Consider the following 72,089-nt stretch of genomic DNA (forward strand, 5'->3'; position numbering starts at 1 on the left):
CATGGACAGTGATATACCAGAGGAAGGGGGGGGGGGGGGGGGGTCATTGGCAAAAATTCCCACAAAAAAAATATGTATTTTAATCAGGGGCCATTTTTATGCGTCTTAAAGGGAAACTCTCAAAAATGTGCCCTGCTGGAGCCTAGAAAATTTGTATTTCCTATCGGTTTGATGTATACAAATGTGCAGCACTCCACGTTTTTGTATCCTGCAGAGTCCATTAAAAAAATGCATACGTTAACGTAATTTTTTTTTTCTACCATGGAGCTGTGAGGTGAACGGACGCCACTGTATGGCATCAGTCTGAGGAATCTGTTAACACATACATTTTTGGTATGCATTAAATGGATGGCAAAAATAGGATGTGAACCCAGCCCTAGTGTCAGAATAAGCACCAGTACACAGCGGAGCAGCGTGGTGGAGAGGGGAGGCCGCCATGTACTGACAGAGCGCTACCTGGTCCTGGTGGTCAGGGATGAGGACTGTTTCCCAAGGATCATTTTCTACTGGGAAATACAGGGCACAGTATAGTACGCTAGAATCTATATAATATAAAGATATTAGCCCTACCCCCGAATAATAATACAATTAGGTGGTCATTTATTATATAGAAATAAGTCTATGTTAGACGTATTTCTGAAACAGATTGTGGCGCAAAGGTCCTTAGCACTGCAATCTGCATATTTTTCCTGCTCATGCCAGGTCTAAAAAAGGATGGCATGGGCAGGGAAAGGGATACAGTTATGGCCATCCAGTTATTGGATACCACCACCGTACATTGACCGGATAATACCTCTGTACAGTGACCGGATAACACCGCTATACCGTGACCGGATAAAAGGGTATAAGAGGGCACAGTACAGGGAATGACAAGGGGCACTGTACTGGGTGTGGTAAGAGGGCACAATGCAGGGTATAAGGGGGAAAAGTACAGCTTGGGGGGTGCAGCGGAAGAGGTGGTAGCAGTGGAAAAGGAGGAGTCAGCCAAGGAGGAGACAGAGGATGGAGTAGGAGAAGAGGCCGGCCTGCATGCAATCCGTGGCGGTAACACCAAATCCACATGGGTGCTACGGATTACATGATTGATGGCCGTCAGAAGGTTCACCCAGTGGGCAGTAAAAGTTATGTACCTTCCCTGCCCGTGTTTGCTAGACCACGTGTCTGTAGTCAGATGTATCTTGGCACTGACACTGTGTGCCAGAGATATATTAGCTTGCTGCTGAACGTGGCCATATAGTTCAGGGATGCCCTTCTAGCAGAAATATTTCCTTCCGGAGACCTTCCATTGCGGTGTGCCAATGGCCACAAATTTTCTAAAGGGTTCTAAGTCCATCAATTTATATGGCGGTAGTTGGTGTGCTAGCAGTTCCGACAAGCCAGTGGTCAGCTGTTGGGCAAGAGGATTATCCGGCGTCATCATTTTTTTTATGCTCTAACATTTGGGCCACGGAAGCCTGCCTTGTGCCAGATGAACGCGACTACGGCACGGTGGAAGGTGGAGTGGAGGACAAATGGGAGGAGAGAGGAGAAGAGGCAGACGTGGAGCGCCGGGAGTGTGGCTTTGTGAGTTCTTTGGGGGTGCACACAGCAGAGAGTGAGGAGGGTGCAGATACAGAGGATGAGGAGGGTGCAGAAGCGGAAGGCTGGGTGAGCCACTCAACCAACTCTTGTGCATCCTTTGACATAATCACACGCACCTTCTCCAACTTCCCACTTAGGCTCCGGCCTGGTGAAGCTGCCCGACCCCTACCACTCCTGCGGAACGGCCTGCCGCCTCTTCCTCTGCCTGTCATTTAACAAAATGACCCTGTGCCAAAGTCCCTATAGAAGAGCAGTTTTGTGGAAGCTGATATATGGCAGGCCTTAATCAGTTGTTAGTTGAAGCTGGTATATCACCCTCAAGCAGTAATTTTGTGGACGCAGGTATATGGGAAAACCTCAATCACTATTTTGTGGGAGCTGATAGATCGCAGCCCCCAATCAGTATCTACTGGAAGCATACAAATGCACTATTATATACTATGTTAGAAAGTATATTATAAGCATATCACACCCCTCTGTGTATCACACCTATCGATAGCACAACGTTACCAGTCCTTAAAAGGACTTTTGTGGCCCTATTAGCTAGCGTTTGGTGTCCCTAAGTTCCTAACTCTTGCTCCAAAATGCAACCTCTCCCTATACTGGCAAAACACAATGTAAAATGGCTGCCAGATCGGGTTCTGTTATAGGGTTGGGGATGTGTCCATGTGCTGAAACGTCTTAATTGGCTGTCCTGTCCCACCTGATGGATGTCATGGGTCAAAGTTCGGCACAATGCAAAAGAATATTGTGCGCAGGACATCGCCATATATTCGCATGTTCGGCGAATCTTGAACACGGAAAGTTCGCCCCGAACCGACCGCCGGGCGAACCGCAAGGCCATCACTAATAAGGGGTTAGCATCTTTACGGAAGGACTTTCTGGCCTATAGGTAATATATAATAGCTCTTCAAACATCCAAGGAATGAAACTGTTCTTCTTTAGGATTTTTTGAATTGTTACAGAAGGTGGGTAAAATTTCCTGATTCCTGTGGAAAGTAGATACTACCTTTGGTAAAAACCCCTGCTCTAATCTGAGAGAAACCCTGTCATCAGATATAGATAAGTAAGGTTCGCTGGATGATAGAGCCGGAATCTCACTTATCCATCTTGCGGAGGTAATGGCTATGAGGAAGGCTGTTTTAAATGATAGATGTTTTAAAGAACTATCTGAGATGGGTTCAAAAGGAGGCTTTGATAGATTATTGTTAAGGTCCCACTGAGGAACACAAGGTCTTAACCTAGAGGCAGCTGTCATAAACCTTTTGATCCAGTGATGGTCGGCTAATTTAGTATCATAAAGAATACTTAACGCAGAGATCTGTACCCTTAAGGTGCTAGGTCTAAGACCTAGATCTAGACCCTGCTGAAGAAAATCTAGAATCTTCTATATGAATGGTTTCGATTTATTTGGAGCTGGATCCCCTAACCAGCTGCAGAACGTTTTCCATATTTTAAAATAAATAGCGAAGGTGACTTTTTTTTCTACTGGCTTTAAGGGTACTGATTACTCTGTCAGAGAGACCCTGTTGTCTGAGGATGTCGCCCTCAGAATTCAAGCTGCTAGCTTGAAAATCTTTGGGTTAGGCCAAATGCACACGGCCGTGAGCAGTCCGTGGTATCCCGGCCTGGCATCCTGCTGACAGCAGGAGCGCACAGTGTCATTGGTTGCTATGACGCCGTGCACTTCATGCCGCCTCTGCACTACAGTAATACACTCGTATGATCTATAATGCAGCGCATTGCTTATAGCACAGACCTTTTATTTACCAGTAGGTGGAGCGCCCGGCCGGTCACAGACATCGCAGGTAAGTATGATGCTTCTAAAATTGCTAAGTAACCATGGCAGCCAGGACTGCAATAGCGTCTTGGCTGCCATGGTAACCAATCGGAGCCCCAGCGATTAAACTGGGACTCCGAACGGAAGTCTCCGCTGCCACCAATGATGGGGGGGGGGGGATTTTAATTAGGGGGGGGAGGGGAGGCCACACTGGCCACCAATGAATTAAATACAGGGGAGGAAGGGAGGGGGGGCCGCACTGGCCACCAATGAGTTAAATACAGGGGAGGGAGGGGGGGCCGCACTGGCCACCAATGAGTTAAATACAGGGGATTGAGGGAGGGGGGGCCGCACTGGCCACCAATGAGTTAAATACAGGGGAGAGAGGAAGGGGGAGTCTGCCCCCTGCTGCCTGACAGCACCTGATCTCTTACAGGGGGCTATAATCAGCACAATTAACCCCTCAGGTGCGGCACCTGAGAGGTTAATTGTGCGGATCACAGCCCCCTGTAAGAGATCGGGTGCTGCCAGGCAGCAGGGGGCAGTCATGTACACAGTTCTTTTAGTATATTCTAACTTGAAGCGTCCCCATCACCATGGGAACGCCTCTGTGTTAGAATATACTGTCGGATCTGAGTTTTCACGAAGTGAAAAATCAGATCTGAAAAAAAACAGTTATGCAGACGGATCCGTTCTGAACGGATGCAAGCGTTTGCATTATAGGAGCGGATCAGTCTGTGCAGACACCAGACGGATCCGCTCCGAACGCAAGTGTGAAAGTAGCCTTGGAAGTAAATCTTGAAATTTCTCAGAAATTTTCAAAAACCAACTTTTTAAGGACCAATTCAGGTCTGAAGTCACTTTGTGAGGCTTACATAATAGAAACCACCCAAAAATGAACCCATTCTAGAAACTACACCCCTCAAGGTATTCAAAACTGATTTTTACAAACGTCGTTAACCCTTTAGGTGTTCCACAAGAAATAATGGAAAATAGAGATACAATTTCAAAATTTCACTTTTTTGGCAGATTTTCCATTTTAATTTTTTTTCCCAGTTACAAAGCAAGGGTTAACAGCCAAACAAAACTCTATATTTATGGCCCCGATTCTGTAGTTTACAGAAACACCCCATATGTGGTTGTAAACTGCTGTATGGGCACACGGCAGGGCGCAGAAGGAAAAGAATGCCATACGGTTTTTGGAAGGCAGATTTTGCTGGACTGTTTTTTTTTTGACACCATGTCCCATTTGAAGCCCCCCTAGAGTAGAAACTCCTTAAAAGTGACCGCATCTAAGAAACTATACCCCTCAAGGTATTCAAAACTGATTTTTACAAATGTTGTTAACCCTTTAGGTGTTCCACAAGAGTTATTGGGAAATAGAGATGAAATTTCAGAATTTAAATTTTTGGGCAAATTTTCCATTGTAATCCATTTTTTCCAGTTACAAAGCAAGGGTTAACAGCCAAACAAAACTCAATATTTATGGCCCTGATTCTGTAGTTTACAGAAACACCCCATATGTGGTCGCAAACTGCTGTATAGGCACACGGCAGGGCACAGAAAGAAAAGGAATGCCATACGGTTTTTGGAAGGCAGATTTTGCTGGACTGTTTTTTTTACACCATGTCCCATTTGAAGCCCCCCTATTGCACCCCTAGAGTAGAAACTGCAAAAAAGTGACCCCATTTTAGAAACTAAGGGATAGGGTGGAAGTTTTGTTGGTACTAGTTTAGGGTACATATGATTTTTGGTTGCTCTATATTACACTTTTTGTGAGGCAAGGTAACAAGAAATAGAAGGTTAAATCATGTGGTATTTTTATAGACCAGGTTGTCACGGACTCGGCGATACCTAATATGTATACTTTTTTTTTTAATTTATGTAAGTTTTACACAATGATTTCATTTTTGAAACCAAAAAAATCATGTTTTCCTATCGCCCATGACAGCACCACCAGAGAGAGGAGGATCCGCCCCACAGAGACAGGAAACCTGCAGAATAAAACGGGCGGGCATACTCCTCCTCGTCAGTGTGGTTTCCTGTCTCTGAAGGGAAGCCTGCAGAGCGACATGCTGGATCCTTCCCTCCGGTGGGTCCCCCACTTACCTGCGATCCTGGAAGTTGCAGAGCCAGCAGAGGCACATCTGAGCTCCGGAGGGGGCGGCAGTGTGCGGGGAGACGGCGGCATGTGTGGCGCCGGAGGAAGAACGCTGACCACCAGGGGGAGGAAGAGGAGCGGCTCCGGCTGTGAGTAGGCCATGGAGCGCTCCTAAAGTCACATGACGCCGGCTGTGACGTCATCTGCAGCCGCCTATGAGAGGTGCACGAGTTGTCGGCCCGGCGTCTATTCCGGCTAGAGCATGGAGGATGAGAGCCTTCAGAAGCGATCTGAGGATCCCACAGTTCCTGCCCCAGCTAAGCCCAAGAAAGTGGGGGCAAAGAAGAAAAATAAAGAGTGTGCGTTATGCAGCAAGGGCTTGCCATCTGAATGGTAAGATGGAAATGTCTAAACATAACTGTTGTTATAGCTTAGACGGAGTATCGCTGGGTAATTACATTTTGACCTGCAAACCTGTGTAATTCATTTCCCAGGGATAAGAAGATGTGCCAGCCCTGTATAGATAGGACAGTGGCTGAAGAGTCTCCCTCATTTTATAAATGTTTGCAGACGTTGGTGCGCTCTGAGATTAATGCATCCCAGGTAGCCCAGAAACGGCAGAAACCTAAAACCAGAGCACCTTCCAGAGAACCCCCATCGTCAGACGAGGGTGAGATCCCTTCTTCAGTATGTGGTCCTTCTGATATCTCGTCACAGGACTCGTCAGGGGAAGAAGAAATAGGGGGGAGACCCTGTTTTCCGGTTGAGGACACCGAGAAACTCCTTAAGGCTATTCGCTCGACTATGGGCATAGAAGAAATTCGGGAGCCCCGCTCAGTTCAGGATATTATGTTCGGGGGGTTGGAGTCCAGGCAGCATGGTACCTTTCCAGTGCATAGGAATGTATCAGCTTTGATTAAAGGAGAATGGAAAAAACCCAATAGGAGGGTATTTATTTCCAGGAGTCTCAAGCGTAAATATCCTTTTAAGGAAGAAGATTCTGCGTCTTGGGATAAGGCACCTAGGATAGATGTGGCTATATCCAAAGTTTCCAGGAAAACGGCCCTGCCATTTGATGACACGGGAATCTTGAAAGACCCGCTGGATAAAAAGGCGGATGCCTTTCTGAAAGGGGCCTGGGAGGCATCTACCTCTTCCTTTAGGCCTAGTATAGCCTCCACTTGCACGGCCCGGTCTCTTATTGTATGGTTGGAAGAGCTTGAATCCCAATTAAAAAATAGATGCCCCCGTGAAGAGATATTAGCCTCCCTCCCTACAATTAGGAAGGCAGCAGACTTTCTGGCAGATGCCTCAGCCGACTCAGTTAGATTGGCGGCCAGATCAGCGGCTTTGTCAAATTCTGCACGGAGATCTCTTTGGCTGAAGGGCTGGTCTGGAGACATGTCTTCTAAATCCAAGCTTTGTGGTGTTCCATGTGAAGGGGAATACCTTTTCGGTCCAAGTCTGGACGACCTGCTAGATAAAGCGGCAGACAGGAAGAAAAAGTTTCCGGGGTTTCAAGGATCCTTTTCTAGCAGAAATAGGTTTAGTCGGTCCTTTCGTCCCTTTAGGGGTAGCCAGGAACAGGATAGGAGAACTAGGGAGGACCGATTCAGAGGTCAGAGGAAAAATAGATATTTTTTCTTTAACCAGTCCTCCGCAGACAAGAGAAAGCCTGAACAACAATGACGCCAGGATTCCGGTTGGGGGCAGGCTGAAGGGCTTCTTAACGGAGTGGAAGAAAATTTCCCTAAGTCCGTGGGTTTTAGATACAGTCAGCCAAGGGTTAAAGTTGGAATTCCTTCAGTCCCCTCCGGCCCGATTCCTTCCAACCATAGTTCCCCCTTCAGTCCTAGGGAAATCAGTGATACAGGCAGAAGTGCTGAATTTAATAGAGAAATCGGTCTTGATCCCAGTATTAAAGGAAGAAGTAGGCAGAGGATTCTACTCTCCACTTTTTTTGGTAAAAAAACCAGACGGTTCTTTCAGGACCATTATAAATCTGAAAAGATTAAATCAGTTCATTCAGCCCAAAAGATTCAAAATGGAAACAATACGATCAACAATCAATCTTCTTTATCCCTTATGCTTCATGGCCGTTCTCGACTTAAAAGACGCATACTACCACGTCCCCATTGCAATAGAACACCAGAGGTTTTTAAGGGTGGCCATCCAGTTGAAAGGTCAACTGGAACATTTCCAATTCCAGGCTCTACCCTTTGGCCTTTCCATGGCCCCAAGGGTGTTTACAAAACTAGTGGCGGAAGTAGCAGCCCACATAAGGGAAAAGGACATTCTCTTCGTCCCTTACCTGGACGACTTCTTAATAGTAGGTCAGACGGAAGAAGCATGCATCTGGGCAGTATCAGAGATCCGGGTTATCCTGAACAGGTTAGGGTGGATAATAAACGAGAAGAAGTCAAGACCCCGTCCATCGAGGAGGCAGACCTTCTTAGGCCTAATACTGGACTCTTCTCTCCAGAAAACCTTTTTACCTACAAGCAAGGTAGTAGTTATCCAGAACAAGATCCAGGATCTAACCCGGAGACCGGTTACTTCAGTAAGAACAGCAATGTCGGTCCTCGGCTCCCTCACATCCTGTATTCCGGGAGTAAGGTGGTCTCAGCTGCACTCCAGAGCCTTACAGTGGGAAATCCTGTCTGCTTGGAAGGAAAGCCGGTCCTTGAATGCGAAAATGGAGATCTCAGTCCAAACCTTACAGAAACTATCATGGTGGCTGGATACGGAAAATCTCGTCCAGGGGATCCCGTGGAAAACAGGAAGATTGGTGTGCCTGACTACAGATGCAAGCCCGTGGGGGTGGGGTGCCCACATTCAAGGAACCTCCTTCCAGGGTCGTTGGGACCCCCTACAAAAAGTAGAGTCCTCCAACCTGAAAGAATTGATGGCAGTCAGCCTTGCGATGAGGGCCTCCCTTCCGAAGATAAAAGGGAAGGACCTAAGGATCCTTTCGGACAACAGGACTGTAGTCTCCTATTTGAACAGGCAGGGAGGGACAAGATGCAGGGCTCTTATGGAGGAAGCCTATGTCACTCTGAGTCTAGCAGAAAGAATATGCACCTCGATTTCAGCAGTCCACATCAGAGGGGTAGAGAACAGACAGGCAGATTTTCTGAGCCGCCATACCCTGTCCCAGGGGGAATGGTCCCTAGACCCCATTGTTTTCCAGAAGATAGTAGATCTCTGGGGAGTTCCCGAAATCGACTTGTTTGCCACGTATTCAAACAAGAAGGTGGCCAGGTTCTATTCCCTAAGCAGAGCGGGATCCCCCTGTGGGATAGACGCCCTGACACAGGAGTGGAATTTCCGCCTGGCTTATGCCTTTCCCCCTCTTCCCCTGATTCCCCGAGTTTTACGGAAAATCAGGGAAGAGCGGGCCACAGTAATCCTGATCGCGCCCTTCTGGCCCAGGAGGTCCTGGTTCACGGGACTCCGAACCATGTCGATCGCCGATCCCTGGGTGCTTCCGACGGTCCGGGGCCTTCTGAGCCAGGGACCAGTGAAACATCCAGCTGTAGACAGCCTACATTTAACGGCCTGGATTTTGAAAGGTGGTTATTAGAGAAGGAAGGGTTCTCTAATGCCTTGGTTTCTACCCTGCTAAAAAGTAAAAAGGAGGTTACTATAAAGATCTATAGCAGAGTTTGGCACAAATTCTTAAATTTTGCCCAGATCCAGTTAAAGAGCCTACCTAGGGTTGCTCCCTTGCTTTCTAGTCTTGAGTTTCTCCAGAAAGGTTTAGAGATGGGTCTATCAGTCAGTACCCTGAGAGTTCAGGTCTCTGCCCTGTCGATTCTGTTTAATCAGAACATAGCTAGTAGCCCTTGGGTTGCCAGGTTTTTTAGGGCTGTGGAGAGGTCTTCCCTGGTGGTAGTTCCAAAAGGCCCCCCCCCCCCCCCGGAGTCTAGAGGTGGTATTAAAAGCTTTGTCTGGGCCTCCCTTTGATTCTATTTCGATTAAGCACCTTACCCTAAAGCTATCCGTTCTGATAGCCTTGACTTCTGCTCGGAGGATTGGGGAGATCCAGGCCATCTCCATCAACCCTCCGTATACCTTGATTTTAGAGGACAAAGTTATCATCCGTCCTGACCCGGCTTTTCTTCCAAAAGTCGCCTCCAAATTCCACCCCTCTCAGGAGATTATTCTTCCCACTCTGTCAAAATCCTTCCTCTGAGGAAGAAGAATCTCTCCACTGTCTGGATGTCAAGAGAGCCCTTTTGGCCTATCTGTCCTCTACCTCTTCCTGGCGAAAATCTTCCTCACTCTTCTTACAGTTTCAAGGGAGAAACAAAGGTTCTGCTGCCTCAAAGAGTTCTATATCTCGGTGGGTCGTGTCAGCCATCTCCTTATCCTACCTTTCATCGGGGTTGTTTCCCCTGGGGGGCCTAAGGGCCCACTCAACCAGGGCGGTGGCTGCCTCCTGGGCTGAGAGGTCTTCTGTTCCAATGGAGAAAATTTGTGAGGCAGCGACCTGGTCTTCCCCTTTGACCTTTTTTAGGCACTATAGGTTGGACTTGAACTCTTCTGGTGATCCTTCCTTTGGTAAAGGGGTTCTTCTTTCTACTTCCCACCCTTATGGATTACTCTAGTAAATCTCCAGTGGTGCTGTCATGGGCGATAGGAAAAAATGGTATTACTTACCGGTAATTTGATTTTACAGAGCCCATGACAGCACCCTGGGTTTCCCTCCCTGGTGGTTCTTCTTATTACACGGTGTGCAAAGAAAAAAAAAATAAAAAAAAATTTATATATGGGAAAAAAAAATAAAAAAAATATATAATATATGTTCCCTGTATACAAATTGCATGTCTAATTCATGTGGCGACCTTACTCCGATACTTGGAAAACTCACTGACGAGGAGGAGTATGCCCGCCCGTTTTATTCTGCAGGTTTCCTGTCTCTGTGGGGCGGATCCTCCTCTCTCTGGTGGTGCTGTCATGGGCTCTGTAAAATCAAATTACCGGTAAGTAATACCATTTTTCCATAGTCTGAGAGCCATAGTTTTTTCAGTTTTTGGGCGATTATCTTGGGTAGGGTATGATTTTTGCAGGATGAGATGACGGTTTCATTGGCACTATTTTGGGGTGCGTGTGACTTTTTGATCGCTTGCTATTACACTTTTTATGATGTAAGGTGACAAAAAATGGCTTCTTTTTTTTTTACACCGTTTTTATTTTTTACGGTATTCACCTGAGGGGTTGGGTCATGTGATATTTTTATATAGCCGGTCGATACGGACACAGCGATACCTAATATGTATACTTTTTTTTATTTATGTAAGTTTTACACAAGAACAGCTTTTTTTAAAACAAAAAAAAAAAGATGTTTTAGTGTCTCCATATTCTGAGCCATATTTTTATTTTTATTTTTTGGGCGATTGTCACCTCATCCCACAAAAAATGAGCCCCTACCTGAGACAGTTAGATTAGTACTATTTTGGTGGGCATAAGACTTTTATAGAGCCGGTCAATACAGACGTGGCGATACCCAATATGTCTACTTTTTTTCCCCCCTATTCTTTACCAATTTTTTTTTTTTTTACTTTATTTGGGGAAAATGACATTGTTGTTTATTTTTACTTGAAACGTAAAATTTTTGGGGGAAAACTTTTTTTAAACTTTATTTTTTGTCCCACTTTGGGACTTCAACTTTTGGGGGTCTAATCCTTTACAATGCATTCCAATACTTCTGTATTGGAATGCATTGGCTGTATGAGTAATACTGTGTGTTACTCATACAGCTTCCTGCCTGTGAGATCTAGGGGGCTGGATCTCACAGGCTCGTCACTGGAAGACAGCGCATGCCGCTGGGCGGCGGTGATCCAAAATACACATGACGTACCGGTACGTCATGTGTCCTGAAGAGGTTAAGCCACATTCTTATCAGTAAGATAAGAACTGAGCCATGAGTGTTCATAATGTGAGAGCACAGATAAAGCAGTCCGTCTGCTCCCCAAAATGACAGAAAAGACAAAGTCCACAGGCAGTTGCTAGAGCATCTCAGCTCTGTACAAAAAAAAAAAAAAAGGGATTCCATATTGTTAAAGACCAATTGAAAAAAAATTGATTAGCTCAAAATAGGTATAATGCAATAAAAAAATATATAATTTCACTGAAAGGTGTACATAGCCTTTAAGTTTAAAGTCTCCCTGCTTCCAGATTAAAAAAGCTATATGCAAAATAACTGTGGAGCCCCATTTATGGGTCTTCAACACAGAGAAAGCCAGATATCCTTCAAAGGAAGGAAAACAAAGCAAAGGGTGTCTCCATTACAGAGATCACCAGATCCACCATATTTTACAAGCTTTAAGGATGTGACGGGGAAGACCTAAGCCAGTTATCCATCCACAGACAGCTGTTTCAGGGTGTTGCCCCTCATCAGTGTGGAGTAGGATTCTGGCTAACCAGGAGCAATGCCTTGGAGACTACTCAAACAAAAACAATAGCTGATCTTAAGGGACCAGCTAAAGAAAACACTGTGGAGCCCCATTTCAGAGTCTCAACACAGCAATCCAAAATGCAAAGCTCCCTGGGATACAGTGATATGCAAAATAACTGTGGAGCCCCATTTATGGGTCTTCAACACAGAGAAAGCCAGATATCCTTCAAAAGGAAGGAAAACCGAGCAAATAACCAAAAAGAGCAACCATGTATTTAGCCTATATACATAAAATACATGTTACACAACTTTCTCCCCACTGGGAAACTCACAATAGGAGCCACTGTGGAGGGGGTAGGGGTTATCCATGTGTCCTGTCCCTGGATCTGCTGCCGACATGCTGGACCCAAGTCTCGGTCCCTTTGCTGCCTACCCGCACTTTTAAAAGCCTGGCCCTGTGTTCTATAAAAAAAAAAAAAAAAAAAAAAAAACACGTGACTTCCAGTGAAGCGATCAGCTGGAGAAGGCGGGTGTGCACCTCAGCGCAAGATCGGCCAGGGATCGCTCTCACAGCGAACCACCATCCGAAATCCCTACCCCTCAGTGTGCACAAGTGGACTCACTGACACCGCGCGTGTGCCCTCAGGGGTAAGGAGATCTGATGGTGGTTTATCTTCTGAAATCTCCTTACCCTCACACTGCGCACACATGAGATTTCAGAAGATAACCATCAGATCTCCTTACCCCTGAGGGCGCACGCGCGGTGTCCATGAGTCCGCACTGAGGGAGTAGGGAGTTTGGATGGTTGTTCGCTGTGCAAGCGATCCCTGGCCGGTAGTGCGCTTGCGCTGAGGCGCATACCCCCTTCTCCAGCTGATCGCTTCACCGGAAGTCACGTGAGGTATGGTATTTTCACGGGGTAGGGTTTTTTGATAGAACACTGGCATCTGATGTCACTTTTCTGACCGTGCCACACTTCTGGTGTGTGCAGGGCGAACTCCACCTCCTCATGAGACAATGTCCAGTCACATGTCCATGCCCTGTGACTGCCGTAGTACACGTAGAGTGTATGCACTGCCCCCCCCATACTTCCTCTTCAATAACCACATGGGGGAGCTTCTCCCAGCTTGTTTCCCCAGAGGGCAAGCACACTGGAGCTTTTTAGAAGAGGTGGACTCTGCAGCTGAGCAGAGAGCATCTCCCCCTGCCCAATGTTGGCAAAGTCCGCAGGAAGACAGAGTGATCCAGGATGATTTGATGTCTGGTAAGATCTAAGGAGGGTTGACAGCAATCAATAGATCCATTCTGAATAAAATAAAATCTCCACCTCCCTTCATGAGAGGTTTCTCTGATCTGACCCCTGTAGGGACAGGAAACACTGAGGGGAGAGGGTGGGTGGAGTAATTAAAACTCAGTGTTCCTGCCCCTACAGAGGTCAAGGGTCAATGGTCAATTTCCTTATGGCAGTCAAGGTAATAACTATATTGTGAAGATAAGGCTGTTGCTGACAGTTTGAATAGTTATTTTTGTTCAGTACCTTTAGAAGGTGGCTTTCGAAAGAGTATGGGCATGGCCGTACCTCTAGCTGTAACGACTCAGCCTCAGTGATTTTGGAGACACATTTGAAGTCAAACAAAGCAATGGGTCCAGAAGAAATCTTTGGTTTCTGTTCCTCTTTCACACTAGCGTTATTAGAATCCGACAGGCAGTTCACGTAACGGAACTGCCTGCCGGATCCGGAAAGCCATATACAAACAAAGAGATAGCTTTTTTTCCCCAGTCGTCTCCATGACACCAAGTCCTGAGATTGTTTTTCCTGTCCAATCAGAAGGAAGTCAGAGGTTAAAAACACCACCCCCCCCTCCCTTCATTGTCAGTGTTTTTCCTGTCCCATCAGGATAGGAAGCAGGAGAGGTGCACGGAGCTCGTTTGGGCTCACCTGGATTCATTCATCTGCAGGCCGAGGTCGGACCTGCAGTGCAGCTCTCCCTCCTCTGTCCAGGCCGGGGCTCGGGCGCATATGTAGTTTGCCCCTGCGAAGATTTCCTCTGCGGCTGCCCCGGAGGGCTTGATGCAGGGGGAAGGAGGAACGCGGCGGATCAGCACTGTGATGTGCCCCTTCCGGCCGGCGGATGACGTCAGAGCAAAGCGCGCTGACGTCATCCACATGCGCCACAGGTCCTGAAGCCTAAAGAGGACACTATAAAACCTCACAGGACCTGTGTAATGGCGCCCTGCATAGCGTGGCTCACGTGTACGGTGGAGCATCTCTGGAGCGGTCGGGAGTCAGAATGAGCACCCCCCTCACGCCGGGCTCTGGAACCGAGCCTGCATCAAACCCTGGGACCGGAGAAAAGGATTCGGCTTCTACAACTAAAAAAAAAAAAAAAAAAAAAAAAAAAACAAACTATAAAATGTGGTATCTGCTGCAAAAGATTGTCTAACACTGGATCCAAGCCCCTGTGTAAAGAGTGTACCTCCAGTGTCGTCAAATCGGAGTCTTCTAGTTTAATTGAAGACATTAGAAAAGTGGTTAAGGAATAGGTTCAGCTGGCCTTAACTGCTGGCAGTCTCAGACTCCGAATCAGTGCAAAAACACCCGGCATCTTCAGATGAAGAGGGTGAATACAAGCGCTTCCTGTTTAATCCCGAAGATATTGATGAACTTATCAGGGCCATCATTCAGATGGAGATGCCAAAAGCTCCTAAATCTACCCAACAAGAAATTTTTGGGGGTCTAGGAGAAAGGAAGAAGGCGGTTTTCCCAGTTCCAGACAGACAGTGTCCAAAAATTTATTCGGTCAGAATGGGAAAAACCGGATAAGGAATCCTTTATCCCAAGGGGAATTAAGAGGCGCTACCCCCCTTTAGCCAAGAGGACTGTACTGACTGGGAGACCATACCGAAAGTAGACGCGCCAGTGGCTAAGGTGGCGAAACATACGGCTCTACCTTTCGAGGACTCAGCACAGTTAAAAGATCCTCTAGACAAGAAAGTGGAGAGTCTCTTAAGAAAGACCTGGGAGACTATGGCGGCCCTTCTCAAACCGGGCGTTGCCTCTACATGTGTGGCCAGAATACTAAACCTTTGGCTAGAACAGCTGGAGATACATCTGGTCAATAAGACACCGCGCAATCAAATTCTAGAGAGCTTGCCTTTATTAAAGATGGCAACCTCCTTCCTAGCAGACGCAGCAGTCGAATCAGTTAAACTGTCCGCCTGTACAGCTGTTCTCTCAAATACAGCGAGAAAGGCACTATGGCTTAAAGCGTGGTCAGGAGATATCACGTCTAAAAATAAATTAATTGCACTCCCCTTCCACGGTCAGTATGTTTTTGGAGAAGATTTAGACAAAATCCTAGAGAATGCGACAAATAAAAAAAAAAAAAAAGTTTCCCAGAGGAGAGATAAACAAAAAAAGGCAGCCCTTTTGTGACAGATTCTTTCAGCCCGAGAATAAAAAAGATAAGGGAAGACTGGGAGGTCTCAGCTCCTTTCTAGAATCTTGGGAGCATGTAACAAACAGCTGGTGGATTTTAAGTATTATAGAAGAGGGTTATTTGATAGATCTACTCTCTCCCCCTCCACAGAAATATGTGATCACTACCCTTCCCCCATCTCAAGTTACTACCTTAAAAAAACGACAAAGAACTTTTTAACCTTGGCCACGATAGAGCCCGTTCCAAAAAAAAAAATCAGACAGGACTGGAATTCTATTCCCTTCATTATAAGGAAACCAAACGGGAAATCCAGAGTGATTATAAATTTGAAACACCTAAACAAATATGTGAGATATCAAAAATTCAAAATGGAGACTCTGAAGTCGGCAGTGAAGCTCTTAAAGGATGCAGTGATGGCCACAATAGATTTAAGCGATGCCTATGATCACGTCCCAATTCACAGGTCATCAAGGAAGTTCCTAAGGTTTGCGATAGAGTTGGAGGGAAGCATTCAGCATTTCCAGTTCAGGTGTCTCCCCTTTGGGATCTCTTCTGCCCCAAGGGTTTTCACCAAAATAATGGCGGAAGCCGTGACAACCTTGAGAGAAAAGGCAATTTGTGTGATCCCCATCTGGACGACCTACTGGTAGTGGCAGACAACAGAGACCCTGGAAATCCATCTCAGGTTAGTCCTGGATCATCTACAGAGCCTAGGTTGGCTCATCAATTGGGAAAAATCGGATTTAATCCTGTCCAAACAGAAGGTTTTTTTGGGCATAACTCTAGACAGTTTCCCAAAGATCCTTTCTTCCACCTCAAAAGATAGTAAAACTTCAAACAGCTTTGAGGAAGTTCAAGAAGGAGAAATTCTGTTCAATAAGACAGGCCATGAAGGTGTTGGGGAGTCTTTCAGCTTGCATCCCAGCAGTAGCCTGGGCACAATTCCATCTAAGGCCACTCCAGAAGTTCATTTTAGACAAATGGAACAGATCGCAATTAACTCGAGAGGAAAATATTCTTAGATTCGGAGACAAAAAAAAAACCAAAAAAAAAAAAAAAAACACTAAATTGGTGGCTCAGCAAATCCAACCTAGAGAATGGGATTTTCAGGGCACAAGATCTCCCTCTAGTCATTACAACAGATGCCAGCCTCCACGGTTGGGGAGCAGTCGTCCAGGGGAACTCCTACCAGGGAACATGGAGGAATTACGTGAAACAACAATCCTCAAGTTTCAAGGAGCTGAGGGCAGTGTGGGAAGCACTGAAACACACGAGTCAGTTGGCAGAGGGTCGTCACGTCCTAGTCTACTCGGACAACGCTACAGCCGTGGCCTTCATCCAACAACAGGGAGGCACAAGGCATCGCCTACTACAGAGCCTGGCAAACAAAATCTTTTCCTGGGCAGAAGACGACATACAATCTCTTTCAGCGGTTCATCTGAAGGGAGTTTTAAATATTCAGGCCGATTACCTAAGCCGGCACAGACTAGACCCAGGAGAATGGATGTTAGCACCAGAAACCTTCCACTTAATCACAAAGAAATGGGGCAGGCCGACAATAGACCCGTTTGCATCCAGGAGAAATCATCAGCTAAACCAGTTCTTCTCCCTCAACCCCAGGGATCATCATCGGGCAGTAGACGCCTTCAACCAGAATTGGACAACAAACTTAATCTACGCGTTTCCCCCATTTCCACTTATCCCCAGAGTGTTACAGAAGTTCCTAAAAGAAAATTGTACGCTAATCCCGATAACCCCCTTCTGGCCCAAGAGAAGTTGGTTCTCTCTTGAAAGCCCTCAGCATAGAAGCCCCTCTCCTACCTGAGGATGGACCTTCCAAGTCAGGGACCCATTACTCACCCAGACCTAAAAATACTAAAATTAACAGCCTGGATTCTGAAGAATCCAACTTATTAAAGTTAGGTTTATCAAAAAAAAAAAAAAAAAAAAAAAAAAAAAAAAAAAAAAAGGAAGTGAACTCATTAGCAGGAAACAAAGTACCAACGACAAGTATCTAAAAATATGGAAGAAATTTGCTGATTGGTCTGGAACCTCCTTCAACCAGTTCAGAGCCAACATCCCACTAATCCTCGATTTTCTTCAGGAAGGGCTAGATTTAGGTCTATCCCCCCCAATACCATTAGGGTCCAGGTATCGGCTCTAGGAGCACTTTATAATACCAAGCTAACAGAACATCCCTGGATATCCAGATTCCTTAAGGCAGCAGATGGGATCAGACCTACGATTAGAAACATGGTGGCACCATGGAACCTCAATACGGTACTAGGGGGTCTAACCTTCGATCCGTTCGAACCTTTGGACTCTACCTACATCAAATGGCTTACCATTAAAACTATTTTTTTTGGTGGCAATAACCTCAGCCAGAAGGGTCTACAGGCCTTGTCCATCCAAGAACCATTCCTTTCAGTATTTGAGGACAAATTAATTTTCAGATTAGATCCGGCTTTCCTCCCCAAGGTAGTTTCGACTTTCCATAGGTCTCAGGACATTGTTCTTCCTTCGTTCTGTGACAATCCGAAAAATGATCAGGAAATCACTTACCACACACTAGACGTCCGGAGAGCGGTCTTAAAGTACCTGGAAGCTACCAGTCTTTGGAGAATAGACAAAAATCTGTTTGTCCAATTTTCAGGTCCTAACAAGGGGAAGAAAGTGGCGAAAAGTTCCATCTCCGAAGCATATAAAGCTCAGGGAAAAGATGTCCCTGCTTCCCTAAAGGCACATTCTACAAGAAGCATGGCTGCCTCCTGGGTGGAAAAAGCTTCAGCCTCCTTACAACAGATTTGCAGGGCAGCAACCTGGAAAAGAGTTCATACTTTCACTAAACACTACAGACTAGATTTAGCTGCTAATGATGACCTAAGATTTGGACGTAAGGTCCTGTCTGCAGTCCCCCCCCCCCCCCCCTAATTGTATCTTTGATATTGTCTCAGGACTTGGTGTCATGGAGACGACTGGGGAAAAGAGTATTACTCACTGGTAATCCGGTTTCCTGGAAGTCTCCAGGACACCACATACATCCCACCCTTATTTTTTCTGCTAATATCTATGATCCTTTTATCCTGGGGTTTTCGTTATAATACACTGGCGATGAAGGGAGGGGGTGGAGTTTTTAACCTGTTTTTCCTGTCCAATCAGAAGGATGGTGTCATGGAGACTTCCAGGAAACCGGATTACCGGTGAGTGTAATACTCTTTTCCCGGATCTGATATTTACAATTTGTATCAAAGATCAAAAGAGAAAGTAGCTCCTCTTATGACTGCATGCGCAGACCGGAGTCGGCGTTAATACATCTCTATGGAAATTAATGCTGGATCCGGCAAGTGCGAGTTCTGGGATTCTGGCCAAAAAAAAACACATGCAGCAAGCTGAGGTATTTTGTCGGTCAAATACTGTACAAAGGATGGACCTGAAGACATCCTGATGCATACTGAACAGATTGCAGTCCATTCAGAATGCATTAGGACAAAACTGATGTGTTTCTCTCCCAATTAGGGAAAAAATTTTTTTTTTTTTTTTTTACCCAAAACAATTAGAATGCAATACTAAAAACTTCCCAGAGGTGTCCATAGCCTTCAACTCAAAAACAGAATCAAAATCCGTAGATAGAATATTAAACTTTAATCATTTAGTGCAAGATACAAGTCAGTAACTCTATACTGTCTTAGTTTTCTCTTAAGTTGAAGATAGTTGAATAAATTCAAGTCTCATTAACATGTTACACGAGCATTATTTTAAAAGGATTAACAGAAACTGGTACTGTACTTTAGTGGTCAAAGTTTACAGTTCTACAGGATTAATGCTTAAATTGTAACTGTCAACAAAACGCAACCTAAATCATTAGTACAGGCGAGTACAAGAAAAGCAAATGCTTTTCCCCCTCTAGCAGCTCATTCTTCACCCATGTGCCGTAGACTATGGAAAGCATGTAATCTGATCCTTCAGAGAGCCGACAGCTGTCTTTTAAAGAACATTAGTTTAGGAGGGAGGGGGAGAAAGCTGCATTTTTCCCTGCTGTTTTGTCAAGTTTGCATTATACAAACTTTGTTTAAGTGACCATTTAAACAATAAGTCAAAATAAACATTTATATCAGTTTCTGTTAGTTGGCATTTCCTTTATTCAGTCTCAGCAGGGGGACAAAAACAAGGCAAATTTGTGCAAGATTGTTATTTGTACAAAAAAAAGTAAAGAACTTAGGCAGTAGAAAGAAGTCACAATTTTAAACACTACAGCGAGGAAGAAGCTTGTCATGAGATTGGCTTTATATTACATGATGCATTTTGTAAAACTTAAAATTTAATAACATCCAACAAAAATTTCCTATTAAAATCACTAAGGAACAAATATGTACATCAAGTTATTACTTTTTTTCTTCACACACTAAACATTCTCCCTATACTCAAGTTAAGGACCTGGTCTGGAAAAAAATATTTTTTTTTGCATGATCCAGTCCATCATTCCTGTTGATTTAGGCACACCGCTTTAGTTCCACACATGACGCTTGCAATGCTCAATAGCCTGAAAAAAGATAATATGCATTTTAGATAGAGAGATTGCAGTTGCAAAGAAAGTTCATACTACATAGACTGGTGGATATTGCACAACTTTGATATGACAATAAGAAAACTGATGCATCCCATGATCAAGATGGTCACTAAAAACATGCAGAATTAAATGAGTTGTTCAGCCTTTAAGTGGGTTTTCCAATTTATTTTTTTAACTCCTGACCTAACCTCTGGATAGGTCCTCAGTATCTGATCAGTGGGGAACTGCCCATCAGCTGTTTAATACCACTAGAGCTCACAGTAGTGGCTTCAACTAGGCCATATGTTGTCATGTTCATGGGTCACATGGCCTAGGCGCCTTCTCAAACATCTGACTGGCAGGAGTCCTGGCTTGAGACCTTCAAAGTGATGGCCTATCCTAGGGATTTGTCATCACTAGCTGATCTGCAGTCGCTGGAAGTTAGCGCCGGAGCACTGTCAACATTGTAGTGGACAGTGCTCGTAACTGTAGTGTTGCTCCTATTCACTTAAATGGGAGCAGTGCTGCAGTGACAGTGCTGTGAAATTCCTATGCCGAATACTGGTGACAGACGCAGAAGAACTTATCAGTGGGGGAGCTGGGTGTCAGGTTCCCACTGATCAGCTAGTGATGGCCTATCCTGAGCATAGGCCTCCACTTTAAAAAAAGGCTGGATAACCCTTTTAATGAAAGCCCCAGTAACCCGAAGGATTGAAAAACACTGTATAATTCTGATCTACTGCAGATTTGACAATTAACTTACATTGCAACTTCCTGCAGTTTCCAAATCCTTGCACCAGTAACTTGGCCCCCACATACATTTTTCACTTCCCAAAAGTGGTTTCCGGGCAGCAAGACAGAGAGTCAACTTCTGTTTGACAAGTAAAAAAAATGAGTTGTAATCGTTTGTCTTAAGGGGTATTCCCATTTCTAACATGTATATACCAGTATATTAGTTACCCCACAGGAGTCTACCCTTCTAAGGGAATTGCAGATCATATCCAAAGCTTACCTCACAGACAAACTTTGGGTCCAGGGATTGCAGAATTAGTTCAATAAATAGAGGTTCGTAGGCAAGGACAAGAGCATCGCACTAAAGAAAAATCAGAGAACATTAAGCAGTCCATCATATCTAGAAACATCACACACTTGGATTAAAGAGTGACCCTGCAGCTCAAAGCAAAAAATGCCTAATATATCACATCTAGTGCCCTGGTACTGGAGCATTTAAATGGCTGCTACAGTCCCCTGCTTCTGTGGTCTCAGATAGGCAGCGGTGTGTAAAGGTTGGTTCTGACCACAGCATCTTGAACGCACAGGACTGGAGCTACTGCTGTAGGTCAGCTGTGTACGGAGGTCTTCACTCCTGATCCCCCTCCCAGGGCACATCCACCGTACAGGTGTAAATCTTAGAGGTTACCGTAGATTTTGACTCTTAATAGGGGGATTGCTTTAAGACGTTAAATTGTTTCTACGCTGCTAAAACCTTGAATTGTGTTACCCTACGTCCCAATGGTCATGAAACTGCATTTAGTCATAGGAATGAAGCACAGAATGAGCGAGACTGACCGCAGGGGCTATGATCAGCTCAGGAGCATCCTTTAAAGTGGCTGTGTAGTGACATAGCACTGAGGAGAAGTCATCCATATTACGCCAGATCATAGCCTATTTATTCAAAAGCTTGGGAAATGGGTATAAAAACCACCAAGTTGCTGACTGCACGAAAGCAGTAGTCACTACATCTCAACCACCTAGCTTTAATACAGCTGAAGACTGTCCTTTCCTCTGAGAAGACCCAATCAGAATTTTGGAATAAAGCATACAGCATTATATATAGATCATTCAAGTGGCTGTGCCAAGGAAGGGTAAACCCAGCCATACAACAGATGGCTGAAGAAACAGCCCCGTTTCCCACTTGCGTTGCGACTTTCTAGTTTTGAGATCCAGCAGAGGAGCTCAAAAGATCAGTTTTGTCCCCATTCCTTGTTAATGGTTACAAAACTGATCAGGAAGCATTCCGTTCCTTTTGTTATGTTTTTCTGACCAGACTCAAACACGCTGCAAGATGAGGTTTTGAGTCCGGTCTGCAAAATGGAACAAACCAGATCTGGCATGAAAATCAATGGTGCCGGATTTTAAAAAGACTGGATCTGGTTTGTTCAGTTTAGATTTACTACAACTGGATCCATCCAAATCGGATGCATTAAGTGGCACAGATCAGTTTAATTCTGGTCTTGAGATCCCCTGCCAGATCTCAAAACCAGAAAGACACTACGCAAGTGTGAACCAGGCCTCTGTCTACCCCGAGGAATCGGAAAAAGGCGAGTTCCACTATCATGCAATCAAACATATCCGCTCCTTACTGGCTGCCCACATACAGGCAGCCATGGTCACCAGCGTTATGGTATGGGATTATGTTTTACTCAAACGTGGCAGATTTATTGCAGAAACTTCTGTGATGGAAAGTCAGTTCATCTGAACAGGTCAGTTTTGCCAGGAAGGGCTTAGATTTCTGCAAGACCCATTCGGGCGATTGGGACAGTTGCAAAAAGAAACCTGCCAAGTGTGACTTAATCCTCATTTGGATACAGTATAAAGCCTCTTTCACATGGCCATAGTGCTCCCATGGCTGTTGTGTGGGCTGCATATGGCAGTTCTGCAATACATGAGTCATCGGCCGTGTGCATTCTGCATCACAGATGCAGACCCATTCACTTGAATGGGTCTGCAAATCCAGAGATGCGGAACGGAAGCATAGAACCCCACAGAAGCCCTACGGAGTACTTCCGTGGGGTTCCGACCCGTGCTTCCGTTCCGCAAAAAAAGTTGAATGGGCCTGGATTCGTCCGGGCCGCCGCAAGCTGCCCGTGCATTGGGACTGCAAATTGTGGTCCCCAATTCATGGAACAGAACCATAATTGCCGTGTGAAAGAGGCCTAAGGGAGGGAAGGAGCACTAGTGATTGTTAAAGTTGTACTCTGGTTATAACAAGTTACCTATCCACAGGATAAGGGAATAACCATCAGATCAGTGGAGGTCCTACTGCTGGGACCCCCAGTGATCACACCAGGGAAGCTGGTCGGAAATGCATGCCACCGCTCCATTCATTTCTATGGAAGTGCTTGAGATATCCGCTATCCTGTGGGATAACTTTTTATTACAAACAGTAATAAGCCATATCCTGCATGACCGTGGGTTAAATCTGAATCAAGTGTATGGGTGGTAATTTTATTTCCTGGTCAGAGTTTAAAATGGATGGTAAAATTTAAGCATAGTGAGGTGTTATCTTTAAGTCTGTAGTTGGCCCAACATCTTGAAGGGAAGAGTTAGTTTTCTGTAAATTAAAACTAGATAGTGACTTTTAATTCTATTTATATTATTATAGGGGCTGCCGTCTCTCATTGAGAGATGTTTTACGGCAGCCCCATGGTCCACAGGGGACCTAATTGACTTCTCTGCACAGGTCAGATCATGCCTAGAAAACCCTCCCATAGGTGAGGAGGCAGTAGGAGCTGTGACAGTCAGTTATCGGGAACAGTGGATACCGTGTTATGTATATACGCAATATCTGTCATTCTAATCCTGTATGTGATAATGAGATGACTGCTGAAGTGATCTGTACAGACAATAAGAAGTGGCACTTAATAAGTTTAGTGGTCAGTGTGAAGACTGCAGCAATTTAAGATAGCTTGTGATGTGGAGTATTAAACATAGCAGCACCAAAATAGGTTTAACCATAAACCTGATATCAATAGGTTATTTTATGACACCTTCCCTTAAACCTAAGGCCTGTACAGTCAGACATCTGCCGTAGAAGTCATGTGACCAGAAACTATCAGTAATACTAGTCACTCATCCAGCACAATGTAGTAGTAATGGTCACCTCGTCACACATGCTGTCTGGCAGGAAACTGCACACCACTTTCAGAGCAGCCTTAATTTTCTCTTCAGTGACATTGCTCTTCAGCATCTTGTCCATGTAGTTAATCATCATCTTGCATACTTCACAGTAGCCACCAGACTGAATCTGTTCTGGACTGAGTTTAACTGGGAAAAAAAATAATTAAATAAAAATTAACACAAAAATTAAAACTACTATAATGTCATGACAATTCTGCACAGATAACATAAGCCGCCTCATAGTTGATGACTGAAAAACGAGGCAAGACAACCCCTTTAACCTGGTTCTGTCAATCAAGTGGGGAGGGGCGCCTGGGAACACAGCACAAAAGTGGCTAGGGCCTGCCCTCTGCATTTGAAGGGGTTGTCTCACTTCAGCAAGTGGCATTTATCATGTAGAGAAAGTTAATAAAAGGCACTTACTAATGTATTGCGATTGTCCATTTTGCCTCCTTTGCTGGCTTCATTCATATTTCTGGTCACAGGTGCATATCCATAAAGCGAGCAAACAGAAAAGCTAACAGTATGGCAACACAACATTTCATACAAACAATAGAACTGAGAAAAGGGGCTCATTCTACATTAAAGTGCTATTATACCTACTATAAAAATGGAAAAATAGAAGCTCTGTGTGCACATTTTTGATCAAACGTGTTTTGGGCTCATCCATCAGGCGTCAAGGTGGCTTCCACAGATGGGTACCTAACACTAAGGATGAGTTCACACAAGCGGATGCCGTGCGTGGCATCCGCTCCGTGAAAGAGTGCCAAGACCCGATGCAGACTGCAGAGGCACGGAGCATTAACATGACTGATAAATGCTCCGTGCCTCTCTGTGATCTCTTTACTACGAAATCAGTGACAACTGTGATTTTGTAGTAAAGAGATCACAGAGGCACGGAGCATTTATCAGTCATGTTAATGCTCAGTGCCTCTGCAGTCTGCATCGGGTCTTGGCTGTCATTCACGGAGCGGATGTCACGCACGGCATCCGCTCGTGTGAACTCAGCCTAACAGAACTGCCTCTCTTGGACTTAACCAAGCTTACAATATTCAGGGCAGTGTAGGAACCAGCTACATTATACTCTGCTCAGAAGGCAGATGGCAGCAGCCTTTTAGACTGAGCAATGCCCTTTAATATATAGTGGTAGGTTGTGGTGGCTCACGAGAAAGTAGTTAAGGTATGGTGCTGCAAGCTCATAAAGAGGGAATCACCCCACCCTCTCTTAAAGGCAAATTTAGTAATAGGAAAATGAGCGAGCACTCATACACTTGGCAACCAGAGTGACATGTGCAGAAAATATTTATTAAATCCCCATAAAATACAAGCAATAAAATTTATAAGAACAATGTAGCAATAATATACAACATTACAATCACATATATTGTGGTAGATATGATCGATACTATATTCAATAAAAATATATTAGAAAGAAATATTTGATAAATTGAATGGTGGAAAATTCAATGTTGAAATATTCGATAGAATATTCGATACCACTCAATAGTGTCGATAAATGCAATAATATATATCACACCAAAAAACTTCAAGTATATGCTGTTATTTGGGAAAGAGGTATTATCTTCTAGCGCTCTATCCCAATTTGACCACTGAGGAAGGGAGAGTGAATCTACCCGTAACCCGTATGGTGAAACAAGTGATGTACCTGCATTGAAAAGCCTCCGATAATACTGTATGGCCATACAGAAGAAAATCTCTACAGTAAAGGATTAACTATTCTTATCGTCGAAAGCTGCACCAAAGGAAATTGCGGAACAGAGTGGCAACTCCCGCGATCTTTGGAACTCCCGCAAAATTTAAACCAGCTTGCTGTATGGAGCGACTGAATAAGCCGGCAAATATTTAAAGCTCCATTGAAGCAATAGGGAGACAGCAGACGCTAGACGGTAAGCCAAACATCGATTTAAAGTTTTTTCCAATCCAAAGCTCATATCGAGCTTAAAAGGATATGCTATAAGAGACTTTTCACATTATCAGGATTCCTGTGGACACTTTATGAACATATTGCGCTCCCAGTGAATACACCTACAACATTTTCAGTGACATTCAGTTTCCCAAATTGGGATAGAGCGCTAGAAGATAATACCCCCTCTTTCCCAAATAACAGCATATACTTGAAGTTTCTTGGTGTGATATATATTATTGAATTTATCGACACTATTGAGTGGTATCGAATATTCTATTGAATATTTCAACATTGAATTTTCTACCATTCAATTTATCGAATATTTCTATCGAATATATTTTTATCGAATATAGTATCGATCATATCTACCACAATATATGTGACTAATGTTGTATATTGCTACATTGTTCTTATAAATGTTACTTGTATTTTATGGGGATTTAATAAATATTTTCTGCACATGTCAATTTGGTTGCCAAGTGTATGAGTGCTCGCTCATTTTCCTATTACTACATTTGCCCTTTAATATATACACTACAAGAAAATTTAGACTAGCACATTTGAGGGTAGCGGCCTCTTAAACTGAGCAGCGCCCATCTGCCTGGGGCTTCTGAACAAAGTAAATGTAGCTGGTTCCTACAATGCCCTGAATATTGTAGGCTTAGGCAAGTCCAAGAGAGGCAGTATAGTGTTAGGTACCCGTCTGCGGAAACCACCTTGACGCCTGGTAGATGGACCCGACACGTTTCATCAAATATGTGTGCAAAGAGCTTCTATTTTCTTTTTTCATTTATAGCAGGTATAATACCACTTTAATTTAGAAGGATCCCCATTTCTCAGGTGTATTGTTTGTATGCAAAATGTTATGCTACCATACTGTTCTTCGCTTTTCATATTTCCACATTATACACTGCTTGTTTTGTGGCTACTCATGGTTACGACCACCCTGCAATCCAAGAAAAGGCGGTGGCCTCTGGTAGCCGGGACTGTGGGAGCTTACAAAGACTGGTGCATTTCCCCCCCCCCCCCCCCCTCTCGTGTGCAAGCACAACAGCTACTGCTGGTTGTAACCACGGAAACAAGCCGTGTGTAATGTGACAAATGAATCCAGCCAAAGGAGGCAATAGGCATTAGTGAGAGTGAGTCACACACAGACCCTCCAATGTAAGGTCCAGGTGCTAGATCCTCAATCTCAGTATATCCACAGTGTAGAAGTAGAATTTTTTTTTTTTTTTACACCAGTCATGCTCCACTTACTACAAAAACCATAAAATAGCTTCTTACTCATCTGAGGTTGTCGGACAGCGCAAAGTCCAATCGCTTGACAGATTTGTTCTGGTGTAATCTCTTGCTCCAAAAGTTCAATAATAGCCGAGCTGTATGTATCAATAAAGTCTTTGCATTGCTGGCGATATTTGACAGGAATAATGTAGCAGACCTTCTCAAGAGCTTCCTGTATCTGCTCCTACAATGGAAAGAAGGAGAAAAGTTTCATTTTGTGAACCATACATGAGATTAGGGCTGCACGATCTATCGAAAAAAATAATCGAATCGCGATAATCACCAAATGCGATATGGCCGAACCGAAAAATGCTGCGATTATATATAAAGGGGCCCGTGCACATAACTGGCTTTGTGTGTAAAGTATTTTACTACTCTCTGAAACAAGCTCTCTCTCCTACTGATAAAATGGCCAGCCTCTGTACTCACTTTCACTATGAATGTACTGCAGCGAGCGGGCCAGCGCACGTGACTGACGTCACTTAATAACGCTCCTGCTTCCTGAATTAAGTGGGAGGAGCGTTACTAAGTGGCAACAGTCACGCGCCAGTCAGCCAGCTCGCTGCAGTACATTCATAGTGAAAGCGAGTACAGAGGCTGGCCATTTTATCAATAGGAGAGAGCTTGTTTCAGACAGTAGTAAAATACTTTACACACAAAGCCAGTTATGTGTGCAGTTTAGGACACATGAGGGGACACATAGGGCCATGAAGGGGACCAGCATAAGATGCTATGTGTGTCATAGCACAGATCCCCCACATAACAGTGCATCATCCACAGATCCCCATAACTATGTCATACCCAGCCGAGTCAGCGGCTCATATGGGAAAATCCAAGCAAATAGACCTCTAGCACAATTCCCTTAAAATATCGCATCGCATATAGTCATCGCAATTTGTAGGGCCCTAATCGCAATCGCACAAAACTCCCATATCGTGCAGCCCTACTTGAGATTCTCTTTAAAGCAGCCTCATGGAGTGGGACCACCAAACATGAGGCTCAACGCTGTCCACACATTGCGGGACAAAAGCAGTGTAGTACTGTACTAACAAAGTGCATGAGATTACACAGCTTTGAGTTTGTGTGGAAATTGACCAGTCGTGCACATTTCCAGATTCCGAAGCATGTCAATGTTTGTGGTTTTAGCTGCGGATTCCACACTTCTAATGAAGGGTGAGATTTGTGCCAAAACCACATGAAATCCACAATTCGAAATGGATTCTGGTGCAGAAATGCACATATATACCTAAGGAAATGTGTGATCTTATGCACAGTCATCTGAACTCATGTGCAGGTGGCCTTATACTTTTGTCTGTAGGTTCTGCACCTTGTTCATTATACTGATGCAAAACACCTTCCATGTGACAGTGTCCTTACCCTTCACCTTAATGCATACAGAAAGTGTCGGTATTTTCTGGAGTGTAAAAGTTCAGATATTTTCTTCAAACAGATAATTTACTCTACACAATAGGATTTCCCTTAAAAAGGGAACTTACCAACTTTATGCTACCCTCACTGAGGGAATCATAGAATAGTGACCAACAAGCTTGCTGTGGGTCCCTCATGAAATAAAATTAAGCGGATGCCGAGAACCAGCATTCTAATCGCTGTAGTCTGGGCCTTGAGAAAAAGTCACGTCTTCCTCAGAAGAGTCAGCTCCTCATCTAGACACCTAACCACGATGACAGTTTTCTCCTAGGGAGAGAACTAAAGGAGAAGACTGTCAATTATCAGGTGGGTGGGCAGGGAGAGCAGAAGCTCATGAATAACCGAGACCCTTTTCCAGACCTGCGATTATTATAATGCTTGTTCTTACAAGCCACTTTAACTCATGAGTGACAGACCACCAAAATCAGCATGTCCATCACTGGTCTATGATTCCCTCAGCATGAAGTTAATGACAGGGTAGACACCCACAGTTGATCTGCGGTAATATTGCATTTCCACTGCACTTTGGCTGCTATGTGCGTCTCTTCCTCAGATTTAAAGAGTTTTATTAAGTTCTAAAGGGATAGGCATAAAAATATGGTCCCCTTCCACACTGCATATTGTGACAAGTGCACAATACGCCTTCAGGCCCCTTCACTTATGTTGCAGCCTTCATAAGTTTAATTTTAGCACATCATTCTGCACTCAATATCGCATAATAACAGTAGAAATAATGTTCAAAATTAAGAAAAAAAGTAAAGTCTTGCATTGACAAGTATTCAGGCCCTATGCTCAGTATTTAGTTGAAGCCCCTTTGGCAGCGATTACTCTGGCTCGGCCACTCTGACAGAAGTCTAAGCCACTCCTGTGTGCTTTGTCACTGGTTAAAAAGTGGACCTTTAGCCCATTCTGAGTGCTAGGGATCAGGTTTCCATTAAGAGCATCTGTACTTTAGTCACTGGGAGGGAAACTCAATGTAGCAGTCTCCCCGTCACAGCTGGTGAAATACACAACCACAGCATGATGTTACCACCACCATGCTTCACTGTAAAGATGGTATTGGGCAGTAGATGAGCAGTGCCCATTTCCTCTAAATATTATGCTTAGAATGGAGGCCAAAAAGTTCAATCTTAGTTTCATCAGACCAGAGAATCTTGCATCTCAGTCCTGAGTGGGCTTTCATGTGAGGAAAGTGTTCTTTCTGGCCACTCCCAATCCCAGATTGGTAGAATGCTGCACAGATAGGAGAAACTTCCAGATTGCCAATCTGCACGCAGGATGTTTGGAGCTCAGCCACTCACCTCGTACTAAAGCCCTTCTCCACCAAGTAATTAGTTTGGTGGAGCAGCTATCTCTAGTAGGGTTGTTGCGGGTATCGAAATTTCGATAACCAATCGATACTTTTGTCCCGGTATCGATACGATACCGGGATTTCCGTTTTTTCGATACTGGGCTGCGCTTCTGCGCAGTCTAGTATCTCTGAACATGAGCGCGCTGCTATCGGCGCGCTCATGTTCTCTCTCAGCAGCACGGGGAGAAGGAAGCTGTCCTCCCTCCCCCTGTGCTGCTGCCGCTGCCACCAATGAGAAGAGAGGGGCGGAGGAGGGGCGGCAATGAGAAGAGAGGGGCGGAGGAGGGGCGGCAATGAGAAGAGAGGGGGTGGAGGAGGGGCGGCAATGAGAAGAGAGGGGCGGAGGAGGGGCGGGCGCACTGCGCCACCAATGATAGGATTACTATCGGAGCGATGGGAGGAGACATCAGCTTCACTAGTGGGCGTTCCTTCTTCCTGCGCTGCGATTGGACAACGCTACAGCCAGGGAGAAGGAACGCCCACTAGTGAAGCTGATGTCTCCTCCCATCGCTCCGATAGTAATCAGCAGCATGTGGAGCAGGAGAGGAGACAGTAATGGGGCACTGCGGGCGAACGGAGCGGCGCCCAGGACTAAATGGTGAGTGCTGAGACATCGCTGGGCGCCGCTCTGTGTGGCCTAATAGTGAAAGTCTGGACTCATATACAGTAGTCTTTAACACATACAGGAGGCGGGTGCCGGCAGCAGAATCGCATTGCCGGCACCCTGCCCCTGACAGGGAGCTGCGATCAGCGGCAGTTAACTGCCGCTGATCTGCTAGTACCCGCCTCCTGTATAAAGGGGTAAAATCATTGGTGGTGCAGTGCGCCCCCCCCCCCCCCTCAATCCCCCCATCCCATTAAAATCATTGGTGGCACAGTGCGCCGGCCCCTCTCAGCCCTCCAGTATTAAAATCATTGGTGGCAGTGGCCACAGGGACCTCTCCACTCCCCCTCATTGGTGGTGCAGTGGCAGCTTCTGATCGGAGCCCCAGCTGTGTAAGCCTGGGGCTCCGATCGGTTACCATGGCAGCCAGGAAGCCCTGGTTGCCATGGTAACATCCCTGATGCTGTGTGCACAAAGCACAGAGCAGCAGGGACAGTGTGGAGTCCTATTCACCCTGATAGAGATCTATCAGGGTGAATAGGAAAAGGGATGAAAGATCCCAGGTTCTAGCCCCTAAGGGGGGAAATAGTTATTAAATAAAAAGTGAAAAAAAAACAAAACACTAAAATATGAAGTATAAATCACCCCCCTTTTCCCAATTTCACATATAAAATATATAAATAAACATATTACATCGCCACGTCAGAAAAGTCCAAACTATTAAAATATAAAAAAAAAATCTAGGTGGTGAATGCCGGAACAGAAAAAATAAAATAAAAACTGCGCGATTCGCCATTTTTAAAAATGAGGAATGCACGTGGCTTTTTTTGTTTATTTTTTTCGCGTGGTATCGAATGGTATCGAGTATCGCAATACTTTTTCATGGTATCGAAACCGAATCAAAAATTTGGTATCGCAACAACTCTAATCTCTAGGAAGAGTCCAGGTTGTGCCAAACTTATATTTTATAGCTGTGGAGGTGCTCTTGGGAACTTTTAGTGCAGCAGAAGACTTTGGACTTTCCCTCCACACAATCTTGGTTGAGCTCTACAGGATATTTCCTCCTCGTGGCTTGTTTTTTGCTCTGACATACATTGTCAGTTGAAAAACCTTAAAGACAGGGATGTGTCTTCCCAAAGCATATCCAACCAATGGAATTTACCAGATGTGGACTTCAAATCAAGGTGTAGAAACATCTCAAAGATGATCAAGAGAAATAGGAGGCCACCAGAGCTAAAGTTCAAGTGTTATAAAGGGTCTTAATTATATCCATGTGATTTTTTTCCTTTTCAATAAATTAGCAAAAAAACCTCTGAAATTCTCGTTTCACTTTCTCATTATGGGGTATTCAGTGCAGATTAACAGGGATTTTATATTTTTTAAGTTTTACCACAAGGCTGCAAAATAAAGTGTTAAAGTGAAATTGTCTGAACATTTTCAAAACGTATTGCACTAATAAGAAAAGGCTGAAGGATACCTTTGAAGAATTCTTCTCTAGAAGGCTTTCAAGTTTTGTCACTACCACCTGGCACACGTCACAGACTGGGTTTAAACCCACAGGCTTCTCTGCAATCTTAAGAGTAAGAAAACTCAAGTTTAGATTCATGCTTCTTTGAAGATATCTTGCCGTTTATGTAAGCTTCCCAATTCTGTTAATATGAAGCTTACTTTGACAGCAGGCTGAAGTTTTGCTGCAGGAACAACTTTTGCAGGTACGATTTCCAGGATTGGGGTGGACTTTTCCTGCGCACACAGACCTGCTGAAGAACAGATCTGCTGGGCGGGCTGAAAAGGAGGACACATAATAGAAATATACAGTTCTATTTCTTTAAAAGTAGTGCTACAGTTTCACCCAATTCTTATAAAGGGTAAATTCTTCTGGCAGAGGAACAGGCTGCTGAAAGACAATATCCTGCATAGCCAGATACAACCTTACCCCGCTGGGGCCCATGGACTAGGAGGAGACTCTGCTGGGATCTGGCATGTTTCCAGCATTAATTTGTCTGGTCAAATCTTGGTACTAAATGCCAGAAACCGGTTGGATCCCCATCAAGCCAGTCAATGGGGGCCACCGGCCTTTTCCGGCTATGCCAGATACAATGACTTCCAACAGGCTGTTCCTCTGCCGGAAGAAGTTACTGTTAAGGAAACCATTCACATAAGGCTAGTTTCACACTAACTCCAGTTCCCCACAAAGAACAAACTAGTAACAATTTATGGGCCACCACTGCAACAGCCTGATATGTACTGCGAGAAAAGGATGTCTATACAGTTAGATGATCTCTCTCCCCTCCCCCTCCATTTAAAGTGAATGGGATTAAATCACCAAGCATATACAGGTTTGCAACAAACGCACCACATAAAACTGGAACACAATTGCATAAAGGGGATAGTAGAAAAGGTACATTCCATCATGGCGGCACAGAACTGCATTCATTTACCAGGGGTTTAGGCTAGAGACAAGCCTGAAGTGAGGTCTGCTATATATGTGGCTGTTACAGGTGGCATGATGTGAAAGATGTGAACTGCGGATACTGATGAATATAGCAGTTAAATAGGGCACATTATGTTAAAGCCAGTTGAACCGCAGGTTTCAGATCCAACATGTGTGTGTAAATAGATAGATATAGAGAGAATATATCTATCTATCTATCTATCTCTCTATCTCTATCTGCTACTGGGCAAAAACCATTTGTCCTATACCAAAGCGAGTGTGCAAATTACAAATCCGAAGTCAGAATTGTTGGAACATGTCACAAAATGTTGCTATGCATAAGTATGCCTAAATGAATTAAGCACTTAGAAAGCATTGAATAATTTTGAACAGAACGAGTTTTACTCCAACAATTACCTGATCTACAAAGTTTGTGTAGTCTTGACATGTCTTGCACTTCTGCTCCGGTAACAGCGTTCCCCAGCTGAGATTGGGGAACCTGTTAGTGATCCAATAGGCTGAATCCTCAAGCAGGCTTCAGTGCCTATTAGATGACTATACCAATACAGGCCACTAGGTGGCAACATTGTATTGGTATAGTGCAAATTAAGTGTTCAATGAGGTCTATATAGACATCAATGAACACAATAGGCAATCTAATGATTGGCAGTTAGTCACCTAAGGTGACTTAAAGTAAAAAATGTTTGCAAATCTAAAAAAATAAAAAAAAGTGTATTTAAACATTATGGGCATGGCCGCATGCAAAAGTGCACATATGGAAAATTGGGGGGGGATCCCACACCTTTATCAGAATTGCATTTTTCCCCAATTCTACACCATTTGGAACTTTTTTCCTGCTTCCTACTACATGGTACTCAACTGTAAATAGTGCCACTAAAAAGTACAACTTGTCCCGCAAAAAATAAGCCCTCATAAGGCTATGTGATTGAAAAAAAAAAACGAAAATGCAAAAAATGAAAATCCCAGGATCCTTAAGGGGTTAAAAATCCTAGACGTGTCAGGCAAATTCCTGAGTTCATATTTGAATCAGCACACTCATTTTAATATAAATTACATGTTTCTCAGTAGCAAAATAATTGTTGTGGTGTAATATGTGGGCAGTGACGTTACAGCACAAAGGATTGGGTGTTCTCCTCAAAGATACCAGCTTTAACTGCTGTATTTAGGCAATAAGTTCATGTGAACTGGTGATTGTGGGTAAGAGCTAAGTAACAGCATTTGGGTGTATTACAGCCTGATAGTAGACCTTAATATGCATACACAAAACAAATAGAAAACTGCAGTAAAAACTTGATACTTTAAGAACTCGCCACTCATGGAGCCTGACCCGTGTGCAGCATGCTACATATAGCAGGAGGAGCTGAGCAGACTCCGTTTTGTGGGAAAAGATTCAGCGAGACTTGTATGGACTCCTTTACATATTTCCTTGTAACCGCTTCCAGTTACCGAGGCAGTCCACCCACAATGAAAAGAGCTTTAACCCTTCCCAATGTCAGGTCTTTAAATCCATAGATGCTGGGTGCCTGCCATTTCATACAGCAGCTAATGTCTGATCTGTGGTAATGCCAACCACGCACATTTAACCCCTCAGATGCTGTGGTCTGGGATATAGCAATTTCTGTACAGAATAAAGCAAATTCCATTATTCTGTAGAAGTTGCAATCTGGGGAGCTAACAAAGTAAAGTTATGGCTCTGGGAAGGCAGAGGCAAAAAAAGAAAAAAAAAACAAAGCTAAAAACAGAAAATTCACAGCATTAGAAAAAAAGTTTGAATTAATTGACAAGTTACAAGAAGTCTTTTCCTACAAAACTATCAATCTGCTCAGTGTCTTTAGCATACTGTCTGCAGACTATGTTCAATGTGACCAGCTCCCTTTAAGATGGGGGGGAAAAAAAACATAACCCAAGGACTTGGAAATAAATCCACAGAATGGGTTTAATCTTAGTACAGAGACTGACACTTAAACACCTACTGACAGATTAAGTTAAGAGTGCCCCACTGGGGCACTCGTAACTGTTAAAGAACATGGGTTCTGTCTCGTTTGAGTAGAGCAGAGGTTGAGCAGTCTATGGGAGTACATCGCTCAGTTCCAGACTCTTAATGAGGAGAATGCTGGTCCACCACTCCATTCAAGCAGACGCCCTGTCCTGGATAGGTGATCAATCTGTGCACTACCCCTTTCAGACACTTCAATGTTTAGTCAAATTAATAAAAACCAAATCTATTGTACACATTTTAAAAGTTAGATATTCAAAAACCACACAAGTTGTTTTAGTCTTGGGGCCCATTTTTTAGTGTGCAGTTTGTAATATGCACAGTAAAAGTTACTATGAAGCATTGCACATACCTGATCCTGATCAGTTATAGAAAGAAAAAAGGACCAGCACCAAAGAGAAAGGAAATATCAGATATATGGACGTTTCAGTTATAACACAAATTTATACAGAAGAGTATAGTGGAGGTAAAACAGGGCACTCAATACAAATACACATCTCATTAGAAACCACAAGTGGGTATGTGCAACAAAAAGGGGACCCGTCAGATTTCACAATACAAACTATACATTATGAAATGGATCTTGTAGGCCTGCTGAGGATGGTCTCTATCTGCACATACCAAAAAGGGCTATGGAACTCCAAATATACAGAAAATGTATATATTCTCTAATTTAAAATACAAATTGTTAAAAAGGAAAAAAGGCAAGCTATATGTTCAGTTAGATCACAAAATAGGCACACAGGTATGTCAAATATCTATGATATTGCATTAGCAGTGTAGCTGGTGGTTATGGTCTTCTGTCATCACTAAATATATAAAATATCTGACAGAAGACTATAACCACCATGCATAAACTGCACTAGTAATCCAAATATATAATCTGTACAGCAGCACTGCAGATGCATTCAATATGCCAAAGAGCGCACACACACAATGTCCCTGCCGCACATGTGATGACAAATGGGAGCATGTCCGGATAGAGCAGAGCGTGTGTCAGATCACAACCCGATGGAAACACAGGAGATCCATCTTAAAGGGGCATTACATCACATAATGCAAGATTACTCAGACCTATTAATAACCTAGCAGGATCACCAGTCTCCATTAAAAACAAATCCCACAATTACCAAGACTGGTGATCCTGCTAGGCTATTTTTGATGTAATGACCCTTTTAAGAGATCTCCTGTGTTTCCATCAGGTTGCGATCTGACGCACATGCTGTCCGGTTCTATCTGGACGTGCTCCCATGTGTCACTTGCGCAGCAGGAAAGCACTACTGAAGGACCCAGTTGGCCAACATGGCTGCCTCGTGCCCATATAGGTGGAAGTGCAGGCGATTTACTTATGCACCCCCTATATACACACACACCCTGTATTTCTTATCTTACCTCCAGATGAAGCCTTGAGGGTGAAACACGTGTCGAGGTATCTGTGCGTGGGGTGGCATTCCAGGCCATAAGTGAACTATGTCACAGGGTATGTTTGATTAGGATATCTGTTTTATTTATTTATTAACTCTTTGGCATATTGAAAGCATCTGCAGTGCTGCTGTACGGATTATATATTTGGAATACTAGTGCAGTTCATGCATGGTGGTTAGTCTAAATTTTCTTGTAGAAGACAAACAATCATGGTCACAAATGCATATCCTTCGAGCAAGCATATAGAGAACTAATAAAAGCATTGCCGCACAACATTTCAAATGCAAACAATAGAACTGAGAAATGAGGGGGGGGGGGGTCATTCAAAATTAATGTGGTATTATACCTACTAGATAAGAAAAAAAATAAAAATAGAAACTTTGCGCACATTTTTTGATCAAACATGTGTCGGGCCCATCTACCAGGCGTCAAAGTGGCTTCTGTCATCACATCTTTTATATAATTTTTGGTTATTTTCATTTGTCCAGCAACACTGCCAATGCAATATTTGACATACCTGTGTGCCTATGGTGCCATCTAACAACTGAACATATTTTATGTTCTTTTGTGATTCATTGGCGATTTTGCATCTCATCATCTTAGTAATATGCTCAGTAGCGCCATTTACATCTTCTATCTTGAAGACACAGACCACTATACTTGGGAAAATGCCCTTTGCAATGCTCATCTCCCAACTTGCCTTTCTTTTGAACATTTATATTTAATAATGATTGTTATATTTTTTTGTATATTTGGAGTCCCATTAGCTATTTTTTTGTTATGTGCAGATCTTTTTTCTAAGGGTTTTTTGATGCTGTGCGATTGAACGGTGAGGTTTTTGTCTCCATCTGCCCGATGCATGGGGAATGTAATAGTTAGCAATCAGATGCTTACCTGATGAATGAGCTAAACGCTCATCACTCTGCTGCCAGCAAACAATGATTCTGTATGGGGACGAGCGATGGTATTAGCGATCACTGCTCGCCATACTGTGGAGGAGATCACTGTATTCAAGTGTAGCAGTCTCCTTGACTGACTAGCAGGCAATTACACGGAAGGAACATTTGCATCCCAGCAACTGAGCAGTGTAAAGGGGTCTTCTAGGCTTGGAGGCAGAGACTGGGTTTAGATTGTGAATGTACTCACTGGACTTGTATCATAGCAACTCTGGTATAGATTTTTTAGAGTAATTACACCAGCCTCATCAGGTCTAAGAAATCTATTTAATAATGTATGCAGTCTGCATTGTGAAATCTGGTGACAAACCCCAAACCTAGTTTTTACAGATTATGCTGTAGTTTGGCACACAGGTTCATATGAAAGTTAAAGCAGCCCTTTTAATGAACGCATAATTTGCTCTATTAGGTAGGATGGAGGATCCGCTGCTCAGGCTCCCCCCTCAAATAGACAGAGCCACCCTGTAGGAGGTTCCTGCTATATCTACCACTACAGTCCACACTGATTGCATGGAAAAATACATTACATTCCATCCAGCAGATATAAGGGGAATGCATAGCCAGACCCTAAACATTCCCACTGCCGGCTGTAAAGAAGCCACACAAACCTCTTCCGATAACCAAGTTGACAACCCCTTTAATTTGTTTAGTGGTTTTCTTTAGCAAACCCATGCTGTGTATCCCACCAAAGCTTGTATGAGATTTATTACTGATAATACACAGATAATGATCTTACCATTTGGATTATCATTTGTATTGCTAGGTCCGCATACTGATTAATATAGGTCTTGCACTGAGAAAAAACAAAAACAATGCATTTAGTTTTCTTCATCTTCTAGAAAGAATATCTAGCAGTTTATAAAATGAAAATCTAAGCTCTGGCAGACTTCATTAATAGGGTTGTCCAACGAAAAACAGTTTTCAAACCAGCACCTGGAGCTGAAGACTTTATAATTGCATGAAATTAAAGATTTAGCATATCCACCGAGTTATTCAATAATTATATATATGTGTATAGCACCACCTGCTGTTTTTTTTTTTCTTATCTTTGACCTGCTCACTGAGAAGGCCGCACATGCTCAGTTTCATCCTTCAATTACCTCCTGAGCTGTGATAGGGAGAGCTGAGACACGCCCCCTACGCTGTAGCAGACAAGACACTCCCCTTGAGCTCTCAGCTTGATATAAATCTAGCAGAGCAATGAATGTGGAGATCTCTGGATCCATGTGAGGTACAGCGCTGGCTCTAGCTTTGTCATGTATGATATTTTTCTGGTAATCAGTTTTTACATTAATCCCTTTAAGTACCTTGTTTTTAACCAAGACAAAGCAATTACATCAGAATAAAGCAAGGTATTTTAACAATTACTTGAGATTTTTTTTCGGGAATACACCAGTATATCCAAGTCATTTTACTTTGGCCTCTAGTCTAATGCTAGAACATACACACTGCACCTTGTTGCTCCATGCATAAGCTTAGCCATAAAGAGATACTAAAGCATCTTACCATTTCACTCAAACCCCCTCCAAGCTGGTCACATTGTTTCAGAGCATTCTCAATCAGCAGTTTGGAGAAAGAGGAGTTTGTTTTAAGCAGTTCCTGGACATCGTTAAAAAGCTGAAGGCAATCTTTGCACACATCACCATTCTGGAAGAGTAAGGCAAGAAAAGTTTATTCAATGTTTCAAGCAGGTGCATTTAATCTTAAACACATTGGGCCAGATTTATCATGACTGACAGCTCACTGCACTTTAACATATGGCTAAAGTCACTTTTAGCCAAGTCAGATTTATGATCGGCCCTTTAAGACTGTAATAAATGTGGTTTGACGGTAGCAGTTTATCCGTCAGTAAGCAGCTTTACAAAAGTCGCACATCTTAACGAAAAAGTCACACGTTTTTATGAAAAAGTCACATGTTCTATTAAAAAGTCTCATAAGATAAGCCTGGTCCTCACTGGAGTGAAATTGCGACTTTTTAAATAGTCCCAATAGTAAATCTGTCTAGAGATTCATTTACATAAGAAAACACGCCCACTTTCAGAAAACTGGCGAGCATAGTGCAGAGCAGAAAAAAAGTCGCAAATTTGTGCGCAGTTTTAGCGTTTGGGACTTTCACTCCATTATTCTGACCTGAGCTAATGATAAATCTGGCCCATTGTTCCTCAGTGGGACAGGCAGTGTGCAGGCTGCCTTCGGCACTGCCATGAACACGTCTTAAACGCGATACAGCAAGGAAAAGGAGGCGGAGTTGTGGCATGAATGTGATGTAAGAGGCGTGTCTGGGCTCCTTCCTGCGAGAGTGACGCCCCTCTCTGGCTCATTTGCATACCAAATAAACTGGATTTAATAGATAAGGGCTCTTTCACACCTGCGTTATTGTCTTCCGGCATAGAGTTCCGTCGTCGGGGCTCTATGCCGGAAGAATCCTGATCAGGATTATCCTAATGCATTCTGAATGGAGAGAAATCCGTTCAGGATGCATCAGGATGTCTTCAGTTCCGGTACGGAACGTTTGTTGGCCGGAGAAAATACCGCAGCATGCTGCGCTTTTTGCTCCGGCCAAAAATCCGGAACACTTGCCGCAAGGCCGGATCCGGAATTAATGCCCATTGGAAGGCATTGATCCGGATCCGGCCTTAAGCTAAACGTCGTTTCGGCGCATTGCCGGAGCCGACATTTAGCTTTTTCTGAATGGTTACCATGGCTGCCGGGACGGTAAAGTCCTGACAGCCATGGTAAGTGTAGCGGGGAGCGGGGGAGCAGTGTACTTACCGTCCGTGCGGCTCCCCGGGCGCTCCAGAGTGACGTCAGGGCGCCCCAAGCGCATGGATCACGTGATCGCATGGATCACGTCATCCATGCGCATGGGGCGCTCTGACGTCATTCTGGAGCGCCCCGGGAGCCGCACGGACTGTAAGTATACCGCTCCCCCGCTCCCCACTACTACTATGGCAACCAGGACTTTAATAGCGTCCTGGGTGCCATAGTAACACTGAAAGCATTTGGAAGACGGTTCCGTCTTCAAATGCTTTCAGTACACTTGCGTTTTTCCGGATCCGGAGTGTAATTCCGGCAAGTGGAGTACACGCCGGATCCGGACAACGCAAGTGTGAAAGAGGCCTAAAACATCTATTGCTGAAAAGACACATCTGGAAATAAGGTACTAAGTGCTATTAGGCCATGGCTTTACTTCAATAGCAATCATCTTGGTGACAGATTTCCTTTAAGTGAGAGGACTCAAATGTTATTCAGGCAGATCATTTTGTTTTAAAATCATGAAGGGTTAAGGGGGTACTCTGGTTACAAAGTTTTTTTGCAGAATGATCTGTAGTTCTTGCCGATACTAATTTGGAGTGTGACTTTTTGATCACATTTTATTACATTGAGTAAGTAGTGATGGGGGGGGGGGGGCATTTTGTAAAAATTGGCCATTTTGACATGGTTTTGTAGCTTGTGTTTGAGGCTACAAGACTCACTATTTTTTTTATTCTGTACCATAATGTGTCCTACAGATCCATGATGGTACTAGAATTGCTCATTTCTTATGTTGGCCTGTCATCTGCTGGCCAAAATACGAATTGCAGCTCCAATACCCTGGGTCTATTCAAAGAAACCCAGCATATTGAAACCAATTACTGGCAAGAAGCCCAGAAGTGAGCACTTCAAGGTTTTTGAAATTTTAGATGCTGTGATAACACCTGATCAGGGCCATGGCATCTAAAGACTTTAATGACATTAATGCTTGTCGTGGTCTTTAGCGGCAGGTCTCTGCTGTTTACCCATTGCCACATGTACAGCACTGGTAACAAATGGGCTAAAGGGATTTTTATGGACTTTGATATTGATGACCGATCTTTAGTACTTGATCAGTGGATTTCTGACACCCCCAATTAATCAGCCCTCAGAAACCATAAGGTGTATAGTTTCCTGTGGTGGCAGCGGCAGAGTAATGTAGCTCAGCTTCCATTTAAGTGAATAGGAGCTGCAGAATACATGTACCGAGTAAGACAATGGATAGCTCCAACGCCTGCCCAAACAGCAAATCAGTGGAGGTGCTGGTGTCAGACATCTAATATTCAGAATCTATATCTAAGTGCTTTAAACATTTGCATATAGTGTCTACAGGATTGTATTTTAGAAGACAGTAAAGCCAAGATAAGTGATCAATTATCTTCTGCTTCGAGGCCAGTACTGAAAACCAATAGTAGATTTGTTACCTTAGGTTCCTCGTGGGTTTTGTCCTGGGGATTCAGAAGAAGAGGAAGGTTTGCCATATATGGGTAAACCACTTTGGAGAGATCTACCTCTGGGATTTCATTGGTAAGTAGCTGTTGGGGTCGCTTTAGGCTTGCCAAGTGTTGCTGCAGAGAACTGCAAAGGCCCATAGCACAGCAGGCTACTGATGGATTTGACTTAAAGAGAAACATAAGACATTGTTAACATGGCAAATCAGAGTTTTTTTTCAACTGGAACATTAGAAAACGTTGTGGCAAGTATAAAATTATGCCCTATTCACAGGATCGGTGTGGGTCTGACCACAACAGGGATCCTTTGTCCATGTATCAATGGAGTAGAAGACTGAACATGCTCACTGCAGCACCATTCATTGCGTATTGAGATCACCAAGAACGCAGCCACAGTGGACATGTTGCTCCATGCATACGACCCTTACACTCATTTTAGACATCTACGTCCCTCCAGTATAAACCCATCAAGGAGAACCGAGTAAGACATTTAACAAATATAAAATATTGAACTGAAAAACATTTAAGTTACCAGTTCACTCTCAATGATATTCAGGATAACAGGGTAGTATTCAGCAACTAGTTCCTTGCATTGGGAAGTCAATGAAGGGTCCGGAATCAATTCACAAGCCTTATTCAAGTACGCCAGGATTTCATTCTGCAATTATTAAAATTGATATATTATGCATTTAGAATATAGATACATTAATATAAAGCGCTTACATAGCAGTTCAACCTTGTGTAGACAGTCAAGTGAAAGGTGTGCAGAATTTGCTGCCTTAATGTAATTAATCTCCTAAAGCCTGTATTACACATCCCGATGTGGCAGCCGATTGTAGGGAGGGAAACGTTCCCTCCTAGCAATCGCCTACTCGCTAACAGAGGAGACCGCTGCTATTACATGCAGCATGGGGAGGAGCAGTCGCTATGCCATCACTCTTCCCCATGCTGTAGTGGATTGCAGGAGGGAGGGGGATCATTACGAGACACCACCATCTGCTGCCTGAAAACTATTTAACATGACAAGATTTGAATTGCCCGATGATTGAGTGTTTGCTTGTTCAGGCGATTATCTGCAGTGTAATACAGGCCTGTCACATTGAAATAAACCTTCCAATAAAGTCAGTTTTTACTGTAGATTTTTAGCATGTCTAAAGAAAGTCTTGTTGGTGCACAGCTTGGGGTTCATGCACAATTTTTTTTTTTTGCGGACCATATGTGGAACCATTTGTTTCAATGAGTCCACGAAACAAGTTCTCATATGCATTCAGTTTTTGAAGGTCCGTACTTCCAGCCTGCAAAAAACACATACCATTATTGTCTGCATTACAGACAAGAATAGTACTGATCTATTAGGGGCCAGCTGTTCTGTTCCTCAAGATACGGAATGCACACGACGTCATCCGTATTTACTGCGGCCCACAAAACACATAGTCCTGTGCATGAGGGCTTAGGGGAACAAATGCATTTTTACCCCTTTAGCCTTAAAGTCTTAGAAAACCTTTTTAATACTGATGACCCATCCTCAGGATAGATCAGTATCTGATTGGTGGTAGCCCGACACCCTGGACCCCTGCTGATCAGCTGTTTGAGCATTTGGATTTTGAGTGTGATGCACTGCAGACTGTCTATGGTGGAACAGCATGTAGGAAATCTGCAGTGTGGCAGCAGATTTTAGCACCTTAAATTGACATCCGGTGTGGATTTTAAGTCCCAGCATGTCAATGCATGTTGGAAATATCCAGCACCAGTTTAAAAGGGGGGGAGGAAGAATCCATCTTAGACCTCAACTTCTGTCCATGGAAGGAATGAATGGACAGGTCACCAGCACAAGGGTGGCGGTGTGGATGAGGCTGCAATCCTGTGCAGAGTGTCCCTCATCTATTGATGCTCACGGCAATATGATGTAGGATTACAGCCTCACCCACTGCTGGTTTCAGAAACGATCTGCCTGTCCATTCCAGGGACAGGAAACTTCAGGATTGAGATAGAAGCCATGTTGGCAGAAGTCAAGTAGCCAGTTTTTATCCAAACATTATAAACTAAGCATCAGGATACGTAGGGCATAGTGCAGGGATATAACTGCACTTACTATTGTGGCCCCGGTTGTATTCTCCCGCCTGGTACGCCAATTTTAGCATTGGAACAATGAGGAGGAGACCGAGTCTCTCTCCATGGGCATCCTTCTCCCTGGCTGTAGAGCTGCAGAGAGTCACAGCCAGGGAGAGGGAAAATAAAACAAATACAATAGGGGCCACGGCGGGCAAACGGAGTGGTGCCCAGGAAAAATTAAAAGTGCAGTTAAATCCCTGCACTATGCCCTACGTACCGTGATAGTTTATAATGTCTAGACCCATGGAAGGCCTTCAAAGCAGGGGAAACAATGCTTTGAAATGTTAAGCATGTTAGAAGTAGGACTGGGTGATTGTCAAAAAAATTTTCTCTCAATTTTATTTTTCCAACCCTATAGACAATTTGCGATTTAAATCTTGATTTTCCTTATTCAGCTGGAAATAAAAAATTAAATACCAAGTCAATTCAATAAATTTTTATAGAAATAACTTCAACATTTATAAAAAATTATTTGTGGGTTAAACTGAAAAAAATAAAGGTTTTGAGATCACAGGATGAACTGTAGTTATTGGTACCACTTACATGTATATACGACTTATTGATCACTGTCATTTAAGTTGGTGAATCGTGTGACTTTCATTACCCTGCCCCAACCCCCCATGCTGTTCACATAGGAAAAATATTTTAATACTTGAGAGCAGATATGTATTTTTTCACTGTTTATATATAAAATTGGGAAGGGGATGATTTAAACTTTATATTTTTTAAACCCTTTTAACCCCCTTAGGGGTCTAGAACCTGGTGGGATCTTTTGATTCTATTTGGGTGAAAGGGATTTTTACAATGAGTTTCCTGCACAGCTCAGCAAGGGAGCTTGCCATGGCAGCCTAGGAAGCTTCAGAAGTGTTGAGCAATTTCACTCTGATCAGAGGAACAATCGGCACATGCACTGGTGCCATTCTGGATAAATTGATATGGCGATTCAGTCAAAAACGCCAGTATCACAATGAGCGAATTAATTTGATTGTACAGACCTAGTTAGAATTTCCCCCCCCCCCCACCCCCCTCTACAGGGTCACAGATGTCAGCAAGTCCCAGACAACCCATTTAACCTTCTGCAATGCATTGGGTGGTATCTGCAGGAAAATCCAAGGGATATTCCAAGAGCTTTTCCAGTATTTTTACAATGACCTATCTTGGATGGGAGCAGTGCTGCAGTTACCAGCTTCATCCACTACAGTTAACTGAGCTTTGTAGTTTTGGCACCAGAGTTAGGCCTCATGTACATGGCCATATTGCGTCCAGCAAACAGCGTGTTTGCAATATGCAGGCACCAGCTGTGTGCTCCCGCATTCACTTGAATGGGACCGCAATCCGGAGCTGCGGTGTGGAACGGAGGCACGCATCCCCACAGAAGCACTACGAAGTGCTTTTGTGGTGTTTGTCTGTGCCTCCGCACTACAAAATAAAATATGTTCTTTTTTGCGGTGCAGACGGATCACTGACCCATTCAAGTTGAATGGGTCTTGATCCATCCCAGCCACCACACAGATGTTGCCCATGCATTGGGGACCGCAAGCCTTGCGCAGAAGCTAATTGGCAAGCATGAAGGGTGTCGGACCCCTGCCGATCTGATCAGCAATGTCCTATCCAGAAAATAGGCCATCAATATAAACATACTAGAACCCCCCCCCCCCCCCCCCCCCCCACAAAAAATAAAAGTTATGCATACTTAAGGAAACCTTTGCATTACACCTACCTGTGTGCCATTTTCCTTCAAGAAGTTTCCCACAATTGTAATCACCTCTTTACACACATCACATGGAACGGTTTTCTGGAATACATTACACAAGGTTTCATTTTAGCAGAAAGCAAGGGTATCCACTTCTCACTGCAGAGAAGGTCATACTACCTTAAATTTGTTATGGTTCCCCAAAGGAAATTAAATTCAGGTTTTTAATTTACACTAAACAGAGTCTGACTGTTTTCTGCAGATCACTTTTCAGCTTTGCTGTGGAGACTGGAACAGAGTCAAAAGTGTAATCCCATTAGTAGGAGGAGCTAATCACCAATGACATCTCTCCTGTAGGTGTGATAATATACAGAAAATGCTCAGTATACAGCTCTCCCATCACTCCCTTGTCTGTTGCGGAGGGAATGTATGTCATTTCTTGATGGACATTGTATTCTGCAATGTTCAAACTTACTAATGCATTTACACTAGATAATATTTTCTCTCATTTGTTTTAGTTATTGAAACATACATCTGGATATCCAAGGCATGAAGTACAATATGAAACAGGGAAAAGAAAATGCTTCAGAGGACGTTCTCATTTCATTTAGGAGATGAGACTTACAGCGCTACAGCCAGGGGAGGAGGAGACGCCCATAGAAAGACTAAGTCTCCTCCTCATTGCTCCGATGCTTATAATTAGCATACCAGGCGGGAGAATACAACGGGGGCCACAGCAGGCGAACAGAGTGGCGCCCAGGAAAAATAGTAAGTGCAGTTAGATCCCTGCACTATGCCCTACGTAGCCTGATAGTTTAAAGAGGACCCTTCATGGGTCCAGACATAAAAAGGTAAATAAAACTAGGGCATCCATGTCCAGACTCTACCCAGCCCGTACAATAAGATTGTTCACACAGCACAGCGTGGATTCAACTGTGCAGCATCTGTGCTGAAGCCAGCTCCAGCTGTTTTCAGTGGGAGCCCACATCACCGTCCGTGTGGCTGAGGATCCTTTTCTGTGCAGTTTTCCAGACACCGCCAAGAATGGATGTAGCCGAAATACATTGTAGTTCTTTGCGAGTAGACCTGGACTCCCTTCTAGTTTAAAATTATCTCTTGGGGGATTGTTCAAGGCATTTTACACTGCTAGGAAAGTATTATGTCTAGAAAATATTCCTACAGTGAGAGATTGGATGGATAAAATCCACTGGAAAATGCATCAAACAGTAAAAGGAACTATATTTGAAAAACGAGATTTTTGTATAACTTACCAGTAAAATCTCTCTCGCTCTTTCCTTGGGGGACACAGAAGACCTTGGGTATAGCTCATCTCCCTAGGAGGCGTGACACTAAGTGAAGACTGTTAAGCCCCTCCTCCACAGCTATACCCTCAGCCTGGAGAGAGAGACTGCCAGTTGCGTGTCCAAGTAGTGAGAAAAGGCAAAGTCCAAAAAATTGGAACCAACAAGCCAACTACCCTAAGGGTAAAACAAACTCGGAAACAGTCAGAGAAGAACAAAGAATGGGTGGGTGCTGTGTCCCCCAAGGAAAGAGCGAGAAAGAGATTTTACTGGTAAGTTATACAAAAATCTCGTTTTCTCGCCCAATTTCCTTGGGGGACACAGAAGACCTTGGGACGTTCAAAAGCAGTCCAAAGGGGGAGGGACCACAGCACCAAGGCGAAGCACCCGAAGGCATCAAAAAAACCCGCCGCCTGCAGACCAGGCAGCCCAAGGCAGCATACGCCGAAGCCCGCGTATGCACCCTGTAGAACTCGGTAAGGTGTGCAAGGAAGACCAGTGACCGCCTTGCACAAATGGATGGCCGAAGCCTAAAGCCTCCGGCCCAGGAAAAAACAGACGGCCCTGGCCAAATGAATGGTGACACCAAAAGCAGGACCCTGCCCTTGGTGCGGCAACCACAACAAGAGCCACTCTGAGAAAGCGGAAGAAAGCCACCCTGGAGGTCGTCAACCCTTTGCTCGGACCTCCTGGAAACATAAGAGACCGAACTCGACAAGAGTCGGAGATCTCCAAGTAAAAACTGCAAGGCCCAAACAACGTCCAAATCGGTGAAGTGTCCGTTCCCGGGGGGGGGGGGGGGGGAAGGGGAGGACGACTGCCTCAATGAAATGAAGGACAAATACCACCTTCAGAAGGAAGGAAGAGACGGAATGGAGAACAATCCTGTCCTGGGGGAAGACAGAAGGCTCGGAACAAGAACGGCCGCCACTCAGGCACCCGTCAGAGACACGATGGCTACAGAAAACCCAACCGTACAGGACAGAAGGAGTAGAGAGAACTTCTGTAACGGCTCCAAGGAAAAATTGGAGCGCCAAGAGCCCAGTATGTAGTTCCCAGGACGGTACCGGAGGGCAGTACAAAGGAACCCAAGAGCCGCTCCATGGAAGAAGTTCCTGACAGGCCCAGAGGGACGGGGAACGCTGAAAGAGGAAGGACAGGAATGACACTTGATACTTCAAGCAACAGAGTCCCAGCCCCAGGTCCAGGCCGGACTGGAGAAAGACAGAACCATGGAGAAAGGCAGAGTGGGGGAACGCCCAGCTTCCCACAGAACCCCAGGTAAAGCCCTAAGTCCTACCACAGATCCTGGACGAAAACTCGGCTAGAAGCGAACACTAGCGAGCCCACTAGAGTCGCCTGGGCAAGCGGGTGAAAACCCAATGATCAGGCGCGGACCAGTAACACGGGTAGAACAGTCGGTAGAACTGGTCCCGTCGGCCCCCGAGCAAGGTTGTCCCGTATCCCCCCAGAGTGGGGAAGCAGAAGGACAAACGGACAGGAACCGAAGGGTCTGCCCAGCAACCGCCAGGACAAGACAGGCTAAAGCCGAAGCCAATGTAGCCACCACAGGAAGACAGACTACAGTTCCGGTGTGGGAGATCAAAAGACAATCCTGACCAAATGGTAGTCCTCCCAAGTTACCGAGAAGGTGAATCCAAAGCCGAAACATTGCCTAGAATGGAAAAAACGCAATCTGCACCCAGCGGGAGGACAGAAAGCGGTAGACCCGGTAACTAGGCACACAGCTAGTACAGCCAGTGTGGACAAGGGAGACTGAAAAGGAACACCATAACCATCCAAATGAACAAACATGCTCTCCCCAGAGGGAAGGGCAGTGAAGGAACAGCCTCTGAAGCGTGGCCGGAACAGACGCCACATCGGAATGATCTGTACCGAGTGGGAGTCAAACAGAGCCGGCGAGAAAAGGCAGGCGAGACAGAGGCCGGTATAACACCCTCCAACAAAAAAAGGGGGGGTGGGCAACAGAGAGGCCATAGGACAGCTCAAAAGCAGAACACCGCTACACAGAGACGCCCGGTTCACCGCCACGCAGAAGGCGAATACCCTGAAGAACCCAAGGTGGAGGTCCCCCGGACCTGTATAAGCGAGCACCCAAGAGAAGTTGGGTGACCTCCCCAAGAAGAGCGCCCGAACCTGGTAGCAGATCAGACTGAAGCACCGAGGGCGCCAATCCGGAAAGAATCATACCACACTGCACCAGAATGATCTCCTTAGAGAATAGTGCAAGGCTTGCGGCAATCATCGTATCCCAAGAGAAAAAGAATGTCGCAGGAGGAAGGAGGCTACGTACGAGTAGCCCCGTAAGCAGTGAGAAGGCCAACCCACCTACAGGACGAGAAGGCATACACGGCCCAAACAACGCACAAGAACGTCCGCTCACTGCAAAAATATAACACCGCGAAGAGGGCCAGCCACAGAGTGCCACAGTATCTACGGGAGTGCAAACTGAAAGGAGTTATGCACAAGACTAATATGGAATGCGATGGAACGCAAACTGACCGCCCCGAAAGGGAGGAAATGTACCTGGCAAACTGCAGTGGGCAAGAATGCAAAGGCCTGCCCCAAAAAGGGGGAGATGCCCAAGGCCGGACCTACGTCAGAGAAGTAGGGCATACCATACTTCGCCCAGAAAGGCGCCATGCACATGGCCACACAGTATCCAGCGGAAACGCAGGAGGTCCACCTAGGGAAAAGGGGGACATGCATAGGGCTATCCTAGCATTAAGTGAGTGTGCGACAATTCACCCAACACCGAAATTTCGTGAGAGTAACTACTCCGCCAATGAAGGGGAACATGTGCAAGTCCAGTACAGCACATACAAGGACAGCCTTGAATCTTGTGAGCGTGCAAAATTCCACCCATGGAATGAGGGGTGGTCACGCCAAGGCCAGCACCGTATCCAAGGGGAGCGCAAGCGTTCCGCCCATGTTAGAGGCCATGCTCAAGGCCAGCAACGTATCTGGTGAGCGTAGTATGCCGCCCAGAAAAGGAAGGGGGGGGGAATCATGCACAAGGCCAGCATCGCATTCAGGGAGAATGCGAGCAGTCGGTGAGAATGTGTATATGCCACCAGAAGGAGGCATGCCCATGGCCGGCAGCGAATCCAGTGAGAGTGCGTACACCGCCCACGGAAGGGGGGTCATGATGTGGCCGACGGTGGATCCAGAGAGAGTGCATGTATAGGGGTCATGCACATGGCCAACAATGTACAGGCGAGAGAACAACCACCGACCGAGGGAGTGTATGTATGCCGCCACCCGGGAAGGAGGCATGCCCAAGGCCGGTAGTGAATCCAATGAGAGTACATCATATCGCCTATGGAAGGTGGTCATGCACATGGCTGGCAGTGAATCCAGTGAGAGTGCCGAATGCCGTCCACAGAAGGGAGTCATGCCTATGGCAGGCAGCGAATCCAGAGAGAGTGCAGCGTTCCGCCTAAGGAAGGGGGTCGTGCACATGGCCAGCACCGTATCCGGTGAAAATGCAGTATTCCGCCTAAAAAAGGGGGGTCACGCACATGATCGGCAACGAATCCAGTGAGAGTGTAGCGTTCCGCCTATGGAAGGGGGGCACGCACATGGCCGGCAGCTAATCCAGTGAGAGTGCAGAGTTCCGCCTAAGGAAGGGGGTCGTGCACATGGCCAGCACCGTATCCGGTGAAAGTGCAGTATTCCGCCTAAAAAAGGGGGTCATGCACATGATCGGCAACGAATCCAGTGAGAGTGTAGCGTTCCGCCTATGGAAGGGGGGCACGCACATGGCCAGCAGCGAATCCAGTAAGAGTGCCGTGTTCCACCTATGTAAGGGGGTCGTGCACATGGCCAGCATTGTATCCGGAGAAACTGCAGTAGGCCGCCAAAGAAAGGGGGATCATGCACAAGGCCAACCCGCAGTTAGGGAGAGTGCAGTATCCCGCCCAGGAGGGGGGTCCTGCACATGGCAGGCACCATAACTGGAGAGGGTGACGAATGTTGCCTACAGAAAAAAGCATGCACCTTGACCAGCGCCGTAGCGCGGAGAGGGCAAAAAAACCCCCAGAAGGGGAAAAAAGAACCTGGCAGCGCCGCAGCCGGGGAGCGCGACACCATGCCGCCTATGGAAGGGGGGCATGTATACAGGCAGCACTCTGAGATGAGGCTGCAGCGTCCTGCGCAGCCCACAAGTCATATATATAATAAATATATATATTTTTTTTTTTTTAAACACACAGCCTCACTGAGGCAGATGCCACCTACAGGGCACAGATCCACCCATACAGGCCTATCCTCTGTGGGCGGGGGAACCTCCAGGCGGGAAAAATTCGCGCCTGGAGAAGTTCCAGCCCCCTCCAACAGAGGCCTGAATTTTTGCGGCCTAGTAGGCCGTGAAGCTGGGGCCTAAATTTTTAGCGGCGCCCGGCGAACCGGGGCCGCACAGTATTTAAAGTAGCGTCCGGGCCTACGGAGCGGCACATACCGGCCGCGGGTGCCCACCCCGCGGGCCGGAAGAGCCGGGGCCTAAATTTTTAGCGGCGCCCGGCTGACCGGGGCCGCAAGTACCTAAAGTACCAGCCGGGCCTACGGAGCGGCACATACCGGCCGCGGGTGCCCACCCCGCGAGCCGGGGACCCGGATAGAGCGGGATCGTCTTGAAGTGGAACACAAGACTTCGGCGCCCGGCCGACCGGAAGGTTCCGACGGTCAGCCGGGGCTGTTGAAGCGCTCCTTTGCAGGCCGCGGTGCCCACCCAGGTGTCCGGAAGTCAGGACCCTGCACCCTGCAGCCATTTTACCCCTGGAGCGGGCCCTTGGCCTAGAACAGCGCTCCATATGATTTCACCCCTGCCGGCAGCTACAACCACCTTTCCCCTGGACCGGTGAGAGCAGGGAGGGTCAGTGGCAGCAAGGCGCGGGCCCTCTGGCCCTGAAGTAGTGGCCGGTAAGAGGGAGGGGGACCCTGAGACCGGGTCTGTGAGGGTGGGACGCCTGCATGACCCCTCCGTCAGGGGCAGCTAGGTGCGGACCTCCGCAGCTCCCTAGGCATTCCTCTTGTAGGAACAAGGGTGCCAATGTCCTGGAGGCCAGGAGAGAGGGAGCAGATGTCGACCTGCGGCAGCCCAGGGCCAGCCTAGGTCTAGCAGGGACAGAAGGGTCCATAGGCCCAGGTAAGGGTCAGGCACGCAGGAGACCGAGGGGGGAGGGGGGGGACGTAGGGCTGGAGAAGCCAATCTCTCACCATAGCCGTCTTCACCCTCGGTCCGTTCCAGCAGGGTCGCCCCTTCAGCTACTGGCACCGTAGTGGCAGGACGCCGGGGGAGGGACTTGGCGTGCGGGCGACCCTTGCGCTGGCGGGATGCAGGGGAGCTGGGCTGCCCTGGTCCACCTTGCCTTCTGTGGGGGAGGCAGCAGTGCGGGTGACCGGCACTGGCGCAGCTCAACCCCGGGAGAACAGAGAGGTCTAGTGCGTCTCTGTTATCCCTGATGATCTGGAACAAAAAGAAAATAAAAAAGTAAAAATCTAAAATTGAAACAAGGAGAAAGCAGCCCTGCAGAGCAGGGAGTGTCTTGCCTCCTTGGACACTAAGCAAAAACTGGCAGTCTCTCTCTCCAGGCTGAGGGTATAGCTGTGGAGGAGGGGCTTAACAGTCTTCACTTAGTGTCACGCCTCCTAGGGAGATGAGCTATACCCAAGGTCTTCTGTGTCCCCCAAGGAAATTGGGCGAGAAATAAAGAATCCTATAATAAAATCTTAGATCTACTCAAGTGAACCATGGATGGGCATTTGTTTCCTTGTTGGTTCTCCTCTTTGAGGAGGACCTTTGATTTTTTTTTTTATTCAAGATAAATACCTTTACTTGTGGGGTACCACCCACTGATGCTGCCACCCTGCCTTTATGTAAAATATCGCTCCTGTGCCCCCCCTGTAGTTTTCCCTCTCAGTACGCCAATACTGAGCATCGGAACAGGGAGGAGGAGACGCCAGGGTTTGTTAATGAGCGTCTCCTCTGGCTGTAGCACTGTCCAAACATTTTTGGTGCCATTTTGTAACAGTTACTAGGAATCACCATGATCTCTGGGCAGAAGATCTGAATCAGATATTAGGGAAACCAGCAGGATGTTTGCCTCTATAGCGCACGCCATTGCTGCAGGAGAGCAACCTGCATTCGCAGTTCCATCCAGTAAAGCCTCATTCACACGTCAGTGTTTCACGGACGAGTGCTGTACGCGTTCTCCACGGACAGCACATGTCCCCATTCATTTTAATGTGTGTATTCAGACAGTGTTTTAGCGCTGTCCGCGGGTCAGTGTTTTTAGCACGGATGCATGCTCTATTTTGTCCGTGTTCATTGATCCATCACGCCCATTATAGTCTATGGGTCCGTGTTGCACGGATCACTAAGATGCTTTGAAAATTTTTTCTGCTGTTCAGTCAGTGAAATACAGATGCAACACAGACAACAAAAAACAGACACATGGACCCTTCATGGATGCATCACCGACCACCTGCTCACAGATTTGAGCACGGACATGTGAATGAGGCTTAACAGGAACATATATACCTCACTCAAAATAAAGTCTAAGCACTGTATGAATTATATAACGTCTGTCAAGTGTGCAATAACCACATACAAGTGTTTACTTTCATAACGAAGAGAGGGTTTTCCTGTCAGATCGGAATAACCAGTTATTCCGCTGAAGAACCACAGCAGACGGCGCTGTTTGCGTAGCGCCCTGTCAGACTAGCAGAGTGCCAACTTCCTGGTCTTGTCCATTACCCGGCCGACGCTTGCTGTGGTTATTCCCATCTTGGCCTTCTAACCTCCCATTAATGAAGTTCCCAAATCTTACCACAACCGGTTTATTCCACACAGTCTGCTGGCAGTGTTTGACTGCGCCACACTGGGAGGCGGTACGAACATTGACACACCATACTTCCGGGCCATTGGCACATTGCTCTGTGCCAAATAATGGCGTTGCAGCAACTAGAAAAAAAAATAAAAAAATAGCTTAAGGGAAATTAGTTATAAAAGAGGTTCTACAGAAACATGTTGATAAACTCACATATAGGCTTAACATTTATTTTTTATTTTTTTAAGAAATCCCCCCCCCCCAAAAAAAACAAACACACACACACACACTAAGTGAACAAAGTAAGAGCAAGATGAAGAGCCAGCATGCCACTTGACTGGGGTATGCCCATCTTATAGATTTTTATACTGATGATCTATCCTCTGGATAGGTCATCAGCATCTGATTGGTGGGGGTCTGACACCTGGGACCCCCACCATTCAGCTGTTTGATAAGGCAGTGGCTCCTGTGAGTGCCAATGCCTTCTCTCCGCTTTTCCTAGGCCAGTGACATGGTCATCAGCCTAGGAACAGCTCAGCCCCATAGAAGTAGTGAGTGAGGACGAGCGCAATACCAAGCACAGCCACTACATAATGTACAGCGCTGTGCTTGGCGAGCTGTGATAAGGCAGCGGTGCTCACAGGAGTGCCAGTGCCTTCTCAAAATAGCTGATTTGGTGGCAGTCCTACCCCCACCAATCATACGGATGACCTGTCCAGAGGAGAGCATATAATGTGCATTCATGGAAGGTGTAGTTACCATCTCTGAGCGCGGCTGCTTGGGAAGAGCCCCATTCTCTGTACCCTACATCTGTGGACCTTTGTCAGAATTTTGCAGCAATAAACTTTAAGGGCTTAAGTCACTTCAGTAAGTGGCATCTATCAAGTAGAGACAGTTAATACAAGCCACTTACTAATGTACTGTGATTATCCATATTGTCTCCTCTGCCAGCTGGATTTATTTTTCCAGCACATTATACACTGCTCATTAACAGGGGTTACAACTATCCTGTAATCCATCAGCGGTGGTGGTTGCACTTCCACACTATGTGCACTTCCATGGTCCCAGCCACCTACTGGGAAGTTAGGCGACACAGGGGGATGGGCCCTATGGCTGGACAGGAGTTCTGGGGTCAGTTCTCACCTGTAGCATGTACCTGCTCTGCCATCTTCTAGTCAAACCAGGGACCATCACCCAGGTAGGGACATGGCTTTAGCAGTGACGTGTCCCCACCCAGCACATGACTGCAGTCTTTCAGCAAGTCATACACACCACAGGGGAGAACTGAAAACCAGTTTACAGCCAGTGCTATCAGTCCCATGACCAGTAAAGGCAGAAGAGGAAAGTATCAGATGACACCTTATTCAGGCTGTGAAAGAGGAACTGAGATTCCTCCGGTGTATAATAAAGAAATATGTAAATCTAGACAGTTACTTGGACCTCGATTCTTAAAGTGTTGATCTTGCCATCAAGAAGCGGTCACATAATGCAGAAAGTCTGGTTTAAACAGGACGCTGAGGAGGGCACTAGTGTTCTAGAGCCCCATTCAAGGACTACTCCAGAGAAGTGAACACAGACAGGCAAACACTACAAACGGCTGTAGTCCCATTAGCCAGTCCTCATACATTCTGAGCAGAGATCTGTGTTCAGGGACAATATTTCACTCACCAATTTGCATGACACAAGAGCACCCAGACCTGATCAGTCTACCAGGTTGTCACACAAGGGGAATGAATGGGTCATCAGAAGATCACCCATCATTTAGGGGGAGGATTTATCAAGACCAGCGCTTTCTGCACCAATATCAATATCCTCTGCACATACATTAATATGAGGCTCAGGCCTAGTCACAAATTAGGAGCCCCCTTCGGCAGTCTGTGCTCCTAAACAGAAATGTAGATTAAAGGCTTCATTTACACCGGAAAACTGGTGTAAAAAAAAGGTAATTCTGCCACAGCTTCTGGCCAATGCCCCCTTTCTGAAAGAGGTGTAAAAACTGGGAGATTGCATTTAAAATAAATAAATTTGTCTGCGACTTTAATGCCACTTAGTGGTAATGTTCAATTTCATCACATCACTATTCAAATAATAAAAAAACAAAGCAGTTTTCACACTGGCCACTAAGCCTAGAACAGGTGCCACTTCCTGGTCTCTACAGACCACTTCAGCAGTCATTGCATTATCATCACAGGCAGGATTGTACTGACAGATATCACCTTTATATAGATGGCTTAGGATCCATCACCCACAATAAACGACCGCCTATCTACTCCTTTCTTCCACAACGCCCTCTGCTCATCCAATCAGTAACTGAGGCCGATCACTGCAGCTCCTCTCCGAAGCAAGCAAAATGGGGAATGTTGAAACTCAACATGCCCGACCGTCTATTCAGCCACCCACATCAGACGAGAGGTGGGTGTACATTACATTCAGGGAACGTGCAGCAAATAATGTGAACCTTTCGCCATGTAATCTGCAGGCAGCGTGTGATAGTGGAGATTATTACAGTATTGCAGGATCAGACTCATTATAATGTATACATTTATATCTCTGCTCTTTCTATACTTGAGTCATGTGGGTGGATCTACTCACGACTGACCGCTTTCCCTGTATGCCTAGTCATGTAGAGTTAGCCGACACCCACTGTGTAGCACCGCCCACATGACTCCCAAGTCTAGAAAGAGCAGAGATAAAAGCATGAAGGACAAGTCTTACTGATCCTGTTCCCAATCTGCTCAGCTCCTCCTGCTCTCTAACATGCTGCCTGCAGATTGCACTGCATTTTCATGGTGACAGGTTCCTGGTTTGGGGTCTATATAATCCTCCTAAAAAGCAGACAAATAGTTTCATGCCTCTCATCACGTTAATACTATTCTGGTCACGACTGTTCGTTTATTACACGGGAATATGCCCCAATGCCTCCCTAAGACTAAACAAGCCAGATCAGCCGGAGGTCACTGCTCGCTTGTGTCGGCTGAGGAATTTGTTGACTCATAGTTGCAACAGTGATAAAGCGATCATATGATGGCACGCTGCACTCATGATCAGGACTTCCCAGGCTCCACTATACATAACACAACTAAGGGGACTTTCACACTTGCGTTAAACTTTTCCGGCATAGAGTTCCATCCTAGGGGCTCAATACCGGAAAAACACTGAGGAGTTTTATCCTAATGCATTCTGAATGGAGAGCGATCCGTTCAGTCCCTTTTAGGCTAGTTTCACACTAGCGGCAGGGGGTCCGGTAAGCTGTTCAGGCGGGTGAACAGCATGTCAGATCCGTCCTGCCGTTAGTTCACGTGTGCCCCTGGACTGCCACTCAGTCCCCATTGACTATAATAGGGCAGGGTTCCGGCAGTAGCCGGACTAAGTACTGCATGTCGTACTTTTAGTCCGGCTGCCTCTCACCGTGCGCTGCCGTCGGAAGTCTGGGGATGGAGCGGCAGTCTGCATCTGCCTGCCACCCCTGTGTGCTGGGGAAATACCACGCTGTTCTGTACGGATAATAGGGCTCATTCAGACGGCCGTATGCCATCTGCAAAAATGCGGATCTGTTTTTTTGCAGATTAGATGCTGACCCATTCACTTCTATGAGGCCCCTTTTCTTTTCCATGGTTCCGCAAAACAAATGAAACGTGTCCTATACTTGTCCGTGAAAATCAGGACATGACCCCATTGAAGTCTATGGGTCCGCAAAAATACTGAATGCTACCCGTTTTGCAAATCCTTTTGTGCGGATTCGCAAAAAAAAATGGATAGCATTCAGTATTTTTGCGGACAGCATACGGCCGTCTGAATGAGCCCTTAGGTGCAGCTGACATTACAAGTCGCTAGTGTCAGCCAGTTTAGTAGTGAAGCTTCTAGTGACAGAAACCCTTTAAAGAGAACCCGTCACCATAAACTGCAGAAGGAGCCGAGTTCTGTGGGAAAGATCCAGTAAAGTTTGTAATTTAGAGCGCATTCATTCGACCCCGCCGTGCTTTGCGGTCTGCAAGCTGCGGATGCGCAAAAACAAACGCCACCCGTGCACATTTTGCAACTTGCAGAACGGCAGGCGCATTATAGAAATGCCCATTCTGGTCCGCAAATGTGGACAATAGGACATGCTCTATTTTTTTTGCGGGGCCGTGGAGAAGAACAAATGCAGACAGCACACGGTGCGCTGTCCGCATCTCTTGCAGCCCCTTTGAAGTGAATGGGTCTGCACCTGTTCCGCAAAATTGCAGAGCGGATGCAGCCTCATTCATACAGTCGTGTGAATGAGCCCTTATACCGGAAAGGGTCAATGAGGTTTGGGAAAGTTCTTGATGAATCATATTAAAAAGTTTTGATCGGTGGGGTCTGAGCGCATCAATAGCTAGAATGAGGAGAGAGAAGTGCTCATATATGGCGATTTCTCTCCTCTCCGAGTCCACAGACCTGTCGCCAGTCTAGTTATCAATGGGGACTCTGCGCTCCCACCGATATTTTACTAGGTTTCTATTAGTTCTTCATAGTGTAAGGCTACCAGTCGACACCCGCCCCAGGTACAGGAGAGCTCAGAAACAGATTTTAGTGTATGAATCTGTTCCCATCTGCTCAGCTCCTCCCGCAGATTACACTGCATGGTAACCCCTTGCTGTCATGTGCCATCTATGTATAGTGGACATCACCTGACAGTAAACACCCCGGTCTAATGTCCACAAGTGGCAATGACAGTCTTGGGCCTCTGGCACACGACCGTATGGCTTCGCGGTCTGTTTTAAACAGATCCGTTTTTTTCCATTCTTTTGTTTCAGCTTCCATTCTGCAGATCGGAAACTGAAGCTACACAACCCACACCCCTCCAGAGGTGCTCCAAACCGAGAGTGGAGGTCTAGCCCAGGGATGCCCCATCCCTCCCCAAAGTGGGAGCAGCCGTTTTGGGGGGATTTCAGGGCCTACACCACAGAATACGGGAGAAGTCACAGACCCTTCCTGTTAGAAAGACAGGGGCCAACGGAAAGTAAGAAAACAAACTCCTGGAGGGCCAGCCTAGCCTTCCAGCAGGAGGAGGAAGAAGGAAGTGCAAGCACAGAGAGACACATACACCGTGCGTCTACCGTAACGGAGAAGGGACCTGCCGCAGCCATTACTTTATAACCTTACCGGCAGCAAGGAGACACGACACCGCGACGAGGAGCTTCATGGTGCGACTGAGATCACCTGACTGAGGGGCTGCAGAACCCCGGTAATAACAGCCTCGGCCACGCCCAGCTCCACCCCTCCGATCACCTGACTCTTACTCAGCAGCCGCTGCCATAGGCTGCTGGGGGAGGCGGGGAGTGGAGCCGGAAGTGTCTTAGTAGCCATGTTGGTGATGTTGTGCTGTGGGCAGGCGGAAGTGCGAACAGCGGAGACTGTAGTAAGAGCCGCCCTGCTGACCGTGTCTGTCACCGGTGCGACAGTGGTGTCAGGGCCTACACCACAGACTGTGGGAGAGGTCACAGACCCTTCCTGTTGGAAAGGCAGGGGCCAATGTAAAGTCTGCTCCCCCCGAAAACCCAGTACTTTCATAATTGCTAAAGGTTTCAACACACATCAGTCACGTGACCTCCAAGGAGCCCATACATTCTAAGCCAGATAGAGTCTGGTATTGGCTGAGTGCCCAAACTGCAACCCAAAACCCACTTATTTATCGCAAAGTGCCAACGCGGCCATTTCCCCTGAACACCAGTATAGTATATCACTTAGCCATAACAGCCTGCCTACATTCAGTGCGCGGCCTGTGACATTCAGAGCTTGTACACCATAGACTTTTCCAGGGCGTGGGTGCCTGCTCAGAGGGCTCTGGGTGCCCGTGCCTTAGGTTCGCCACCACTGATCTAAGCCATAGTGCCCATTCATGAGGCTGACTCTGAAAAAAACAGCGGGAGATGTGCGTTTTATTCAGTGTGATTTATTTTATTTTTTCCTGTGTTTTAAAAAAAAATGCTTTTTTAACCCATAGAGGACCCGCCGGGCTCTGGGTGCAAATCGCAGGGGGACTGGAGCACGATGGGTGCTCTTACCGGTAGGCAGCCATGCCAGGTAAGTGCAGCATCGGCTGTTTCGGCCCCCCTGCAGCTCCGTGCGCTGCGATTGGCCGATCAGTGAAGACAGCGCCGGAAGCACATGTAAGCTCGGGGGAGGTGAGGCAGGGGACTCCGGTGTTTGGAGTCCCCTGCCAGCGATGCGATTGGCTGGAACAACGCTCCAGCGAATGGCAGCACTATAGCTGCACAGGAAAGGACAGAACCTCCCTGCATGCAGCCATTCTAGCTGGTGACTGCAGGCAGAGAGGTTCTGTGCTCGATCTGCTGGGATTTGTGGTTCTACCAGAGCTTTCACTTTCTTTACTGCTCCTGTCTAGAAGAAGAAGAAGAACATCTGGCACATCTGCTGCAGTGATCCCTAATCCACCCCCCTTCCCAAGCCCTAATCCTTGTTCCTATCCCTCCCTTCCCCCCACCCCTCCAGTCCAATTTTGTCTGCGGCGAAGAAATTTAGAATTTTTTAGTCAATTTTATAAAAATAATAAAAAATGCCCTGCTCTGCACCACTTTTTCTGTGTGCGAGCTGTGAACGCCAAGTGCTGATCAGTCTACTTCACTGCTCAGCACCTGGGCTCTTTTTTTTTTGCCGCAGATATATATATTTTTTCCCTTTTTTTTCTTAAGTAATAGTTAGAATTATATATATATATATATATATGTTAATTTTTAGCTAGTGTTTTTTTTATCTGTAGTAAATATTTATACTGCAGTGTCTGCACGAACGCACCAAATGTCCGCTTGCGTGCGTTCTGCAGCCCTGAGCACCAATAAGTACAATTTTTTTTACTGATCGCTTTTGTGCTTAGTTTTTTTTAAATATTTTTTGGTCTAAAAAGTACTTTTAGTGTTAGATATCAATTTTAGTTAGGTAGTGTTAGTGCGTGCGTCCTGCACCTGCTGATCGCTGATCAGAAACATCCATTTTTCTGACCGGTCTGCTCAGTTTTCGTGTAGTTAGTTTTATCTATATATATAAATCTACATATATATATAGAAATAAATTTTAGTTAGGTAGTGTTAGGCCTCTTTCACACGACCGTACGGCTTTTTCAGTGTTTTGCGGTCCTTTTTTCACGGATCCGTTGTTTCTTTTTTTGTTTCCGTTCTGTTCCATTTTTCCGTTCCGTTTTTCCGTATGGCGTATACAGTAATTACATAGAAAAAATTGGACTGGGCATAAAATCTTCAATAGATGTTTCCGCAAAAATGGAACGGATACGGAAGACATACAGATGCATTTCCGTATGTGTTCCGTTTTTTTTGCGGACCTATTGACTTGAATGGAGCCACGGAACGTGATTTGCGGGCAATAATAGGACATGTTCTATCCTTCAATGGAACGGAAATACGGAAACGGAATGCATACAGAGCACACTCAGTTTTTTTGGCGGAACCATTGAAATGGTTCTGTATACGGACCGCAAAAACCACCCTTAAACGGAAAAAAAAAACGGTCGTGTGAAAGAGGCCTTAGTGTAGATTTTTGCACACACATAATGTCTGTGTGCGTGCGTGCGTCCTGCACCTGCTGAGCGCTGATCAGAAACATCAATTTTTCTGACCGGTCTGCTCAGTTTACTGTGCACATTTTTATTTAACATTTTCGTGTAGTTAGTTTTATCTATATATATATATAAATCTCCATATACATATATATAGAAATCAATGTTAGGTAGTGTTAGTGTAGGTTTGTGCGTGCATCCAGCAAATTAATTTTTTATTTATTTTTTCTACTTTTTTCTCTATATTTCAAATATATAACAAGCCCCGTCACGTGTGAAAACACTACATACACACCCCATACTAAATAAAGTTTTACACATTTCACACAAAACACCCCAATAAAATAAAAATGGCCCGTCCGTCCCAACGAGTTTACTCAGCTGAGGAGGCATACGCCTATCTTGCCTTTGATAAGTCGGCCAGTGAGGGAGAAGAGGATGCCACTTTCCTCTACCCACTCATCATCATCTGCTTATGAGGGACCATCTAGAAGGCACGCCAGGGTAGCAGTGGAGACAGCCCCACAGAGTGACCCCATATGGACCCCACCCCCTGACAATTATCAGCCCTAAATTCCGGATTTTGAGAGCAGCTCCGGAATACAGATAGACTGTGCTGGCTTCACTGAACTCAAAATTTAATGGTGCCCCAAACCAATTTGTACGCCCAACAATTTATAGCTCAGAACCCTACCTCGCCATACGCTAGACCCCTAGGTTGGACCCCAGTAAGTGCAGCAGAGATGATGAAGTTTTGGGGACTCGTGCTGCATATGGGCGTAGTAAAGAAGCCAAACGTCAGACAATATTGGCGTTCGGACATTTTCTACCAGACTCCAATTTACAGTAAGACCATGACCCGGAAGCGTTTTGAGTTAATTCCGAAATTCCTACACTACAATGACAATACACAGTGCCCACCCCAAAATGACCCGACATTTGACCATCTGTTCAAGGTTAGGCCCGTCCTTGACCACTTTAACACCAAGTTTGCTGAGGTGTACACCCCTGATAAAAATTTATGTGTAGATGAGTCCCTGTTACTTTTCAAAGGGAGGGTTAGATTCCGCCAGTACCTGCCTAGCAAACTAGCAAGGTATGGCATAAAGTTATACAAACTTTGTGAGAGTAGCTTCGGATACACCCACAAGGTCTGCATTTATGTAGGGAAAGATTCCTGGATAAAACCCCCAGAATGCCCCCCCAATCCTAGGAGTTAGTGGGAAAATTGTGTGGGACTTACTGCACCCACTGCTGGATAAGGGTTACCACCTCTATGTGGATAACTATTATACCAGAATACCCCTATTCATGTCCCTAACTGCCAGAAGCACTATGGCTTGCGGCGCAGTGCGCAAAAATCACAGAGGCCTCACTAGATCCCTGGTAGGGCAACCGCTGAGAAAGGGAAGTGGGAAGTGGATGTTATTCTCCATCTTGGGACAAACGATCTGGCTTGCAATGAGGTTTCAAAGGTGAAAGAAGCTTTTCACACACTTGGAAAGGATATACAGGAGGTTGCATCAACTGTTTCATTCTCTGCAGTTTTGCCTGTGCATAACCTTCAGCATGACAGGAAGATGCGCATTAAGGAATTCAATGTATGGCTTGGTGAATGGTGTCTGAACCAAGGGTTTGGCTTTGTGTCTCATGTTAGCTCTTGTTGGAATGGAAAAGAACTGTACAAGAAAGATGGTTTGCACCTTTCTCTCAAAGGAACGAATGTCCTCGGTGAACAGTTCCAGGTATTTGCTAAGAAGCATTTAAACTAGGAAAGGGGGGCAAAAGAGTGATAATCCAGCAGTCCAACTGCCCCCCGAAACAATGCCAGAAAAGGGCAGTAGCACAAAGGTTAAGAAATGACAAGCTCAGAGTCTTGTCTACAAATGCTCGCAGTCTAGGAAATAAAATCAATGAACTTGAGGCTATAATGGCATCTGAGAATATAGATGTAGTGGCTGTTACTGAGACGTGGTTCAAGGGGAGTAATGACTGGGATATATCAATACCAGGGTTCTCTCTATACAGGAAAGACAGAGAAGGCAAGAAGGGGGGAGGGGTGGCCCTGTATGTGAAAGATAACCTAAAATCTAATTTGATACAAGTTAGTGAGAACAATTTAGAGTCAGTTTGGGTTACCGTGCAGCTTGATAATCATAAGGCAACTCGTGTAGGTGTGATATATAGACCACCTAGCCAAGTCAAAGAATTAGATGATCTACTAGTTGAGGAAATAGCTAAAATGACATTGAAGGGGGAAGTTATCATTATGGGAGACTTCAATCTTCCAGATGTAAACTGGAAAACCAAAATAGCTAGTTCTGCCAGGAGTACAGATATTCTAAATTCCCTACTGGGATTATCTCTACAGCAAGTAGTGGAGGAGCCAACCCGGAAGGAGGCCATTTTAGATTTAGTATTCACAAATGGGAATTTGGTATCTGATATTACTGTAGGGGAAAGCTTGGGATCTAGTGATCACCAGTCAGTGTGGTTTACTATAAGTACAGTGACTGAGTCACACCACACAAAAACAAAAGTTTTAGATTTTAGAAAAACAGACTTTTCTAAAATTAGATTAGTGGTATACAAGTCCCTATCAGACTGGAACAGTTTCATTGGAGTCCAGGAGAAATGGGACTACTTAAAAGTGGCACTATTGAAGGCAACAGAAAATTGCATTAGGCTTGTCAGTAAAAGCAAAAAAAGGAAGAGACCACTGTGGTACTCAGCAGAAGTGGCCAAAATCATTAAAAACAAAAAGATAGCATTTAGGAATTATAAAAAAAAACAAAACGAGGATGACAGACAAATTTATAAGATTAGGCAGAGAGAGGCCAAACAAGTTATAAGAGCTTCCAAAGCACAGGCAGAAGAGAAATTAGCTCAGTCAGGAAAAAAAGGCCAGAAGGCATTCTTCAGATACATAAATGAAAAAAGGAAACTAAAACAAGGAATTACCAAATTAAAAACAAAAGAAGGAATGTATATAGAAGAAGATAAAGAACTAGCTGACTGCCTCAATGAATATTTCTGTTCAGTTTTTACAAAGGAAAATGAAGGAGAAGGACCTCAGTTAGGAAAGAAGTCTAATGAATCTTTTGATGCATGTGTCTTTACAGAGGAAGAGGTTCTAAGTCAGCTGTCTAAAATTAATACAAATAAGTCACAGGGGCCTGATGGGATACACCCAAAGCTATTAAAAGAGCTCAGCGTTGAACTAGCAAAACCATTAACAGATTTATTTAACCAATCGCTGGCAACAGGAGTCGTCCCAGAAGATTGGAAATTAGCAAATGTTGTGCCCATTCATAAGAAAGGTAGTAGGGAGGAATCGGGCAACTATAGGCCAGTAAGCCTGACATCAATAGTGGGGAAATTAATGGAAACCATACTTAAGGAGAGGATTGTGGAACATCTAAAATCCCATGGATTGAAAGATGAAAAACAGCATGGGTTTACTTCAGGGAGATCATGTCAAACTAATCTTATTGATTTTTTCGATTGGGTGACTAAAATAATAGATGGAGGAGGTGCAGTAGACATCGCTTATCTAGACTTTAGTAAGGCTTTTGATACTGTCCCACATAGAAAGCTTATCAATAAAGTGCAGTCTTTGGGCTTGGACTCCCATATTGTTGAATGGATTAGGCAGTGGCTGAGGGACAGGCAACAGAGGGTTGTAGTCAATGGAGTATATTCAGACCAAGGTCTTGTTACCAGTGGGGTACCTCAGGGATCTGTTCTGGGACCCATATTGTTTAATATCTTTATCAGCGAAATTGCAGAAGGCCTCGATGGTAAGGTGTGTCTTTTTGCTGATGACACAAAGATTTGTAACAGGGTTGATGTTCCTGGAGGGATACACCAAATGGAAAAGGACTTAGGAAAACTAGAGGAATGGTCAAAAATATGGCAACTAAAATTTAATGTTGATAAGTGCAAGATAATGCACCTGGGCCGTAAAAACCCAAGAGCAGAATATAAAATCAGTGATACAGTCCTAACCTCAGTATCTGAGGAAAGGGATTTAGGGGTCATTATTTCAGAAGACTTAAAGGCAGGCAGACAATGTCATAGAGCAGCAGGAAATGCTAGCAGAATGCTTGGGTGTATAGGGAGAGGCATTACTAGTAGAAAGAGGGAGGTGCTCATGCCGCTCTACAGAGCACTAGTGAGACCTCATTTGGAGTATTGTGCTCAGTACTGGAGACCATATCTCCAGAAGGATATTGATACTTTGGAGAGAGTTCAGAGAAGAGCTACTAAACTGGTACATGGATTGCAGGATAAAACTTACCAGGAAAGATTAAAGGAACTTAACATGTATAGCTTGGAAGAAAGACGAGACAGAGGGGATATGATAGAAACTTTTAAATACATAAAGGGAATCAACAAAGTAAAAGAGGAGAGAATATTTAAAAGAAGAAAAACTGCTACAAGAGGACATAGTTTTAAATTAGAGGGGCAAAGGTTTAAAAGTAATATCAGGAAGTATTACTTTACTGAGAGAGTAGTGGATGCATGGAATAGCCTTCCTGCAGAAGTGGTAGCTGCAAATACAGTGGAGGAGTTTAAGCATGCATGGGATAGGCATAAGGCCATCCTTCATATAAGATAGGGCCAGGGGCTATCCATAGTATTTAGTATATTGGGCAGACTGGATGGGCCAAATGGTTCTTATCTGCCGACACATTCTATGTTTCTATGTTTCTATGGGTTAAAGCAGGGCTCTCCTCCATGAGAACATGCTGTTGGTTAAGAACAAGAGGGACGTCCTTTTGCTGACTACCCTTCACACAAATACCAGCTTCCCTGCTCATATGCGAGGTACCACAACCACTGTCCCCAAACCAGTTTGCATCCTGGACTACAATGAGCACATGGGAATGGAAGGACCCAAAAAAAAATGCAGGGTGTGTTCCAAAAGGGGGATAAGGAAAGTTACCATTTACCACTACGAAACCTGCCCTGAAAAACCTGGCATGTGCATGCAGGAGTGTTTTAGAATCTGCCACTCGTCCATGGAGTATAAATGTAATCCTTGATGTACCCTGTAATTTTACCACCTTATATCTCTGATTTAGTCCGCATAGCTTACATATCCACTTTTCACCAACCACTACATATTCATTTCTATGAAACACTTGTTAGGTCAAAAGTACCCTTTCCACCACTTAAAATGTTCGTACGGGGGTGCTCTTTCCGAAATGTGGTCACTTCTTGGGGTTTTTCATTTATGGGGACCTCAGGAAATTTTTTAAATGTGACATGGCAGCTAAAATCCATGTCTGCCAATTCAGGCCTGCAAAAAACATATTTTGCACTTTGTATCTAGAGGCGTGCTGTCCGCCAAAACAGCAGGCTATGAGCACATATGGTGTGTTTGCAAAATGGGGAACATATACTGGGTTGCATTTTCTCCTTTAACCCCTTGTGAAATTGAAAAACGGGTCTGCTAGTAATTTTTCATTTTTACAAATGTGTGCTTTGAAATTCTTCTCTCACGTAATTCTGCCTTCTGTGAGACACCTGTTTGCTAAAAAGTACCCTTTCCACCACTTAAAATGTTCGTACGGGGGTGCTCTTTCCGAAATGGGGTCACTTCTTCGGGTTTTTCATTTCTGGGGACCTCAGGAAATTCTTTAAATGCAACATGGCAGCTAAAATCCATGTCTGCCAATTCAGGCCTGCATAAACCATATTTTGCACTTTGCCAGTAGAGGCCTGCTGTGCGCTAAAGCAGCAGGCTACAAGCATATATTTCATATTCTCAAAATGTAGAGAAAATGGGGAACATATACTAGGGTGCATTTTCTCCTTTAACCCCTTGTGAAAGTGAAAAATTGGGGTCTGCTAGTAATTTTTCATTTTTACAAATGTGTGCTTTGAAATGCTTCTCTCAAGTAATTCTGCCTTCTGTGAGACACCTGTTTGCTAAAAAGTACCTTTTCCATCACTTAAAATGTTCGTACGGGGTGCTCTTTCCAAAATGGTGTCACTTCTTGGGGTTTTTCATTTCTAGGGACCTCAGAATTTTTTTTTAAATGCAACATGGCAGCTAAAATCCATGTCTGCCAATTCAGGCCTGCAAAAACCATATTTTGCACTTTGCCTCTAGAGGCCTGCTGTGCGCCAAAACAGCAGGCTACGAGCACATATTTGTTGTTCACAAAATGGAGAACATATACTGGGGTGCATTTTCTCCTTTAACCCCTTGTGAAAGTGAAAAATTGGGGTCTGCTAGTAATTTTTCATTTACAAATGTGTGCTTTGAAATGCTTCTCTCAATAATTCTGCCTTCTGTGAGACACCTGTTTGCTAAAAAAGTACCCTTTCCACTACTTAAAATGTTCGTACGGGGGTGCTCTTTCCAAAATGGTCTCACTTCTTGGGGTTTTTCATTTCTGGGAACCTCAGGAAATTCTTTAAATGCAACATGGCAGCTAAAATCCATGTCTGCCAATTCAGGCCTGCATAAACCACATTTTGCACTTTGCCTGTAGAGGCCTGCTGTGCGCTAAAACAGCAGGCTACAAGCATATATTTCATATTCTCAAAATGTAGAGAAAATGGGGAACATATACTAGGGTGCATTTTCTCCTTTAACCCCTTGTGAAAGTGAAAAATTGGGGTCTGCTAGTAATTTTTCATTTTTACAAATGTGTGCTTTGAAATGCTTCTCTCAAGTAATTCTGCCTTCTGTGAGACACCTGTTTGCTAAAAAGTACCTTTTCTACCACTTAAAATGTTCGTATGGGGGTGCTCTTTCCGAAATGGGGTCACTTCTTGGAGTTTTTCATTTTTGGGAACCTCAGGAAATTTTTTAAATGCAACATGGCAGCTAAAATCCATGTCTGCCAATTCAGGCCTGCAAAAACCATATTTTGCACTTTGCCTCTAGAGGCCTGCTGTGCGCCAAAACAGCTGGCTACGAGCACATATTTGGTGTTCACAAAATGGGGAACATATACTGGGGTGCATTTTCTCCTTTAACCCCTTGTGAAAGTGAAAAATTGGGGTCTGCTAGTAATTTTTCATTTTTACAAATGTGTGCTTTGAAATGCTTCTCTCAAGTAATTCTGCCTTCTGTGAGACACCTGTTTGCTAGAAAGTACCCTTTCCACCACTTAAAATGTTCGTACGGGGGTGCTCTTTCCGAAATGGTGTCACTTCTTGGGGTTTTTCATTTCTGGGGACCTCAGGAATTTTTTTAATGCGACATAACACCTAAAATCCATTTCTCCCAATTTAGGTCAGCAAAATCCATATTTAGTTGTTTGTATCTAGAGCCCTGCCATGCGCCCATACATTATTTTTCGAGCACATATTGGGTGTTGACGTATTCGGGGGGAAATTGTGAACAAAATGTGGGATACATTTTGTCCTGTTACCCCTTGTGAAAGTGAAAAATGTGAAACACCTGAAATGTGAAACACCTGATTGGTCTAAGTGCTCACTACACACCTTGAAATATTCCTTGAGGGGTGTAGTTTCCGGAATGGGGTCACTTTTTAGGGGTTTCCACTCTAGGGCCACCTCAGGGTTTCTTCATATGCGACATAGCTCCCAATTACCATTACAGCTAAATCCTCTCTGCTAACCGCCATATTGTGCTCCTTCCACTCTGAAACTTGCCATGCGGCCATACATAATTTTTTGAGCACATATGGGGTGTTGGCGTATTTGGGGGAAAATGGGGAACAAAATGTGGGGTGCATTTTGTCCTGTTTTCCCTTGTGAAAGTGTAAAATGTGGGTGTAAAGCAACTTTTTCTGGCAAAAATTGTGATCACTACACACCTTGAAATATACCTTGAGGGGTGTAGTTTCCTGAATGGGGTCACTTTTGGGCGGTTTTCACTCTTGGGGTACCACAGGGTGTCTTCATATGCGACATAGCTCCCAAAAGCCAATCCTGCAAAATCTGTCCTCCAAAAGCCCTATGTGTCACAGCCAGACAGTTGAGAAGCTCTGACAGGAGCGTTTCAGATCCTCCTCCTTGAATTTCTTTGTTTTGGTTTAGTTTCTCATCTCGTTAGTCTATCTCAGCTGTTATGCTGTTGGACTGATTGCTGCCCTTTAAGTTCCTCCCCAGAATGCAGTAGTGTGCGGCTTATACAACTTCCTGGAGTGTGTGTGCATGCTGTTCCTTGTTCCCAGTCCACAGTCCCCAGTCGTCTGCAAGATAAGTTCTGTTTATGATTTTCTGTTTTCTGGATCCAGGTGACCCTGACTCCCTCCGTGTCTGTGTAGGGAGCCGGTGGTCGTGTCCCCTCACTATTGTAGGGTCTTCAGGTGTAAGATAGTCGAGGTACGTGGATATGCGCCCATCCACCTTTGGGGTGGTCGCATAGGCTGAGCAATAAGGGAGAGCGGCAGGTCTCTTGCAGGAGTCTCCCCTTTTGTTCCTTAGTTGTGGATCCAGTGAGTCATTGTTTATATTATTGTCTTGTTTCCTGTACACCATCCGTGACACTATGGCGCTACTTTTAAACCCTGCAATGTGCCCATACATCATTTTTTGAGCTCATATGGGGTGTTGGTGTATTTGGGGGAAAATGGGGAACAAAATGTGGGGTGCATTTTGTCCTGCTTTCCCTTGTGAAAGTGTAAAATGTGGGTGTAAAGCAATTTTTTCTGCCAAGCGTTTCCTAATTCTGTGACACGCCTGATGGGTCTAAGTGCTCACTACACACCTTGAAATATTCCTTGAGGGGTGTAGTTTCCGGAATGGGGTCACTTTTTGGGGGTTTCCACTCTAGGGCCACCTCAGGGTGTCTTTATATGTGACATAGCTCCCAATTACCATTCCAGCTAAATCCGCTCTCCAAAAGTCATATGGTGCTTCTTCCACTCTGAAGCCTATTGTGCGGCCATACATCAGTTTTTGAGTGCACATGGGGTGTTTCTGTAAACTCCAGATTCAGGGTAATAGATTTTGAGCTTTGTTTGACTGTTAACCCTTGATGTGTTGCATAAAAAAATAGATTACAATATTAAATCTGCTAAAAAAAGTGAATCTTTAAAATTTCATTCCCATTTTCATTTAATTCTCATGGGGCACCTACAAATCGGTTTTAAATAGCTTGAGGAGTGTAGTTTCTAAAATGGGTGGTTTCTAATATGTAAGCCCCAGAACGTGACTTCATAACTGAACTGGTCCTGAAAAAATTGGATTTGCTTCTAAACTTCTAAGCCTTCTAACATCCCCAAAAAATAAAATGTCATTTTCAAAATGATCCAAACATGAAGTAGACATATGGGAAATGTAAAGTAATATCCATTTTTGGAGGTATTACTATCTATTATCAAAGTAGAGAAATTTAAATGTTGAAATTTGCTAATTTTTCAATTTTTTGGGGGTAAATTTGGTATTTTTTTATAAATTTTTTTTTTTTAATCCATTTTAACACTGTCTTGAAATACAATATGTGACCAAAAAATGGCTTTTTTGGGCTTTTTTTTTTTTTTTACGGTGTTCACCTGAGGGGTTAGGTCATGTGATATTTTTATAGAGCTGGTTCTTACTTATTTCACTTTAACACAATAATAGCATTTTTAATGAAAAAAAAACACATTTTTTATCTCTATTGTCTGAGGTCATAGTTTTTTAATTTCTTGACCAATTGTCTTAAGTCGGGTCTCATTTTTTTGCGGGATGAGGTGATGGTTTGATTAGTATTATTTTGGGGGGCATACGCCTTTTTGATCGCTTTGTGTTGCAATTTTTATGATGTAAGGTGACAAAAAATGGCTTTTTTTGGCACTGTTTCAATTTTTTATTTTTTACAGTGTTCACCTAAAGGTTTAGACTCAATGTTAAGATTCAAATGATCATAGCACTCATCTATCACTGGTTTTCACAGTGTGCACGTCTGGGTTAGTCCCCACCTCTACCTCGGGAGCTGGCTTCCACGCTTATGCTTCTCATACTGGGCCTGATGAAGGGCTACATTTAGCCCGAAACGTTGCCTGAAATTATGTCCGGCTGAATAAAATCATTATTTACTTCACTTTCAACTCTGGAGTACTGTCTATTTGTATATATAAAAACACCTAAAGGGTTAGGTCATGTGATATTTCTATAGAGCTGGTTGTTTCGGACGCGGCGATACATAATATGTATCCTTTTTTAAATTTATTTCAGAATAATAGCATTTTTTCAACAAAAAAATAATGTTTTAATGTCTCCATGTTCTGAGAGCAATAGTTTTTTTTTTTATACGATTTTCTTATGTAGCGGCTCATTTTTTGCGGGGTGAGGTGATAGCTTCGTTTTATTGGTACCATTTTGTGGGACATACGCCTTTTTGATCACTTAGAGTTGCACTTTTTGTGATGTAAGGTATTAAAAATGGCTTTTTTGACAGTTTTTATTTTTATTTTTTTATGGTATATCGGATGGGGTGGATCATGTAATATATTTAAAGAGCCGGTCATTACGGATGCAGCAATATCAAATATGTCTATTTTATTTTATTTTTTCAATACATTTTTGTTATTTTTATTACGGTACTTAATTGGGGATTTTTTTTTGACATGTCAAACCTTTTTTTTTGTACACTTTGCATCCCCCATAAGGTCATACAAGAACTCTGGGGGACATTTAACTTAACTTTTTTTTTTTTCAGTATTGATTTCTCCTGTAACTGGGGCTGACATAGTAGCCCCAGTTACAGGGAAAATACACCCCCCACAGCTCCTGCACTCACCCAGCCCCAGCAGTCACATGACCACCGGGCTACAGTGCTCGCTGAGCACTGTGTATACAGCGATCTAGAAGGCAAGGACACCTGGGAACTGTCTCTGCCTTCTCTCTGGGATGCCCTGCTGTCACTGACAGCGGGCGCCCCGCTCTGCAGCTGCACGATTAGCGTGCAGCTGCCATCTCTCAATGGACGTTCCAGAATGTCCATTCAGAGATAAACATACACCCATAGGACGTTTATATCGTATGGGCGGATGTGAGATGGTTAAGGCAAAGCTGAATTTCCAGCTTGAGGTTTTTGATGCAGATCTGCACCAAAAACGTGCGGAAAACGCACAAAAAATGCATAGACTTACATGGAGCTGTGTTTTTCTGCTTCCTATTCATTTCAATGGGTGATTCTGCCCCAAGGTAGGTCACACTGCATTTTTACACGTGTGGAAATAAAAAGT

The 72,089-nt window shown here is 44.8% G+C and overlaps 1 protein-coding gene and 1 long non-coding RNA gene across 3 annotated transcripts; one reads left to right on the forward strand and one right to left on the reverse strand.

Annotated features, from left to right (window-relative positions):
- Positions 1-18,929: 18,929 nt before the first annotated feature.
- Positions 18,930-58,656, reverse strand: LOC121005105 (prosaposin). Of its 2 annotated transcripts, XM_040437663.1 has the most exons (15): positions 58,500-58,656; positions 53,373-53,506; positions 45,248-45,322; positions 41,948-42,073; positions 41,389-41,583; positions 38,678-38,818; positions 37,908-37,964; positions 35,143-35,148; positions 32,008-32,124; positions 31,817-31,912; positions 26,960-27,140; positions 23,732-23,895; positions 20,861-20,941; positions 20,612-20,719; positions 18,930-19,842 (listed from the first exon to the last, which is right to left on the reverse strand). In XM_040437663.1, exons 1-15 carry the CDS (start codon positions 58,537-58,539, stop codon positions 19,807-19,809), a joined length of 1,557 nt encoding a protein of 518 aa, XP_040293597.1. In that variant the 5' UTR covers positions 58,540-58,656; the 3' UTR covers positions 18,930-19,806. The 2 variants fall into 2 exon arrangements, with proteins under 2 accessions (XP_040293597.1, XP_040293598.1); XM_040437664.1 differs by lacking the exon at positions 35,143-35,148.
- Positions 19,854-40,802, forward strand: LOC121005106. The gene is made up of 4 exons (XR_005779870.1): positions 19,854-20,388; positions 36,285-36,291; positions 38,368-38,377; positions 40,790-40,802. It is a non-coding gene; the product is annotated as an uncharacterized LOC121005106 (long non-coding RNA).
- Positions 58,657-72,089: the final 13,433 nt, after the last annotated feature.

This window comes from Bufo bufo, chromosome 6 (genome assembly GCF_905171765.1).
Source record: "Bufo bufo chromosome 6, aBufBuf1.1, whole genome shotgun sequence".
In the NCBI taxonomy this organism is placed as follows: Eukaryota; Metazoa; Chordata; class Amphibia; order Anura; family Bufonidae; genus Bufo; species Bufo bufo.

What these genes read in the sequence shown, in the direction of transcription:
- LOC121005105 (XM_040437663.1), bottom strand. Translation starts at nt 58,539, where the DNA reads ATGAAGCTCCTCGTCGCGGTGTCGTGTCTCCTTGCTGCCG. An exon ending in GAGGGGGTTTGAGTGAAATG is followed by an intron (nt 37,965 to 38,677) that starts GTAAGATGCTTT and finishes GTTTTTTCTCAG; the next exon opens with TGCAAGACCTATATTAATCA. An exon ending in AACTTCAGCCTGCTGTCAAA is followed by an intron (nt 31,913 to 32,007) that starts GTAAGCTTCATA and finishes CTTACTCTTAAG; the next exon opens with ATTGCAGAGAAGCCTGTGGG.